At 35.3% G+C, this 72,089-nt stretch overlaps 4 protein-coding genes and 1 long non-coding RNA gene across 5 annotated transcripts in view; 3 read left to right on the top strand and 2 right to left on the bottom strand.

Annotated features, from left to right (window-relative positions):
- Window positions 1-13,865, bottom strand: part of ap2b1 (adaptor related protein complex 2 subunit beta 1) — an 81,575-nt gene extending 67,710 nt beyond the window's left edge. Inside the window, exons 1-8 of the mRNA XM_056458634.1 lie at window positions 13,729-13,865; window positions 13,222-13,276; window positions 11,698-11,803; window positions 11,469-11,604; window positions 7,114-7,359; window positions 5,046-5,236; window positions 3,451-3,672; window positions 1,596-1,716 (exon numbers count right to left, since the gene is read on the bottom strand). Of these exons, the coding sequence (XP_056314609.1) occupies window positions 1,596-1,716; window positions 3,451-3,672; window positions 5,046-5,236; window positions 7,114-7,359; window positions 11,469-11,604; window positions 11,698-11,803; window positions 13,222-13,258 (1,059 nt within the window). The 5' untranslated portion in view covers window positions 13,259-13,276; window positions 13,729-13,865. The remainder of the gene's footprint in view (window positions 1-1,595; window positions 1,717-3,450; window positions 3,673-5,045; window positions 5,237-7,113; window positions 7,360-11,468; window positions 11,605-11,697; window positions 11,804-13,221; window positions 13,277-13,728) is intronic.
- Window positions 13,866-24,147: 10,282 nt separating this feature from the next.
- On the top strand, window positions 24,148-25,284 carry drl (draculin). The gene is given in 3 exon segments (XM_056457159.1): window positions 24,148-24,427; window positions 24,430-25,040; window positions 25,042-25,284. Coding segments are annotated over 3 exon segments (1,134 nt in total).
- Window positions 25,285-29,173: 3,889 nt separating this feature from the next.
- Window positions 29,174-37,299, bottom strand: LOC130228646 (uncharacterized). The gene is made up of 5 exons (XR_008837796.1): window positions 37,198-37,299; window positions 36,969-37,105; window positions 32,622-32,866; window positions 30,549-30,740; window positions 29,174-29,187 (listed from the first exon to the last, which is right to left on the bottom strand). It is a non-coding gene; the product is annotated as an uncharacterized LOC130228646 (long non-coding RNA).
- A 12,343-nt stretch (window positions 37,300-49,642) lies between these two features.
- On the top strand, window positions 49,643-51,687 carry LOC130228645 (zinc finger protein draculin-like). The gene has a single exon (XM_056457077.1). It carries the CDS (start codon window positions 49,733-49,735, stop codon window positions 51,605-51,607), a length of 1,875 nt encoding a protein of 624 aa, XP_056313052.1. The 5' UTR covers window positions 49,643-49,732; the 3' UTR covers window positions 51,608-51,687.
- A 3,053-nt stretch (window positions 51,688-54,740) lies between these two features.
- On the top strand, window positions 54,741-59,272 carry LOC130228644 (gastrula zinc finger protein XlCGF7.1). Its single transcript, XM_056457075.1, has 3 exons — window positions 54,741-54,888; window positions 55,534-55,725; window positions 57,750-59,272. Exons 2-3 carry the CDS (start codon window positions 55,671-55,673, stop codon window positions 58,646-58,648), a joined length of 954 nt encoding a protein of 317 aa, XP_056313050.1. The 5' UTR covers window positions 54,741-54,888; window positions 55,534-55,670; the 3' UTR covers window positions 58,649-59,272.
- The last annotated feature ends 12,817 nt before the right edge of the window (window positions 59,273-72,089 follow it).

The raw sequence follows: 72,089 nt of genomic DNA, 5'->3' as shown, positions 1-72,089 counted from the left end.
GTCAATAATATCGCTTATCGCAAAAATTCTGTGACAATATATCGCACAACAAAAATTCCTTATCATGACAGGTCTACCTTTGATTGCATTTTTAAGAGCGTATGAGCTTTGTAACCTTGCAGTTGTTCTACATTCCTAACAGACATGCTAGGAATACATTACAAAGCATTAGGCATGGGAACCAGCAGAGTACCCACGATACATTACAATATTATCACGATACCTGTGGCACAATACAATATTATTGTGATTTTAAAAACACTGTAGTTCATTAAAATTTATTAACATTTTCAAACTTGCAATTATGTCCGCAACAGAAAACTCTGGCAACATCAGTTTAAACTAAACATAAATGTTTACCATTATTTTATTGTAAAAGTGCAAAATGGGATTCTCAAGCTGACAAACTGACCAACACTTTAATTAAATCCTGTCATAAATGTTTAATGCACCCGTCGTCTTTATTTTACTAACTTACTGCATGCTGAAACTGACAATACTATCCAGATGAACAAAAAAGTTTAACACCACTATCTACTGGACTGTAAAGAAATCAATTTTACTATTTAAACAAATAGTACAATAAAAGATTTGCAATACATCAATATGGGCATCCGTGTATCGATTTTAGCATCACCACAGAAAATTTTGCAATACTATACACTTATCTACCGCAGGGAAAAATAATAATTGAACTTGTCTTGTTTATTTCCTGGAAATAATATTTCTAAAGTAGCTGTTGACATGGAATTGAACCAGATTTTGTTAAAAACCCAAACATAAAAAAAAAATCTGAAAAATGAGTTGTGTAATAACATTAGAATGACACACGGAGAAAGTACTGAACTACTGAAATGTATTTAATACTTTATATAAAGGCTTTTTTGGTGATGGCAGCTTAAAGACACCTCTCATATAGAGAATAAAGTCACTTGCTCTGGTGTGAGTTTTACACAGACTTCAAGTGAGTGGAAAAATCTTGATGGTTTGTGTGTCTCGTCTATCAAATCTGATCTTTAATTTGTATTTTCTATTGGATTTAAATCAGGTGATTGGTTGGATTCTACAACTTGATTTTCTTTCTCTGAAAGCATTTGAGAGTTTCCTTGGCTGTGTTTTGGATCACTGTCTTGCTGATATGTCTCCCATGGTTTCATCTTCATCATCCTGCTAATGTAGATGTTGGACTGAAACGGCTAATATTCATTTACACTGAGGAAGGGCAGAGGGTTGCTGGAGAACTACTGAGAGATTTCAGCTGCTGTCTGGACTTTCACCGTCTCTCTACACCTTCCTTTCTTCATGTATTCAATACTTTTTCCCTGCATCATTTCATTTTATTACACATTTTATTTATGTAAACTAATTAGATTTGTTTACTTTGCATACATGGATATTGGTTTCTGTGCTGCATATTTTCCCTCACGCCTACAAAGCATTATATTTAAACTTTTTATTGCTTATTTCACACCATGACAGACAATAATAATGACTTCTTGTTGAATATCCACTTCTCAGAAATATTGAGTAAAATGTGTTTATATAAAATTTGGTACTGACTTTTAAAGTTAAAAGTCAAGCATCTTTTGAAATACCTGGGCGATGTTGGCATGAGAGGCCAGTCGGATCATGATGTCCAGTTTCTCCAGCTTGACGTATATAGGATCATTGTACTTGACAAAGAACACTTTAATCTCTTGCTTCAATATCTCGGGTCTGCAGGCAGAGATAGAGAGAGAGAGAGAGAGAGAGAGAGAGAGGAGAGAGAGAGAAAAAGAGAAAGAGAGAGGGAGAGAGAGAGAGAGAGAAAGAGAGAGAGAGAGAGAGAGAGAGAGAAAGAGAGAGAGAGAGAGAGAGAAAGAGAAAGAGAGAGAGAGAGATAAAAGATCAATGTCAAAGTCTCAGACAGACAAAACATGGAGAAAGATATTTGGACAATATTGCCATCTAGTGACAATCCAGACACATTAAAGCTCTTGCATTAAAGGAATAGATCAGACAAAAATGAAAATTTACTCACTACTTACTCTCCCTTTCTTTACTCTGTTAACCACTAAAAAAAGACATTTTGAAGAAAGCTAAAAACCTGCAACCATTGACAAACAAATCCCATGGAAGCCTATGGTACAGGTTTCCAACATTTTTCTAAATATCATCTTTTGTGTTTCTTTAGAAGAAGGAAACTCATAAAGGTTTAAAACAAGTCAAGGATGAAAAACTTATAAGCTAACAAGCCAATATTTGTCTGAGCATTTAATCACTTACACCCCTGCACGTGCTTTACGCTGGTACTTTAACTGTTCAGGGCATTCTCTTCACTGAAAACCGAATTGTGGAATTCTCTGCCCTTTGAAATTAGAAATGCAGAGTGATGTAAAAACTCTTTTAAGGTAGCTTTTATGTGATTATTAAAAATTTGATTTTTCTTTGTTTTTTATAATAATTGCTTTTTTGTCTTTTCTTTTATGCATTTATCCTTGTACGTATCCTTTCCCTTTGTACATTTTATATGCATGTGAAGAGCTCTGAGATGTGACGTTTAATGGAAACCTATTATGCCCCTTTTCACAAGATGTAAAATAAGTCTCCGATGTCTCTCGAGTGTGTATGTGAAGTTTCAGCTCAAAATTCCCCACAAATAATCTTTTATACCTCTCTGAAACTGCCCCTTTTAGGCTTCGATCCAAACTGTGCCGTTTTGGAGATTGTCACTTTAAATTCAAATGAGATTGTGCTCTATTCAAAAGAGGTCGGAGCCGGATTGGTGCATCAGCATAGCGGCAGATTCAAAACAGGAATTTCAAAAGTGTGAAAAGAAGCATCTCAGAAGACACAGGTTATGGAGACTACAGTTAGTCACTGACAATCTCTTCAGCAGGTCAAAACTCTAATGGCAGACAACTGCTTTTTACTCAGGGCTGTTTATGCTAATGAAGGAGAGTTTATAACTAATGAACAGGACTTCCTCCTCCGATGATCCGTACAAAGTGTTTCTGTAGACTGTTTTAAGTGTGGTTATAAAAAAACAGAATGCATTTAATTTTTACCTTTAGAGGCTGGCTATATTTATACACTCTTGCCACACAACTGTGTTTAAACCCCTTAGAAAAGTGATTTTTGCATAATAGGTCCATTTTATTTCCCAGTGATAGGTTACGGCTGGAAGGGCATGCGCTGCGTAAAAACGTGCTAGATAAGTCGGTTCATTCCGCTGTGGTGACCCCGGATTAATAAAAGGACTAAGCTGAAAAGAAAATGAATGAATGAATGAATGAATGAATAAATGAGGTCCATTTTAAAGGCGCTATAAAAAATAATTATTATTTTTATTGTTGTTGTTATTATTGTTATTATTATTACATGATGACTACACTTCAATTTTTGGCTGAACTATCCCTTTAAAGCCACAGAAAACAACAAGAACATTTTAAATAAGGACATCCGTCTCACCGTTTCTGCACAATAAGGTTGATGTTCCTGAGCGCCACATACTGGACCTCCGGTTCGCCAGATAACAGCGTGACGAGAGGAGGAGAGAGCTTCTTCAGAAGAGTGTTGTAGTAATCGGAGTCTTTGGGCAGGAGCTCCAGAAACTTCATCAGTACCTTCACCGCCGAAAGCACCACAGCTGAATTAGCATGCGAGAGACGTGGTGTCACACGCTCACAGATACTGAAAGACACAGAAACAGGGAGTTAAGCTCTCCATAGGTTTATCTTCTCTAATTTGACTTGTCATAATAATCCCAAGGCTACACTTCACAAAATGGCTAATCATTATACTGAACAGGGAGGACAAAACCACAATTAATCCTTCACTCTTGGATTACTTTGGATAGACCTTTGGATTTGGAGGATTAGAATATTTATCATTAATAATGTCAGCAAGAAAAGAAAGTTGCAATTCTCTTATCCCTACTCTGATGTACAGATCTGAAAAAAGATCACTTGAAAATTCTGGTTTTTTGGATGTCAACTTTAGAATTATGTATTATTTTTATTAAACTGATGACTTTTTTTCAAAATTTAAAAAAAAAAAAGTCATATAGAGCATATTTCTGTGTTTTAAGCAACACAACACCAACGTTTTAACTTGAAACAAATGAGTAAAAAAAACAAACATTCGGTGGAATAACCCTGATTTTCAAATCACAACAAAAGAAAATATTTGTTATACATTTGTTGACAAAAAAACTCTCTATTTGACAATATATATTTATATTTTTTATGTTTATTTATGGATTTTATAATTATCTAAATTAAGAAAAAATAACTGAAATAATAATAAAACAAAATAATAAAATTACCCAATATATAAGTAATGCAGAGTTCATACAATCAATTAAAAACAAACCAACAAACAAAAAATTAAAGAATAATGTGGATTAACAAAAAAATAGAAGAAACAAATCGCTGACATTCAGCTCAGACTACAGCAGTAGTATGTTTTATATACTGCTGTTCTATTCTCAAGCTAAAAATAAACCGTAATCTAATCAGAATATGGACTTGTTCGATCTTAACCTGTCACAACAGACAATGCATGCCTCTAATCCATGCATTTATATATATATGCATTAAATACTCTAATTCACTTTTTCTTTTAAATCATTTTGAGTATTTAAAATGATAACAACATAAATTTTATTAGTAGTATTACTATTATTATTATTATTATTATTATTACAAATTAGGAATGCACCAATATGGATTTTTGGCTCATATCGATAACCGATAACTTTTAAGATTTGGAGGTCGATAACCGATATATAGGCCAATAAATAAAAATATTTCATAACTTAATATTTTTATAAAATAAACAACTGATTTTATTTTTAAAAAACATCATAAAAGTTTGAACTTATCTTAGAATAGCCTACTCAAAGCAAAAAACTATATCATTAAAAATAGCATTGATCGGCCGATAACGATATGGCCGCCGATATATCGTGCATTTCTATACAAATACTAGAGTACACTCGCTTTCTCTTCATAAGCTACATACAGACAATGAATAAAGTGGAGTTAAAAAAAAAGAAAAAGTACCTCTGGGCCTCCCGCTCGTCTTTGGGGTTGTAGTTAGAGAGGCAGTCCAGAATGAAGATCTGGCCCCATTCAGTGCACTCATTGAGGGCCGTCAGGAGCTTGTTAATGTTCTGAGGGTTCAGGTCCAGAAGGTTGCTGTTGGGGTGAGACTCGCTGATCTCAGACAGAGCAGCAACTGCATTAGCCACAACCTATAGGAGAACATCAGATTTGAATAAAATACTGCCAACACATAGGTATAGACTCGTAAGTATAGATTTCTTTCTTTGTTTCATGCTTATTCCAAAACTAAAACTATCCAAATTGTTTCGGATTCAAGATTTACTTTAACATCTTTTTTTAAACAAAGACATCAAAATAAAACACGCTGTTCATGGAAATATTAAAGTCTACTAATCTATTTTAATGTATAGTGGGTTTTTATATGATAAATATTTTGATGATAATTTACCAGCGATAGTAAACATTTCAGTGTAAATTCTGCATGTCCTATCCAGCAAACTGTTCATAAATAGCTTTCATCCCAACGACAATAAAACCAAAACATGTTTCGTTACAACGCCAGGAATTATTTGATGCAGTTTATAATTTAAATGCTGATCAAACTTGCTCAGATCTTCCAGAATGTCCTTGGAAAAAAATCTTAAATTGGAATCTGCTGGTAAATTAAACAATTAATTACATCCAAAATAAAAGTTTGTATTTACATAATATATTTATGTACTATTTATATTATTTATATACACAGATGTATGTAACAATGCATATTTGATAAATTATGTGTATACACATACATATACAATTTTATATACCTATCCAAGTTTAAGCAACAACAAATAACTTGACCTCTACTTGATCACTTGGTATCAGAAGTGGCTTATATGAAAGGCAAAGGCCTCTAGATTACACCTGTTTTACCAAAATAAAATATGATTATGCCTTGATTTTTAATTATTTAATTAGAACAGTAAGGTCTGACTTTGCTTAGAAAAAAGACTTAAAGTTAGAAATAATGTACAGTATAGAACATAAAGTAATGGTGCAGTGGAAAAAGAATGAATATTGTGAATGACTCCTACGAGCTTGGAGGACTGCATCCATACATCTCTGCACTGACTCAAATAACTCATTAATAAAGTCGTCTGGAATGGCAAAGAAAGCGTTTTTGCAGGACTCCCAGAGTTCATTAAGATTCTTTGGATTCATCTTCAATGCCTCCTCCATCTTACCTCAGATATGCTCAATAATGTTCATGTCTGGTGACTGGACTGGCCAATCCTGGAGCAACTTGTCCTTCTTTGCTTTCAGGAACACTGATGTGGAGACTGAAGTATGCTGCTTAAGAATTTGCCCTCTCCTGTGGTTTGTAATGTAATGGGCAGCACAAATATCTTGATATCTCAGGCTGTTGATGTTGTCATTCACTCTGCAAATCTCTTGCATGCCCCCATACTGAATGTACCCCAAACCATAATTTTTCCTTCACCAAACTTCTGTGATTATCTGAGAATCTTGGGCCCATGCAGGTTCCATTTGTGATGACTGTGATGCAGTTCAAAAGATAATTCATGGGGAAAATCTATCTACTCTCACTTTTCCAAACGATCAGCCAGTCAAGTCAAGTTATTATAACTGGGATCAACGACTACACTTTTGTCAGGTAGTGTAAAATGTAATGCACACACATAATATTTGTGTGTGTATGTATATGTATATATATATATATATATAAATATGAACTTTCCTTTTGCATGATGTGCATTTAATCGTCTGATTAAACTGGTTTAATGAACTAACATTCCAATGCTTCCCAATTTCTAAACACATGACTTTGAGTCAATTATTATTAAGAAATCCTTTTGTGATTCATTGAACTTCAAAGACATTAGCAGGGCATTTGCCTCAAAAAACTAACTTTTACATGGGAAGCGTTTACCCTGAATAAGTAAATTTGTTACAAAAACTGCTGCCACTTTATTTCCATATTTTGGTTTATCTGTGCATACTGGGGTATGTTGTGTTCTTTTTTCTCTTATTTTAAAAATAGGATTGAATGGAAATATCTAACCATGGGGTTGGAGTCAGCGATCAGGTCCCTGAGAGAGTCCAGGAAGCCTTGGTCCTCCACCATTTGAGCGTTGATGTCATGCAGTTTGGCCACACACACGGCTGCAGTCTTTCTCACATACGGGTCTTCATCCTTCAGACACTTTCGCAGAGGCTCACAAAGGTACTCAGTGATCTTGTCCACACGGATACAGCCCATCGTACGCACAGCCAGAGCACGGATCAGAGGGTTGGGATCCTCACAGTCCTTAAAAAGGGAAAGAACAAATCAAGATGGAATTGACAGCTGCACAATGTTGTAAAATACTGACGTTGTAATAGTTTGTTTTGTGTGATGTATGTATTGCAGATTGTTCTAGATAGATAAAAAAAAATTCCAAATGATTTACTTAATGATTTTTTTTATTCTTCTGTTCCTACAAATGTAATTGTGTAAGTTGTAGAGTATAACAGAAAACATTGTACAAATATTTAATGCTAAACTATTTAAATTTCATGACTTCTGTTGAAAAAAAAAAAGGAAATAGAAAAAATATTTAACTTCATGAGGCCTTTTGCAATAAATATTTTTTGTAGTTTCAAATAAAATACAACTTACAACTTACTATCACATTTAATTAATATTTCTTTGAAATTATTACTGCAATTTACTAGAAATGTCTAAGTGAGAACCGCTTCAAGTAAATCCTACATCAAATTCTTTTAGTGTTGAAAATAAATTGGGTGTTGTCCCCAACTTCTCACTGTTTTGGACCAATTAAATACATCTAAAATAATAATTATATATAATAATAGCTATAATAATTTCATTGTGCAATATATTAAAATAGCGCTACTGCACTGTGAAATTTAATGAGTAATACAATACAGGATAACATATAATATTACATAAGCATACTATTACTGTAAACTTACAATAGTAATAATTAGCCATAATTTCCTCATTTTCCAACAGTTTTATTTAATTTTATTTATTTTAAAAATCTTCCAGAAAATAAAACATTCTGCTGGAGTCAATCTGACAATCATATGAAGCCATATTGCTATATTGATTAATGAATTGAACTTTTAAAACCACAGTACACTGACAACTAGGGATGCCACAATCCTCAATATAATATTGATATTGTCCGGTATGACCTCCACAGTGCAATACGCATATAGATATTATGATTTTGATTTCAAATTTACAAATTGTAATTAGCATTTTTCCCATTACTCTCTGAACTGGTGCTGTGCATGTTATAATGCATGTCCATGCACTGAAACACAGCTCCCCACAAGTAAATTTCCCATCACTAAAGTAGGAGAAGCTTTCAAGTGAAAATAAAAAGTGATGTGAGCCGCATGTCAGAGCGTGAGTACATATGGGACTTAAGTGGGAGATCTGAAACGTGCTTCTGCTGAAGAGCTGAATAAAATTACGACTTCTCAATGGAAATACTTTGTTATGACCAATAATTGTGTCCACCTGTCCAAATTATTGAGCACTCAATGGGTCATGCCTTGGAATGTAAACACTGGGAAATTACATATCAGTACTGCGTCTTAAAGTGCTGTGTGAATTTTAATATATATCAAACAACAAAAGATAATGAAATCACTCACTCTGCTCTTGACTGAATAGATTTTTAGTTTAGTAATGGTTAACCTTCATTTAATTTATGCATTATAAGATTTTTATGTCCCCTTTCCACTGAGTGGTACAGTTTGGTATGCGTCAGTGCAAGTCACCATTTTTACTCGAGGAAATGTCAAAGTAAAGCTGTACGGGTCGTTCACATATCATACGAGAAGCCCTTCTCACAAAACAGATGCTTTATACACATCAATACTTGTGTATAAATGTTCATTACTAACCTTTTTATGAACATGATTTATTTATAACTGCAGATCAATAATAGTGCGAAATAGCCAACGGTAACGGCTGCGATTATATAAAATAAATAAATAAATGCAACACATGAACACATACAGACCCTAACAGTCTCTGATAGGTTACCAATTACAGAAAAACTACACACCATACATTTAGTCCTTATTTAGGTTCAAAAACAATATGCAATATATAGTCCACAGTCAGTGCAAACCTCTCATATGTGTCTTTAATCTTAACCAGCACATGAAGCCTCTTGTTAGAGAGTAATTCCATCATTCCGAGTTCATAATAGTCCAAAAGGTGATGATAATAGTTAAACATGGCAGTTTGTTCATCTTTTATGTTGCAGAAGAATCATTAACTCCTTTGTTTTTCCGGCTTCTCCTTTGGTTTTTTGCACTTCACTCTCGCTTTAGTCCTTTTCTGAAAGGATCAGATGTCAGAAGCACTTCAATAATCAAGCACACGTTATTATCATCAGCTCAAGAAGTTCGTTATTTCAATTATAAACACGCGGCGAGCTCTCTGGAGAAAGTGAAACCGCTCGCACTTTTAGACGGGCTCGTAAAACAACAGCAGGACACAGCAGATTTTGTTCTTCTTAAGCTTTGTGGCTGTTCATCAAGACGATGACAAGGTTTGTTTGAGCTCGGGTCAACCATGGCTCGTTATTATATGTATATATTATTACAGTGTAATGTTTTGGCAGTGCATTTAAAAATGGTGCTCCCTTTGTTTTCATTCTCCTGCTTCTGCGAGTGACACTTCTCTATAACCAATAGCATTCAGCTTCATGTCTAGCCCTGCCTTTTGGTACCCTGTTGTCGTGCTAGGTACCCATTGCAAAGGGTACCCAAAAAGTGGTACAGTATGGTTCGCTTTTAGCTACCCTTTGACAGTGGAAACTATCATAAAAGCATACCGAACCAGACTTCGGGTTAGGTGAGCCGTAGGATGGCAGCATAGAACGTACTCTTCCGGTCAATAATTTCAAAAAGCCCTTATACTTTTACCAATTAAAGTGAGCTTTGCGCCAGACAATTTTAAAGTGAGTGAGCCAAAACCTAAAAAGAAATTTGTAAAGTCAAAAATAAGCGAGAAGGAGACCGAGAAGACGAATGACAACGATAAACTGTTACCCAAGGAAGAACATGGCGCCGAAACTTTGCGAGCAGTGAGAGCACTCAGCAAAAATATCTCCGAACTGAAGACGGATTTAAGAAAAGAATTCAGCCAATTCAAAGAAGAGTTTAAAAATGATATGAAAAGCGAACTGAACCATAGCATACCACTAAGTGGATACGGGCCAATACAGTATGCAGTGTTATTTGATTAAATTTTTCTGTTTATGTAGCCGAAAGCTACTGTTAGCTACATGGAAAAACTCAAAAAGCAGTGTTTATTTTAGCATTATCTTTGCTATACTGCATTGTTTTTGATTTTTTCTTTTCTTTTTATTTGACAGTGCTGTATTTGACAGTTTTTTTTACTAAACATATCATATACCAAAACGAAACCGTGACCTAAAACCGAAAACCAAACCATGACAAGTCCCCCTAACCTGAACAGATTTATCCAAACTTGAATACCATGTCAATGTTTCTCAAACTTTTTTCACCAAGTACCACCATAATGACCTATATTCAAATACAGTAGCATAGTAGGCCTAATTAAGCAGCTAAAGCTCTGCACAGTTCAAAAACGTGGCAGATTCATTCTTATTATTATTATTATGAGTATTTATTATTGTCAGCCACTTTGACCATTATAAATAGTTTAAACATTAACAAGTACTTACAAGTAAAAAAATGAATAAAACGTCAACGTTTAAATTAAATGGTGCGTTTAAAAGTTTATTAAAAATGGCACTGTTCTTTAAAAGTAAAAAGAAAACTGCTGTACTTAAATGAAAAGTATTATCATAAAGTAGCCTATTCATCAAAACCTAGAAAAGTTCATTGGACCTCATAAATACAGGTTATATGTTAGCATATCAACTCTTTTTGATGAAACATGTTGCATTATGCATGTGTATATGATTTATTTGCATATCCTTGAAATCTAAACATCAACTTGTATTTTAAATATATGAATTGAATTTACATATATAAATTAGAAACTAGATCTGCTTACTGCGAGTTAGAGTAGGCTTTGTGTGTCAGAAAAGTCAAGTGATTAAACTACACCTGTCAACACTTGGGTGTATAAAAATACGGGATACGTCCCCAACAACTGGTACAAATATGTGGAGGAAATTGGCTTGAAATTATAGAATACATAACAAACATTAGTAAATAAAATAAAAGGTTTAGCCTATTAAAATCAATTTACCGGTGTTAGCGTACACGTTAAAGGGTTCAAAGTGTGTTAATTTTTTTCCTTTAATTATTAAGCGATTCCCCCGTGTACCACTAGAAGCTACTACTGCCATATTTTATATCTAATATTGCCTGACTGCTACTAACTGCAAATTTTACCTTGACAAAGCTGTTAACTGCCATGATGGCCATGTCCGGCTGACTCTTGGCATAATTCATAAGGTACAGGTAAACCAGTTTTTTCAGCTCCAGGTTATCCGTCTGCATGCAGTTCACCACATCTGGAAACAATGAACTAACAGCGCAGGTAGAAAGTAATTAACATACTATTATTAGTCAACTCAATCATCTTCTCATATTGTGAGAGGTATTACAGATAAATGAGTACCTGACATCCTTGCCCACAGTCATGGCGGCGATGACTTTCTTCACTGCCTCTTTCCTCTTCTCCTTTTTCTCATTGTTCAGCTCGGCCTTCAGCTCAAAGATTTCTCCTAAAACAGAGAATAAGATGATTATTATTACAGTCGTCCCATCTGAGTTTTCTTTTTAACCAAGGCTAATGCTGATAACAACGTCTATCAAAGAGAGCAGGAGCATTGAAGTAAAGTCGGGTCTTATTGTTATTCCGCTACATGCATGGACATACAGAGGAATGAAATGTCGTTTCTTGCATGACAACTGTCCTACATAAATAATAATAATAATAATAATAATAATAATAATAATATATATTAATCATAAATACAAACAGCACTGGACATAAGAGCTATTTAAAAAAACCTATGCATAACTAACATATGCTATAAGACGCTTAATTATACACATAAGACATGCTATACAAGTACATTTACAGGAGACTAAACAATGTTGTGCAGCATATTGTGCAAGAGAAGTATTAAAGGTGGATATTGTAGGTTTAATATTGTGGAAATGAGTTATTTAAGGTTGAAGCAAGCAGGGCAACATGATTGTGGTACATTTATAGTAAACATTGCTTTCATTATTGAGTCCTTGTAAGATGGAGTTTAAATAAAGTGTCGGGTGCATAAGAGAGAAAAGTGTTTCTACAGGTGGTTTGCCAAGCCAACTCACCTGAGTGAGCACAATTTGAGATGCATAATGTTTCCAGGAGGAATGGAGTGATTAAGAAAGTGTCTATAGTGCAAATGTGCAACCATAAAGTACATTAATTTGAATCACTGTGTAAAACATTATATAAAAGTAAATTATTTTTATACCATTTAATTAAATGATCACCCCTTTAAAAATATTTCTACCATGCTCCTACAAATATAACTGTGCAAGTTGTAAAATTGTCAAATGTAACGTATAAACATTGTTAAATAATTGTAAATTAACTTTGATTTCAATTAATTAGACAATGAGTTTATGATGAAACCATTGAAATGGAGGGGCGGCAGGGTGGCTCAGTGGTTAGCACTGTTGTCTCACAGCAAGAAGGTCACTGGTTTTGCATGGTCTCCCCATGTTCATGTGGGGTTTCCACCGGGTGCTCCGGTTTCCCCCACAGTCCAAAGACATGCACTATAAGTGAATTGAATAAGCTAAATTGAGTGTGTGTGAATGATTGAGAATGTATGGGTGTTTCCCAGTACTGGGTTGCAGCTGGAAGGGCATAGTTTCATAGATTCGTATTTTCACAATAGTACCATTAATAATATTAATAATAATAATAATAATAATAATAATGATGATAATAATGATAAAAATAAATGAAATTAGATAGTTTTCCCAATTCATTATGCTTTTCTTAATGAAATACTGCACACAATTAAATTTTAGGATGCAATCAAAAGTATAACAAAATATTATTTTGAGTAAACAGTCGTTTATATGCTAATATCATTCCATAGCTTAAATCAAAATGTAAGCTCATAAATTAACTTGCCTTTCTTGTTGGTGGTGAAATACTTGGAGTCAGTCATTCTGACAGCTTCTCAGATCTGCAAAGGAGGAAATCACTTCAAGTTCATGTGAAGCACACTCACAAATCAACATTTTAGCAATGCAGAAAAGCAGTAAACATATCCTCACTAAATGAAATGCCAAATAAAATGTTTATACGTTCATAAAATTAGAAAAAGGTCTTCAAATCTCAGTTTTACGCAGGAAATCATCAGGGGACAGTTATGTGTGGACCTTATCCTACACGAGCAAACAACACAATAACACAAGCCAACGACTAAATAAACCAAACACACATCTCAAACTCATTAATTAAAGCTGTATGTCACCAATTTAATATTTTTGCGTTTAAAAATGGGGCGTGACCGAAATAAATGATCCAGCTATGCTAGGCTAGTGAAAATCTTGGAAATCAGGACCTTCATCGGCTGAAAAACGGCCGCCTGTCGTGTCCTAAATTAGCAAGCAAACAACTGATGTAAATACATACGGACAAGCGATGTGCGAATCTACGCGAGGTGTACAGATGTGTGGTTATTGCAGCACTTCCCAACGAGGAGATGGAAGATGCGGTTGTTGGCACAGCTCGGTCGGCGCTGGAAGATGGAGCGCACCCGGAAAAACAAAATGACGAGCGGAACCAGTAAACGAGGAGAAAGTGCGACATCGGAGCCACGCAAATGGTACACCAGATGCAGATTATTGTTCACTACTTTTCTTACTACTGTTTTTATTAGTGCAAATTTTAAACCAAAAAACAGGGGAAAGTCAACATCATAAGGCACACACACTCAAATAAAATACAAAAAAACAGTTCTTCCAACAAAACAAGCATCGGGAACAAATATCAACAATGAGTACAGGAGGAAAAAACGTATAAAAATGAATATTTTGAGATTGCACTACAAAGAGCTTCAGTTATTTTGCTTTGAACCACTTTCCTTGTCTCAAAAAGAAAGGGCCTAATTTTTTCCATTTACAAGAATATTTATGATATTTATCCATTAATAAAGTACATTTAATTGGTCAGGCTGGAAAATGACCAGGTTTTGACTAAGCTCCCAGTCTGAGTCTGACTAGGCTTGTCAAGATGGTTTTAGCTGGTCGTCTCCCAGCCTGACCGGCTAAGACCAGGCTGAAAATGGCTGGAAACTAGCCTGGAATGGCCCAAACCCCTATAAAACCAGGATGGTCGACCAGCTAAAAACCAGCCAACCAGCCTAGACTAGTTTAAGCTGGGTTTTAACTTTTCAGCAGGGAAGTTGAAAGTATCAGAAAAAGCAATGGTTGCTGGATGCAGCCTTTATGAAGCAAGCTAAGACTGCATATCTCAGAGATGTAATGTCAGACACAATGCGCTCAATGGAGCCAGTGACATAACCGTGAGGGGTGGAGTTAGGGGTGTGTGGGTTGTGTGTGCATTAAAAAGCATTGCATGCAGCTCAGATTGCAACTGCACCAGGTCTGCATCCAGACCGATCCCTTAGAAAAAAGATGCATGTTCACTTTTATTATATATATATATATATATATATATATATATATATATATATATATATATATATATATATATATATATATATATAGATAGATAGATAGATAGATAGATAGATAGATAGATAGATAGATAGATAGATAGATAGATAGATAGACAGATATATATACATATATATAGTTGAAGTCCCCTGACTTATTAGCCCCCGCCCTAACCCCTGTTTCTTCTGTGGTAGAAGAAAATGCATAGAGATTACAGTTTCATTATGAAATTAAAATAAAATTAAAGTAAATGGCAGATTTAAAATGTCAGTGAATAACATGCAAGAGAGTAAATGACAGTAACTTGGTGTTTGGTTTTGGGATTTCAACCCAATTTTGGGTGTAATATGGACTAAATCAACTACAAAGTTTTTAAATTAAATTTATAGAATCAAATTTAACTCAATGCTTGGGTTTGTCCACATTTTACCCAATTTGCGTTTAAATAAGTCATCGTTTCTTAGACTGTGCCGTCAAAGAATTCCTTAAAATGCATTAATAAAGGATACTCAAGCAAACGGCATCTGCTTTAAAATGTGTAACTTGACACACTTATAAAGTACAGGAAAAGAAAAAGTATAAGAACCCTGCATGAGTTGACATCCTCGTGTCAGCACCAGATGCCTGTGCTGATAAGTAAAGATAAAACTTATCCACACAGCTCTAATCTACGTCTTAAGGTGTTTCCTCCACCTAAATCATGTCAACGTGACCAGTGAAGCACACTAGGTGAAGTCTAATAACTTTAGAGAAAAAACGAGTTTTCAGTAAAAACAACAGATCAGCACTTTGCAAATACTAACTTTTGACAAAAAACAACATCTGAAACAAATTCAAAGACATAACATATTTCAATAGTCAAACTACAGAAAATTACATTAAGTCTAGAACGTATATACAAAACAGAAAAACAAGTATAGCAAAATCTAGTAATATGAATGCTTAATAATACACCCAAAATGGAATAATATATGAATAATTAATATAGAAAATATAACATGTTTACACATTTGCATACAAAACCTTTCACACCCATACATTCTCATTCACACACTACGGACAATTTAGCTTTTTCAATTCACCTATAGCACATGTCTTTGGACTGTGGGGGAAACCGGAGCACTCGGAGTAAACCCACGGTAACATGGGGAGAACATGCAAACTCCACACAGAAATGCCAACTGACCCAGCCGAGGCTCGAACCAGCGACCTTCTTGCTGTGAGGGGATTGTTCTACTCACTGCGCCTCCGCTCCGCCCATTATTATTATTATATTTTTATTATTATTACTATCAAATATTTTCTTGAAAGTAATCCATATATACTTCAGCTTAAGTTTTATTACTTATGCTTAAATAAAATCTGAAACCTAAGTATAAAAATAAGCAGAAGGATCAGCCTTTGAATGGAAATTGTATGGAAACAAAAAAACGACAGAAGACAAAGAAGGGATTTTTAGAGATGGAGCATTTTATTTATATCTCTGTAGTGCTAAAATGATAATGATTACACCAAAAATGTTATTCACTGTTTGCTGATTTTTATTTAAATGTATTAAATAAAAAAGCTACTTTTATCAGCACCATGTGATACATGTAAAAGTAATTAGCTTCCTTTAGCTGTTTTTTTTTTTAATTTAGAAAAAAAAAACTTGCATCAACCTCAATTAACCACTAATTTTTTAAACATAATTTCAGACTCATATGGCTTTGGTTGTGTTATATTTCATGGTGTCTTGGGCACATTTATTATTATTACTCTAAGAACTGTATTTTTCAAATGTTAGTACTTGTGAAACTTGAAATATAAAATTAATTATAATTAGTTTTTAAAGCAATAGTTCACCCAAATATTCAAATTCTGTCATCGTTTACTCACCCTCCACTTATAGTTTATTTATTCTGTTGAACATAAAAGCGGTACATTCAATAAATGATTCAAACTACTTATTTAAAAAGAGCTGAAATAACACAATTCTTGAGGTTTTTTTGTGACAACTTGATTGTTTTATGTTCAATCCACTTAAATTTGTAAACATTAATTACTTAACTGAATTGCTTAATTTGAATGTCTGGAACCCAGCATTTTTTTACAGTGTATTCAGTGTAGCAACTTAATGGTTACAAGTTTCCAACATTCTTCAAAATGTCTTCTTTTATTTTCAACAACAAAAAAGAAACTCGGAAAGGTTTGAAACGACCCAAGATTGAGTAAATGTAAATTTTTGGCAAACAATCCCTTTAAGAGGTGTGGTGTTTTAATGGTTTGGGCTGGTGGCAATATGAGCTTTAAAAGCACTGGTCTGTGAAGAACCGAGTATCAGTAGGATGCAGACGGTTGATTGTGAGGCATTTTACCCTTCACCCTAACCGACTCACTTAAAACTCAGAATTATTCAGGAAGGAACTGCTGTGTGCTGCTCAGAGATCCACAACAGACAATTTTGCATTTAAAATGTAAGTAACTTATTATTTCCTATTTGTGTGTTGAGCTGTTGTGTAAAAGCAATGTCATACTTTACACTTCTGCTAGAACAACAGTACTCTTGCTCGTGTGTGATTGCTTAACTAATGTTTTAGTGATATTTTTGAACCTAAACCTTGTTATTTGTGTAAATAGTTTTAAATTGAATAACAATAATGGCTTTAAATTAAAACATACATTTAAATGTTCATATATAAAACTGCCTTTTGAGCTGTTTATAAACCAACATTATTTAAAATGAACTGACTGATTTGCATTGATATAATATTTGCTTCTCAAACCTTTGCTGCATCACAATGTTTATTTCTGCCTTGTGGCTGTGTTTAACCCTCTGGTGCTCCTTATCTATGAACTACACTGGTGGTCTTAGCTGACCAAAAATGCACAAACGCCTTTAAAATAGCCAGTTTTTTTTTCAGTACATTCAATCAAATTTGTTTTTGTTTAATAATATTTTTGTTATTTTATTTTTAATTTTGAGAGGGGTTTGTTGCAATCATTAACATTCATTTTCTTCCCAATAACAATGCAATTTTTTGACATTTTTATTTATTTTTTTATTTTTGCTATAGCAGTATTATCAGTTAAAATAATAAATAGCACCATCTGGTTGTATAAAAAAGAAAAAATGTGTAATGACATGGTTCCAGTATTAATATCTCTACAAAACTGCTTGGGAATTCTCTAGTTGTTTAGACATTACTAAAAAATTGTGGATTTGAATACGCATTAAAATGTATCTGTGCTTCAGTTGCCCTATTTCATAAATGTGTGTGTCTATTTTACACTCTTGGTGCTTTAGAGTGTGACAGCTTCACTGCTGTGCACTTTTTTTACCATCATGGTGGATATTTTGGCAAACAAAATATTCTCTGAATGTTTATATTTTTACCCATTGGCCAATTATTTCCTATGGTGGTCATTTTTGACCCCCTAAGACCACAAGTGTGACTATTTTTTTACAACCACTTATCATGGTCGAACCATGGCCTAGATTTTTTTATGTTCAAATACTAAATGGAAAAAGTGCTAGAATTCTAGTTCATTTAGATCAGGTCTCAAACTCAATTCCTGGAGGGCCACAGCTCTGCACAGTTTTGGTCAAATCAAACACAGCTGATCCAACTAATCAAGGTGTTCAAGACTCCATGCTGCGCAACAATTGGCATACTTATACTACACCCTAAAAGTATGTACTTGTTTGTGAGGGAAAGAATACTTTGAGTGTGTAACAGAAGTGTATGCAAGCTTTGGCACATAGTACTTCCTCGTTAACAGATCGTTATGTTGCTTAGTTATGAGCCCTGTTAATCATCCACACATCAACCACATTTCTTTCATATTTAAATTCCTATTGGAGATGCAGCAGCAGGATAATCTCCCATTCACGAGTCTTTTATGCAGAGAAATTTCCTCAGGTCTTTGGGTAATTATGCATTCAGACGTTAATGTTCAAGCATATGTTTATATAATTCATTGTTGTTGCAGATGAAATATAACATGGAAAATGTGGTTTAAAAATGTTCCAGTTGGCTAGATATTAATTACCAATCATTCAAACAACTGAAGCCTCTCTACTTGACGGTTGCTCTCGCACATCCACCATTTTTGTAGTTTATTTACACTTTTCAACCACATTTCCAACGCACAAAGTATGTGGGGTAAAATGTAACACAGAGTTTTAAGGTATTTGCTCAGGATTAAACATGGCATGCTTCGAGGTTTTCCCCACATCGTTGGCAGACTTCTTCCTGCCAATTATTGTAAAAATTTTGCCAAAATTTGGATGAGAAACATGGGAGAAACCATTTTTGCAGCATAAAAGTATTTTTATTATACTCTATATTTTTTATTTAAAAAAATATGTGAAAGTATGTAGGTAAAATCTTATATTTTTGTGATTACCGTCTTCTAGGCTAAAAAATAGAACTATTTTGAAAGGTGTAAAATACACAACGTGACTGCAAGCCAGTTTTGGGGAAAACACAACGCAACAGGGTTAGTTGAAACAAATTGGCCACACACTGTTGTACACCGATTTAACTAACAAAATAATTGATGAATTTTAAGTGTAATGTTGGGAACTTTTATTATATTTTATTATATTATATCTAAAATTATATTTAGAAAATATTTTTTAATATTAAAAAATTATTTTATTGCTAATAGTGCAATTCAATTCACCTTTATTTGTTTAGCGCTTTTACAATGTAGATTGTGTCAAAGCAGCTTCACATAAAAGGTCATAGTAAATTGGATATAATATAGTTCAGTAATACTGCAAATAAAGGCATTGTATAATAATGCAAATAAATCCAAATGTGTTTATCCAATAGATAAATACATAAATAGAAAGAAATTAGCTACTGAGGAAATACACGATTTAAAGTAAACTGAATTTAAATTAATTGTGTGAAATCTGCCTTTTTAAGCATGTGTTACAACTAACCCTCTGTCTGATACATCTTGCCCCACAGGTGGGGTAAAAAGTAAAATTTTTACTCCTGGCACTTTTGACAATACTGCACAAAAACTATAGACCCAGCGAATAATACTTTCAGTGCTCATTTTGTGTGTTGCTGGTAAAAAATATGGTTTATTTAACCTCATTACTTTGTTCATTATTTGGCCAAAACCAAAAAGTGTGATTTTGTGCCCCGCTCTCCTCTACTGTGGGCAATATTAGCGCTTAGAGAATGGACGCTTTTACACTTCGAATTTTCAAAATAATAAACCATCTGGGATCCTTTGGTATACTCTTTTCAACATGTTACGATTTGGGACATACTAATTATATTTTCAAATACTATTTAGGACAGTGTAGGGATAATTTTCCTAGGCCGCTCCGCTTACATTCACAAATCAGTAACAATTATACTCTCACATAACGTCATTAACTGAGTTACACATAGGTGTGTTAACCTAAAAAAGTCTGCGTTGGTGTGTGCGTACAATTCTGAACAATTTCTCAAGCATTTAAACATCAGACATCCAGACTGTTTAGAGCTGACCCCAGACCTGTGAAAAGGAACCACAATCAAATAGAACACACACTTAAAGGACAATCTCAGTGTACTCTCAGCCGTCTTCATCAAAACAGTTATAATCTACGTTTAGGCAGTTATATCATTACTATACAAAGTCTATCTTAAATAAAACAGTTAAATCACTTTAAATAGAATTAACACACAATAATAATAATAATAATAATAATATCAAAATAACTATAGACAGTATTAACACATCGCAATACAAATAGGAAAACAGTTGTACAGTTGTTTTCATTCATCAAGCCCTTCAGTTCCACTCGGTCTCAATGACCTCTGACCTAATTTGGTGGCTCCTAAAAATAGAGTTATAAAGAGACAGGCAAACGCACTGAACATTCTTATATTACGCAATGTGTTAACTTTATTCATTATTCAATAATCATATTAATAAAGTAATGAGAAAAAGTATAAATGTTGATCCATGCTGGGACAGATTGGAAGGCAGAAATCAAAATCCATCAACGGATAGAATGCGAATTGGGACACAGCACTAGTGTTGGTTAGTTGGATTATTTGGATCACCTTGATTAGTTGGATCACCTTGATTAGTTCGATTAGGGTTGAACCAAAACTGTGCAGAGCCATGGCCCTCCAGGAATCAAGTTTGAGACCTACGATTTAGATGATTCTGCCAAAGTTTTTCAGCCTAAAATGAAAGAAGTCTAAAGTAATTGTATGTCTGATAATGATATCTCATAATCTTCATAAAGATACTATATTGCAGTTCAAATCAATCAATCGGATGTTCTCATACTTCATGTGATTGGCTGTTTGCTGCACGTGTCACACTTTCAGCTGCATGCAGTCCTGTGTTAATCACAAACTCTGGGTTAATAGAGAATGTTTATATCAAGCATTGTGAAACAATTAACCTGATCTTAACCAGGCTGGATTTGTTTGGTTTTTGTCAATCCAGAGTTTGTTCAACTCATTTTGTTCAACTCATTTTCAACTCAATTTCCCGAAGCTGCAGGGGGTTTAGTAGGTGGGTAAACACAAATCTCAATGTCAACAGGTGTCAAATCGGCAGGTCTGTTATCATTCAACAGCAGGGAACTTCACACTGCTCCATTGATCTGTTTGAAGATTTGTTAGTCAGTGTCTGGAAAAGGTCTGGAACCTGGTGGTTTAATTGTCTTTGGTTTAATGTCCTCTTCACAGATTGTAGAACAGAGGGTTGACTGAGAAAACTTCAGGTGTGATAAAGCTGTGAACCATGGCTTGTTGTAAATTTCTTTGTTGTAAACGTGTTCATTTGTTTTTGGCAGAACTACCACTCAACGATCCCAATTCACGACTGGAAATAGAGGAAAGCGTGAACATGAAGATTACAACAAATCCTGCAGAACAGAGCATCACGATACTGAAGGACAAAGAGGTTGGTGTCCGTTCTTGATTATCCATTTATGATGCTGAAGAGGGAAGACTATATAGTAACCCAAGTATATTTAGTGCCTGTCCACTTTTCAGCAGCTCTGGTTCCCATTCATTATTCCCATTTTGATAAATAAGGTCTTTTTAAAACCGAAGCAGAGAAATATGCAGTCAGCAGATAAACAGGTATATTTTCAGCAGATAATACAATTAAAATAATTAGATATTTCTGCATTCTGGATAATTATGCGATGGCAAAGACATTCAAGATTAGATTAGAAGGATGTCATGAAGAATAACCAGTAACACTTTATAACACTAACACTTTACAATATGATACAGGTTTATGTTAGCTAATGTATTTACCAACATGAACAAACAATGGACAATCCTTGTACAGCATTTACAGTATTAATCCTAGTTCAACATTTACTAATGCATTATTAAAATGCATTAGTAGTAAAAAACAATGTTGTGCTTGTTAACATTATTTAAAGGACTGTGAGTTAGCAAACTAACAATGAACTTTATTTTCAAAAAATAACTTTAACATATACAAATAACTGTTTTAATAAATGTATTGTTCATTGGTTTTTCAAGTTGGTAAATTCATTATCTAACATTACTATAATTAAAGAACAGTATGGGACAGTATGGAAAACACAAATAAAAAAAGAAAGTAGTGCTTTTTAAATGTTCTTTGACTTGTATTTGATTGCAGACAATACAACAGACATTATTTAATGTGTTCCTCGTGATTTTTATTCTTTTTGTTTTTCAAAATAAACACGTATTTCAATTTTGGTTCTTGCAACACGTTTAAAAAAAGTTGAAAGGGTAAATCATTCACTTTGTAATGTTGCCATTTCTTTTCACAACACACAAAACACACCAAGTGAGTTTGTCCCATTCATTCTGCAAACAAGTCTTAAAGTGAGCAATAGTACGGGGTCTTCGTTATCGCTTTTTGCACTTCAAAATCAACCACACATTCTCTATTGGAGACAGGTCAGGACTGCAGGCAGGCCAGTCAAGTGCCTGTTTCCTCTTCCTCTGCAGCCAGGACTTTGTAATGTGTGCAGAATGTGGTTTTGCATCTTGTTGAAATATGCAAGGGAGTCCCCTGGAAAAGATGCCTTTTTGAAAGCAGAATATTTTGCTCCAAATCCTCTATGTATTTCTCAGCGTTGATGGTGCGATCACAGAAGTGCAAGTTACCACTGACACAGCCCCATGCCTTTCTCCAGTGTGTGAATTATACATTTACCATCCGAGAGGGTGGTACATTTTCAGTGCGTTGAAGGATATTTAGTGACTATTTTAGGTTACTCAAGGTCAAACTATACAAACTATACAAAATATCTGTCTAATTTTTTTTAGGCTACAACTGTTGAATGATATTTTCCTACTATTGATTGCATCACAGTGGTACAAACCACAGGAGGGGGGGGGTCAAATGTATATTTATATTATACATTTTTAATTATCAATATTTAAGAAAGATAATATTGAAAAAAGCCATTTCTTAGTATTGGCTTTATACTGACCCCCCATCTGATTTTGATGTCCTTTAGGGGGGATCTCTCCTGTAATTGCACTCTGCCTTTCTCCCAAAAAATACCTAAAATACTGATTCATCTGACCACAGTACACATATTCACTGTGTGATTGTCCATCCCAGATACCTCAGAGAAACCCAGATACCCCAGAGAAGTTGACAGCGCTTCGGGACACTGTTAACATAGGGCTTCCTTTTGGCATAGTACAGTTTTAATTGTATTTGTGGGTGTAACTATGTATTGTGGTACTTAACAAAGCCTATGTGGTGATATCGCTTATAGATAAATGATGATTCTTGATGCAGTGCCGTCCGAGGGATCGGAGATCACAGTAGTTCAGCTTAGGCTTGCTCGCTTGTCCTTTACACACTGAAATTCCTCCAGATTTCTGAAATCTTTTAATTATGTTATGCACTGTTAAAGGTGAAATATCCAAATGTCTTTCTATCTTTCTTTGAGGAACATTGATTTTAAACATTTCAATAATTTTTCTCACGTATATGTTGGCAAACTTGACATCTTCAGCCCATATTTGCTCCTAAAGGACTAGAGCTTTCTTGGATGCTGCTTTTTTTTAACCAAATCCTAATACAATCACCTATTGACAGCACTTTGACCAATTTACCCGATTACTAGCCCTAAACTGCTCCTGTCCCAACTTTCTTTAAATGTGTTGCAGGTCTGAATGACAGGAAAGGATGTATATTACAAATGACATGAAGTTGACCAGACAAAACATGAAATATTTTGTGTTAATATTCTCTGCAATGAGATACAAGTCAAAGTAAAATTAGAAAGCACTACTTTCTTTTTTTATTTGCACTGTCAATATTTTTTCAGATTTGGGGTTGTATATTTATATCTATTTATAATAAACATTTGATATCTACTTACTTTTCAGATCGCATGGAGGGAAACAAAAAAGGAGAAACAAAAGCCAAAAAAGTCGCCTGCTCTTATTGCAAAAAACGATTCACACATAAAGCGCACCTTCAGGTTCACATGAGACTTCACACTAGAGAGAAGCAGAAAGACAGAAAAGCCATGGCAGAGAAGCTACACACATGCTATCAGTGCGGGAAGAGTTTCCCATTAAAGAGAAGCCTTCAGAAACACTTGATTATACACACCGGAGAAAAACCACACAGGTGTGATCAATGTGGGAAGAGTTTCCATTCAAAGAATACCTAAAACAGCACATGCTCATCCACACCGGAGAGAAGCCGCATGAATGTAATCAATGTGGGAAGAGTTTCCGAAGCAAAAGAGATGTTAAGAAACACATGCTCATCCACACCGGAGAGAAGCCGCATGAGTGTGATCAATGCGGGAAGAGTTTCCGAAGCAAAGGTGAGGTGAAGATACACATGCTCATCCACACCGGAGAGAAGCCGCATGAGTGTGATCAATGCGGGAAGAGTTTCCGAAGCAAAGGTGAGGTAAAGATGCACATGCTCATCCACACCGGAGAGAAGCCGCATGAGTGTGATCAATGCGGGAAGAGTTTCCGAAGCAAAGGTGAGGTGAAGATGCACATGAGCGTCCACACTGGACTGAGGCCGTACCCATGTGATGAGTGCGGAAAGTTTTTTGCTCAAAAAAAACAGCTTCAGAAGCACATGCTCATCCACACCGGAGAGAAGCCGTATCGATGTGATCAATGCGGGAAGAGTTTCACTCAAAAAACACACCTTAATGGTCACATGAACATCCACACCGGACTGAAACCATACCCATGTGAAGAGTGCGGAAAGTTTTTTGCTCAAAAAAAACAGCTTCAGATGCACATGAAAGTCCACCACCGGAGAGAAGCCATATCCATGTGATCAATGTGGGAAATGTTTCCCATACAAACAAAGCCTTAAACTACACCTGGCAGCCCATGCCAAGGTGAATCCTTACACATGTGACGAGTGCGGGAAGAGTTTCAAAACCAGGTTACAATTTAGGAGCCACATGAAACTCACCCTGAATATAAGCCGTACAAATGTGATCAATGCGAGAAGAGTTACGGGCGAGAAGACCACCTTCAGAGACACATGAAGCTTCACACGGGGGAAAGCCGCACAAGTGCGAACACTGCGGAAAGAGTTTCCCCAATGAGAGATTTGCTTAGGAGCCACTTAATGATGCACAGCGAAGTGAAGCCGTACACATGTGATCAGTGCGGAAAGGGTTTTACACTCAAGAAGGCCTTAATAATCACATGAATATTCACACCGGAGAGAAGCCGTACACTTGCGAACAATGCGGGAAGAGTTTCCCTTATGAACAGAGTCTTAAACTGCACATGAGATTTCATCGAGGAGAAAAACCCTTCACTTGTGATCAATGCGGCCAGAGATTCTCCCAGAAAGGAGCCTTTAACATCCACATGAAAATCCACACTGGAGAAAAGCCGTACACCTGCGATCAGTGCGGTATGAGTTTCAGACATGGATCCTCTCTCAAATTACATATGATGCACCATACTGGAGAAAAACCATTTTACTGTGATCAATGTGGTAAATGTTATAGTACGGCATCATTCCTGAAGAACCACATGAAGACTCATGATAAGGATCAAATTTACTCATGTTTTACTTGTAGAAAGACTTTTAACCAGTTGGCGTGTCTGAGGTTGCATGAGAAAAGGCACAGCCTTACAAAGCCTTTTATGTGCTTTGAGTGCGGAAAGAGCTATTTTACAGATACTGAACTGAACAGCATCTGCCAGTTCACAGTAATGAAAGACCTTACATGTGTTCATTCTGTTATAAGAGTTTCCCCCGAATGGACAGCTTGAAAAAACATGAGAAGACCCATAATAGGAAAATCCAGAACCACCGCCATGATGAGGAAGAGCATGTCGAAATGTCTTTATTAAAGGGATAGTTCACCCAAAAATGAAAATCCTGTCATTTACCTACACTTCACTTGTTACAAACATGTTTGACTTTCTTTCTTTTGTTCAATACAAGACATTTTGAGAAATGTTGAAAACCTGTAACTATTGACTTCCATAGTATTTGTTTTTCCTACTATCAAAGGTTTTCAGCGTTCTTCAAAAAATTATTGTTAAAGACAAACATCCATAGAGGTTACATAAATAGTTAGTAAATTGTCATTTTTGAGTGAAATATGCCTTTACTATCTTTGCTTTTTAATATAAAATTGGCTTTGTTTTCTTGAATTTATTGACACTGTCTCTCTGGGAATGTCAATTGTGCCTTGTTAATAATTCTTTGCTTTTTCTTTTGACTTTTGAGTGTGAGAGATCTGTCTCATATGTTTTAGCTGATTTTTATTATGCTTCGATTGTTTGAACTCACTTTTTATTGTCTGTTTTATAGTTTTTTTTATTATAGATTAAGAATAAACAGCTGTATAATGTGAATCAGAGGCAGATTTAGAAAATCATCTAACTTGTATCTCAGGAAGAGAATAAAGTTCTTAAAACCTACATTGGTCTGTGATCTTCTTCAAGATGGAAAACCTCTCAAGTTAACTTCTATATGCAGTCTGAGGACAGTCTTTATGAGGTGATGAAGTAATGTGACTTAATCTTCAATCATCACTGCCAAAGTGAATGAAAACAGTACGACTAAAAAAAATTGTAAAATGTTGAACCGACTGTGAAACTACAGTACAGTTTGATGATTATCCTTTAGCATAATATCAGTGTGGGCGAAGCAGTGGCGCAGTAGGTAGTGCTGTCGCCTCACAGCGAGAAGGTCGCTGGTTTGAGCTTCAGCTGGGTCAGTTGGCATTTCTGTGTGGAATTTGCATGTTCTCCCCGTGTTCGTGTGTGTTTCCTCCGGGTGCTCCGGTTTCCCCCACAAGTAAAATGTGCTGTATAAGTTGGCGGTTCATCCGCTGTGTCGGACCCTAGATTAATAAAGGGACTAAGCCGAAAAGAAAATGAATGAATGAAAAACTGACCACAATTGTATGACCACTTTCCTATTTTTGTCTTATAATTATTAAAAATTTTCTGTGCTAAATTATGTGTGGCTATGTAAAAAACAACATTTAGGCCCAATAGAGAGAAGAGAGAAAAGAGGAAAGAGAGAGGGAGAGAGAGAGAGAGGAGAAAGAGAGAGAGAGAGAGAGAGAGAGAGAAGAGAGAGAGAGAGAGAGAGAAAGAGAAAGAGAGAGAGAGAGATAAAAGATCAATGTCAAAGTCTCAGACAGACAAAACATGGAGAAAGATATTTGGACAATATTGCCATCTAGTGACAATCCAGACCCATTAAAGCTCTTGCATTAAAGGAATAGATCAGACAAAAATGAAAATTTACTCACTACTTACTCTCCCTTTCTTTACTCTGTTAACCACTAAAAAAAGACATTTTGAAGAAAGCTAAAAACCTGCAACCATTGACAAACAAATCCCATGGAAGCCTATGGTACAGGTTTCCAACATTTTTCTAAATATCATCTTTTGTGTTTCTTAGAAGAAGGAAACTCATAAAGGTTTAAAACAAGTCAAGGATGAAAAACTTATAAGCTAACAAGCCAATATTTGTCTGAGCATTTAATCACTTACACACCCCTGCACGTGCTTTACGCTGGTACTTTAACTGTTCAGGGCATTCTCTTCACTGAAAACCGAATTGTGGAATTCTCTGCCCTTTGAAATTAGAAATGCAGAGTGATGTAAAAACTCTTTTAAGGTAGCTTTTATGTGATTATTAAAAATTTGATTTTTCTTTGTTTTTTATAATAATTGCTTTTTTGTCTTTTCTTTTATGCATTTATCCTTGTACGTATCCTTTCCCTTTGTACATTTTATATGCATGTGAAGAGCTCTGAGATGTGACGTTTAATGGAAACCTATTATGCCCCTTTTCACAAGATGTAAAATAAGTCTCCGATGTCTCTCGAGTGTGTATGTGAAGTTTCAGCTCAAAATTCCCCACAAATAATCTTTTATATACCTCTCTGAAACTGCCCTTTTAGGCTTCGATCCAAACTGTGCCGTTTTGGAGATTGTCACTTTAAATTCAAATGAGATTGTGCTCTATTCAAAGAGGGTCGGAGCCGGATTGGTGCATCAGCATAGCGGCAGATTCAAAACAGGGAATTTCAAAAGTGTGAAAAGAAGCATCTCAGAAGACACAGGTTATGGAGACTACAGTTAGTCACTGACAATCTCTTCAAGCAGGTCAAAAACTCTAATGGCAGACAACTGCTTTTTACTCAGGGGGCTGTTTATGCTAATGAAGGAGAGTTTATAACTAATGAACAGGACTTCCTCCTCCGATGATCCGTACAAAGTGTTTCTGTAGACTGTTTTAAGTGTGGTTATAAAAAAAACAGAATGCATTTAATTTTTACCTTTAGAGGCTGGCTATATTTATACACTCTTGCCACACAACTGTGTTTAAACCCTTAGAAAAGTGATTTTGCATAATAGGTCCATTTTATTTCCCAGTGATAGGTTACGGGCTGGAAGGGCATGCGCTGCGTAAAAACGTGCTAGATAAGTCGGTTCATTCCGCTGTGGTGACCCCGGATTAATAAAAGGACTAAGCTGAAAAGAAAATTGAATGAATGAATGAATGAATGAATAAATGAGGTCCATTTTAAAGGCGCTATAAAAAAAATAATTATTATTTTTATTGTTGTTGTTATATTGTATTATTATTACTGATGACTACACTTCAATTTTGGGCTGAACTATCCCTTTAAAGCCACAGAAAACACAAGAACATTTAAATAAGGACATCCGTCTCACCGTTTCTGCACAATAAGGTTGATTTTCCTGAGCGCACACATACTGGACCTCCGGTTCGCCAGATAACAGCGTGACGAGAGGAGGAGAGAGAGCTTCTTCAGAAGAGTGTTGTAGTAATCGGAGTCTTTGGGCAGGAGCTCCAGAAACTTCATCAGTACCTTCACCGCCGAAAGCACCCACAGCTGAATTAGCATGCGAGAGACGTGGTGTCACAACGCTCACAGATACTGAAAGACACAGAAAACAGGGAGTTAGCTCTCCATAGGTTTATCTTCTCTAATTTGACTTGTCATAATAATCCAAGGCTACACTTCACAAAATGGCTAATCATTATACTGAACAGGGGAGGACAAAACACAATTAATCCTTCATCTTGGATTACTTTGGATAGGAACTTCTGGATTTGGAGGATTAGAATATTTATCATTAATAATGTCAGCAAGAAAAGAAAGTTGCAATTCTCTTATCCCTACTCTGATGTACAGATCTGAAAAAAGATCACTTGAAAATTCTGGTTTTTTTGGATGTCAACTTTAGCATTATGTATTATTTTTATTAAACTGATGACTTTTTTTTTCAAAATTTAAAATAAAAAAAGTCATTTAGAGCATATTTCTGTGTTTTAAGCAACACAACACCAACGTGTTGAAACAACTGAGTAAAAAAAACAAACATTCGGTGGAATAACCCTGATTTTCAAATCACAACAAAAGAAAATATTTGTTATACATTTGTTGACAAAAAAACTCTCTATTTGACAATATATATTATATTTTTTATGTTTATTTATGGATTTTATAATTATCTAAATTAAGAAAAAATAACTGAATAATAAATAAACAAAATAATAAAATTACCCAATATATAAGTAATGCAGGAGTTCATACAATCAATTAAAAACAAACCAACAAACAAAAAAATTAAAGAATTAATGTGGATTAACAAAAAAATAGAAGAAACAAATCGCTGACATTCAGCTCAGACTACAGCAGTAGTATGTTATATATACTGCTGTTCTATTCTCAAGCTAAAAATAAACAGTAATCTAATCAGAATATGGACTTGTTCGATCTTAACCTGTCACAACAGACAATGCATGCCTCTAATCCATGCATTTATAATATATGCATTAAATACTCTAATTCACTTTTCTTTAAATCATTTTGAGTATTTAAAATGATAACAACATAAATTTATTAGTAGTATTACTATTATATTATTATTATATTACACATTAGGAATGCACCAATAGGATTTTTGGCTCATATCGATAACCGATAACTTTTAAGATTTGGAGGTCAGATAAACCGATATATAGGCAATAATAAAAATATTTCATAACTTAATATTTTTATAAAATAACAACTGATTTTATTTTAAAAAAACATCATAAAAGTTTGAACTTATCTTAGAATAGCCTACTCAAAGCAAAAAACTATATCATTAAAAATAGGCATTGATCGGCCGATAACGATATGGCCCGCCGATATATTGTGCATTTCTATACCAATACTAGAGTACACTCGCTTCTCTTCATAAGCTACATACAGACAATGATAAAGTGGAGTTAAAAAAAAAGAAAAAGTACCTCTGGGCCTCCCGCTCGTCTTTGGGGTTGTAGTTAGAGAGGCAGTCCAGAATGAAGATCTGGCCCCATTCAGTGCACTCATTGAGGGCCGTCAGGAGCTTGTTAATGTTCTGAGGGTTCAGGTCCAGAAGGTTGCTGTTGGGGTGAGACCTCGCTGATCTCAGACAGAGCAGCAACTGCATTAGCCACAACCTATAGGAGAAACATCAGATTTGAATAAAATACTGCCAACACATAGGTATAGACTCGTAAGTATAGATTTCTTTTCTTTGTTTCATGCTTATTCCAAAACTAAAACTATCCAAATTGTTTCGGATTTCAAGATTTACTTTAACATCTTTTTTTAAAACAAAGACATCAAAATAAAACACGCTGTTCATGGAAATATTAAAGTCTACTAATCTATTTTAATGTATAGTGGGTTTTTATATGATAGAATATTTTGATGATAATTTACCAGCGATAGTAAACATTTCAGTGTAAATTCTGCATGTCCTATCCAGCAACTGGTTCATAAATAGCTTTCATCCCAACGACAATAAAACCAAAACATGTTTCGTTACAATCGCCAGGAATTATTTGATGCAGTTTATAATTTAAATGCTGATCAAACTTGCTCAGATCTTCCAGAATGTCCTTGGAAAAAAATCTTAAATTGGAATCTGCTGGTAAATTAAACAATTAATTACATCCAAAATAAAAGTTTGTATTTACATAATATATTTATGTACTATTTATATTATTTATATACACAGATGTATGTAACAATGCATATTTGATAAATTATGTGTATACACATACATATACAATTTTATATACCTATCCAAGTTTAAGCAACAACAAATAACTTGACCTCTACTTGATCACTTGGTATCAGAAGTGGCTTATATGAAAGGCAAAGGCCTCTTAGATTACACCTGTTTTACCAAATAAAATATGATCATGCCTTGATTTTTAATTATTTAATTAGAACAGTAAGGTCTGACTTTGCTTAGACAAAGACTTAAAGTCAGAAATAATGTACAGTATAGAACATAAAGTAATGTGCAGTGGAAAAAGAATGAATATTGTGAATGACTCCTACGAGCTTGGAGGACTGCATCCATACATCTCTGCACTGACTCAAATAACTCATTAATAAAGTCGTCTGGAATGGCAAAGAAAGCGTTTTTGCAGGACTCCCCAGAGTTCATTAAGATTCTTTGGATTCATCTTCAATGCCTCCTCCATCTTACCTCAGATATGCTCAATAATGTTCATGTCTGGTGACTGGACTGGCCAATCCTGGAGCAACTTGTCCTTCTTTGCTTTCAGGAACACTGATGTGGAGACTGAAGTATGCTGCTTAAGAATTTGCCCTCTCCTGTGGTTTGTAATGTAATGGGGCAGCACAAATATCTTGATATCTCAGGCTGTTGATGTTGTCATTCACTCTGCAAATCTCTTGCATGCCCCCATACTGAATGTACCCCAAACCATAATTTTTACTTCACCAAACTTCTGTGATTATCTGAGAATCTTGGGCCCATGCAGGTTCCATTTGTGATGACTGTGATGCAGTTCAAAAGATAATTCATGGGGAAAATCTATCTACTCTCACTTTTCAAACGATCAGCCAGTCAAGTCAAGTTATTATAACTGGGATCAACGACTACATTTTGTCAGGTAGTGTAAAATGTAATGCACACACATAATATTTGTGTGTGTATGTATATGTATATATATATATATATATAAATATGAACTTTCCTTTGCATGATGTGCATTTAATCGTCTGATTAAACTGGTTTAATGAACTAACATTCCAATGCTTCCCAATTTCTAAACACATGACTTTGAGTCAATTATTATTAAGAAATCCTTTTGTGATTCATTGAACTTCAAAGACATTAGCAGGGCATTTGCCTCAAAAAACTAACTTTTACATGGGAAGCGTTTACCCTGAATAAGTAAATTTGTTACAAAAAACTGCTGCCACTTTATTTCCATATTTTGGTTTATCTGTGCATACTGGGGTATGTTGTGTTCTTTTTTCTCTTATTTTAAAAATAGGATTGAATGGAAATATCTAACCATGGGGTTGGAGTCAGCGATCAGGTCCCTGAGAGAGTCCAGGAAGCCTTGGTCCTCCACCATTGAGCGTTGATGTCATGCAGTTTGGCCACACACACGGCTGCAGTCTTTCTCACATACGGGTCTTCATCCTTCAGACACTTTCGCAGAGGCTCACAAAGGTACTCAGTGATCTTGTCCACACGGATACAGCCCATCGTACGCACAGCCAGAGCACGGATCAGAGGGTTGGGATCCTCACAGTCCTTAAAAAGGGAAAGAACAAATCAAGATGGAATTGACAGCTGCACAATGTTGTAAAATACTGACGTTGTAATAGTTTGTTTTGTGTGATGTATGTATTGCAGATTGTTCTAGATAGATAAAAAAAAATTCCAAATGATTTACTTAATGATTTTTTTATTCTTCTGTTCCTACAAATGTAATTGTGTAAGTTGTAGAGTATAACAGAAAACATTGTACAAATATTTAATGCTAAACTATTTAAATTTCATGACTTCTGTTGAAAAAAAAAAGGAAATAGAAAAAATATTTAACTTCATGAGGCCTTTTGCAATAAATATTTTTTGTAGTTTCAAATAAAATACAACTTACAACTTACTATCACATTTAATTAATATTTCTTTGAAATTATTACTGCAATTTACTAGAAATGTCTAAGTGAGAACCGCTTCAAGTAAATCCTACATCAAATTCTTTTAGTGTTGAAAATAAATTGGGTGTTGTCCCCAACTTCTCACTGTTTTGGACCAATTAAATACATCTAAAATAATAATTATATATAATAATAGCTATAATAATTTCATTGTGCAATATATTAAAATAGCAGCTACTGGCACTGTGAAATTTAATGAGTAATACAATACAGGATAACATATAATATTACATAAGCATACTATTACTGTAAACTTACAATAGTAATAATTAGCCATAATTTCCTCATTTTCCAACAGTTTTATTTAATTTTATTATTTTAAAAATCTTCCAGAAATAAAACATTCTGCTGGAGTCATCTGACAATCATATGAAGCCATATTGCTATATTGATTAATGAATTGAACTTTTTAAAACCACAGTACACTGACAACTAGGGATGCCACAATCCTCAATATAATATTGATATTGTCGGTATGACCTCCACAGTGCAATACGCATATAGATTATTATGATTTTGATTTCAATTTACAAATTGTAATTAGCATTTTTCCCATTACTCTCTGAACTGGTGCTGTGCATGTTATAATGCATGTCCATGCACTGAAACACAGCTCCCCACAAGTAAATTCCCATCACTAAAGTAGGAGAAGCTTTCAAGTGAAAATAAAAAGTGATGTGAGCCGCATGTCAGAGCGTGAGTACATATGGGACTTAAGTGGGAGATCTGGAAACGTGCTTCTGCTGAAGAGCTGAATAAAATTACGACTTCTCAATGGAAATACTTTGTTATGACCAATAATTGTGTCCACCTGTCCAAATTATTGAGCACTCAATGGGTCATGCCTTGGAATGTAAACACTGGGAAATTACATATCAGTACTGCGTCTTAAAGTGCTGTGTGAATTTTAATATATATCAAACAACAAAAGATAATGAAATCACTCACTCTGCTCTTGACTGAATAGATTTTTAGTTTAGTAATGGTTAACCTTCATTTAATTTATGCATTATAAGATTTTTATGTCCCCTTTCCACTGAGTGGTACAGTTTGGTATGCGTCACGTCAGTGCAAGTCCACCATTTTTACTCGAGGAAATGTCAAAGTAAAGCTGTACGGGTCGTTCACATATCATACGAGAAGCCCTTCTCACAAAACAGATGCTTTATACACATCAATACTTGTGTATAAATGTCATTACTAACCTTTTTATGAACATGATTTATTTATAACTGCAGATCAATAATAGTGCGAAATAGCCAACGGTAACGGCTGCGATTATATAAAATAAATAAATAAATGCAACACATGAACACATACAGACCCTACAGTCTCTGATAGGTTACCAATTACAGAAAAACTACACACCATACATTTAGTCCTTATTAGGTTCAAAAACAATATGCAATATATAGTCCACAGTCAGTGCAAACCTCTCATATGTGTCTTTAATCTTAACCAGCACATGAAGCCTCTTGTTAGAGAGTAATTCCATCATTCCGAGTTCATAATAGTCCAAAGGTGATGATAATAGTTAAACAATGGCAGTTTGTTCATCTTTTATGTTGCAGAAGAATCATTAACTCCTTTGTTTTTTCCGGCTTCTCCTTTGGTTTTTTGCACTTCACTCTCGCTTTAGTCCTTTTCTGAAAGGATCAGATGTCAGAAGCACTTCAATAATCAAGCACACGTTATTATCATCAGCTCAAGAAGTTCGTTATTTCAATTATAAACACGCGGCGAGCTCTCTGGAGAAAGTGAAACCGCTCGCACTTTTAGACGGGCTCGTAAAACAACAGCAGGACACAGCAGATTTTGTTCTTCTTAAGCTTTGTGGCTGTTCATCAAGACGATGACAAGGTTTGTTTGAGCTCGGGTCACCATGGCTCGTTATTATATGTATATATTATTACAGTGTAATGTTTTGGCAGTGCATTTAAAATGGTGCTCCCTTTGTTTTCATTCTCCTGCTTCTGCGAGTGACACTTCTCTATAACCAATAGCATTCAGCTTCATGTCTAGCCCTGCCTTTTGGTACCCTGTTGTCGTGCTAGGTACCCATTGCAAAGGGTACCCAAAAAGTGGTACAGTATGGTTCGCTTTTAGCTACCCTTTGACAGTGGAAACTATCATAAAAGCATACCGAACCAGACTTCGGGTTAGGTGAGCCGTAGGATGGCAGCATAGAACGTACTCTTCCGGTCAATAATTTCAAAAAGCCCTTATACTTTTACCAATTAAGTGAGCTTTGCGCCAGACAATTTTAAAGTGAGTGAGCCAAAACCTAAAAGAAATTTGTAAAGTCAAAAATAAGCGAGAAGGAGACCGAGAAGACGAATGACAACGATAAACTGTTACCCAAGGAAGAACATGGCGCCGAAACTTTGCGAGCAGTGAGAGCACTCAGCAAAATATCTCCGAACTGAAGACGGATTTAAGAAAAGAATTCAGCCAATTCAAAGAAGAGTTTAAAAATGATATGAAAAGCGAACTGAACCATAGCATACCACTAAGTGGATACGGGCCAATACAGTATGCAGTGTTATTTGATTAAATTTTTCTGTTTATGTAGCCGAAAGCTACTGTTAGCTACATGGAAAAACTCAAAAAGCAGTGTTTATTTTAGCATTATCTTTGCTATACTGCATTGTTTTTGATTTTTTCTTTTCTTTTATTTGACAGTGCTGTATTTGACAGTTTTTTTTACTAAACATATCATATACCAAACGAAACCGTGACCTAAAACCGAAAACCAAACCATGACAAGTCCCCCTAACCTGAACAGATTTATCCAAACTTGAATACCATGTCAATGTTTCTCAAACTTTTTTCACCAAGTACCACCATAATGACCTATATTCAAATACAGTAGCATAGTAGGCCTAATTAAGCAGCTAAAGCTCTGCACAGTTCAAAAACGTGGCAGATTCATTCTTATTATTATTATTATGAGTATTTATTATTGTCAGCCACTTTGACCATTATAAATAGTTTAAACATTAACAAGTACTTACAAGTAAAAAAATGAATAAAACGTCAACGTTTAAATTAAATGGTGCGTTTAAAAGTTTATTAAAAATGGCACTGTTCTTTAAAAGTAAAAAGAAACTGCTGTACTTAAATGAAAAGTATTATCATAAAGTAGCCTATTCATCAAAACCTAGAAAAGTTCATTGGACCTCATAAATACAGGTTATATGTTAGCATATCAACTCTTTTTGATGAAACATGTTGCATTATGCATGTGTATATGATTTATTTGCATATCCTTGAAATCTAAACATCAACTTGTATTTTAAATATATGAATTGAATTTACATATATAAATTAGAAACTAGATCTGCTTACTGCGAGTTAGAGTAGGCTTTGTGTGTCAGAAAAGTCAAGTGATTAAACTACACCTGTCAACACTTGGGTGTATAAAAATACGGGATACGTCCCCAACAACTGGTACAAATATGTGGAGGAAATTGGCTTGAAATTATAGAATACATAACAAACATTAGTAAATAAAATAAAAGGTTTAGCCTATTAAAATCAATTTACCGGTGTTAGCGTACACGTTAAAGGGTTCAAAGTGTGTTAATTTTTTTCCTTTAATTATTAAGCGATTCCCCCGTGTACCACTAGAAGCTACTACTGCCATATTTTATATCTAATATTGCCTGACTGCTACTAACTGCAAATTTTACCTTGACAAAGCTGTTAACTGCCATGATGGCCATGTCCGGCTGACTCTTGGCATAATTCATAAGGTACAGGTAAACCAGTTTTTTTCAGCTCCAGGTTATCCGTCTGCATGCAGTTCACCACATCTGGAAACAATGAACTAACAGCGCAGGTAGAAAGTAATTACATACTATTATTAGTCAACTCAATCATCTTCTCATATTGTGAGAGGTATTACAGATAAATGAGTACCTGACATCCTTGCCCACAGTCATGGCGGCGATGACTTTCTTCACTGCCTCTTTCCTCTTCTCCTTTTTCTCATTGTTCAGCTCGGCCTTCAGCTCAAAGATTTCTCCTAAAACAGAGAATAAGATGATTATTATTACAGTCGTCCCATCTGAGTTTTCTTTTTAACCAAGGCTAATGCTGATAACAACGTCTATCAAAGAGAGCAGGAGCATTGAAGTAAAGTCGGGTCTTATTGTTATTCCGCTACATGCATGGACATACAGAGGAATGAAATGTCGTTTCTTGCATGACAACTGTCCTACATAAATAATAATAATAATAATAATAATAATAATAATAATATATATTAATCATAAATACAAACAGCACTGGACATAAGAGCTATTTAAAAAAACCTATGCATAACTAACATATGCTATAAGACGCTTAATTATACACATAAGACATGCTATACAAGTACATTTACAGGAGACTAAACAATGTTGTGCAGCATATTGTGCAAGAGAAGTATTAAAGGTGGATATTGTAGGTTTAATATTGTGGAAATGAGTTATTAAGGTTGAAGCAAGCAGGGCAACATGATTGTGGTACATTTATAGTAAACATTGCTTTCATTATTGAGTCCTTGTAAGATGGAGTTTAAATAAAGTGTCGGGTGCATAAGAGAGAAAAGTGTTTCTACAGGTGGTTTGCCAAGCCAACTCACCTGAGTGAGCACAATTTGAGATGCATAATGTTTCCAGGAGGAATGGAGTGATTAAGAAAGTGTCTATAGTGCAAATGTGCAACCATAAAGTACATTAATTTGAATCACTGTGTAAAACATTATATAAAAGTAAATTATTTTTATACCATTTAATTAAATGATCACCCCTTTAAAATATTTCTACCATGCTCCTACAAATATAACTGTGCAAGTTGTAAAATTGTCAAATGTAACGTATAAACATTGTTAAATAATTGTAAATTAACTTTGATTTCAATTAATTAGACAATGAGTTTATGATGAAACCATTTGAAATGGAGGGGCGGCAGGGTGGCTCAGTGGTTAGCACTGTTGTCTCACAGCAAGAAAGAAGGTCACTGGTTTTGCATGGTCTCCCCATGTTCATGTGGGGTTTCCACCGGGTGCTCCGGTTTCCCCCACAGTCCAAAGACATGCACTATAAGTGAATTGAATAAGCTAAATTGAGTGTGTGTGAATGATTGAGAATGTATGGGTGTTTCCCAGTACTGGGTTGCAGCTGGAAGGGCATAGTTTCATAGATTCGTATTTTCACAATAGTACCATTAATAATATTAATAATAATAATAATAATAATAATGATGATAATAATGATAAAATAAATGAAATTAGATAGTTTTCCCAATTCATTATGCTTTTCTTAATGAAATACTGCACACAATTAAATTTAGGATGCAATCAAAAGTATAACAAAATATTATTTGAGTAAACAGTCGTTTATATGCTAATATCATTCCATAGCTTAAATCAAAATGTAAGCTCATAAATTAACTTGCCTTTCTTGTTGGTGGTGAAATACTTGGAGTCAGTCATTCTGACAGCTTCTCAGATCTGCAAAGGAGGAAATCACTTCAAGTTCATGTGAAGCACACTCACAAATCAACATTTTAGCAATGCAGAAAGCAGTAAACATATCCTCACTAAATGAAATGCCAATAAAATGTTTATACGTTCATAAAATTAGAAAAAGGTCTTCAAATCTCAGTTTTACGCAGGAAATCATCAGGGGACAGTTATGTGTGGACCTTATCCTACACGAGCAAACAACACAATAACACAAGCCAACGACTAAATAAACCAAACACACATCTCAAACTCATTAATTAAAGCTGTATGTCACCAATTTAATATTTTTGCGTTTAAAAATGGGGCGTGACCGAAATAAATGATCCAGCTATGCTAGGCTAGTGAAAATCTTGGAAATCAGGACCTTCATCGGCTGAAAAAACGGCCGCCTGTCGTGTCCTAAATTAGCAAGCAAACAACTGATGTAAATACATACGGACAAGCGATGTGCGAATCTACGCGAGGTGTACAGATGTGTGGTTATTGCAGCACTTCCCAACGAGGAGATGGAAGATGCGGTGTTGGCACAGCTCGGTCGGCGCTGGAAGATGGAGCGCACCCGGAAAAACAAAATGACGAGCGGAACCAGTAAACGAGGAGAAAGTGCGACATCGGAGCCACGCAAATGGTACACCAGATGCAGATTATTGTTCACTACTTTTCTTACTACTGTTTTTATTAGTGCAAATTTTAAACCAAAAAACAGGGGAAAGTCAACATCATAAGGCACACACACTCAAATAAAATACAAAAAACAGTTCTTCCAACAAAACAAGCATCGGGAACAAATATCAACAATGAGTACAGGAGGAAAAAACGTATAAAAATGAATATTTTGAGATTGCACTACAAAGAGCTTCAGTTATTTTGCTTTGAACCACTTTCCTTGTCTCAAAAAGAAAGGGCCTAATTTTTTCCATTTACAAGAATATTTATGATATTTATCCATTAATAAGTACATTTAATTGGTCAGGCTGGAAAATGACCAGGTTTTGACTAAGCTCCCAGTCTGAGTCTGACTAGGCTTGTCAAGATGGTTTTAGCTGGTCGTCTCCCAGCCTGACCGGCTAAGACCAGGCTGAAAATGGCTGGAAACTAGCCTGGAATGGCCCAAACCCCTATAAAACCAGGATGGTCGACCAGCTAAAAACCAGCCAACCAGCCTAGACTAGTTTAAGCTGGGTTTAACTTTTCAGCAGTGAAGTTGAAAAGTATCAGAAAAAGCAATGTTGCTGGATGCAGCCTTTATGAAGCAAGCTAAGACTGCATATCTCAGAGATGTAATGTCAGACACAATGCGCTCAATGGAGCCAGTGACATAACCGTGAGGGGTGGAGTTAGGGGTGTGGTGGTTGTGTGTGCATTAAAAGCATTGCATGCAGCTCAGATTGCAACTGCACCAGGTCTGCATCCAGACCGATCCCTTAGAAAAAAGATGCATGTTCACTTTTATTATATATATATATATATATATATATATATATATATATATATATATATATATATATATATATATATATATATATAGATAGATAGATAGATAGATAGATAGATAGATAGATAGATAGATAGATAGATAGATAGATAGATAGACAGATATATATACATATATATAGTTGAAGTCCCCTGACTTATTAGCCCCCCGCCCTAACCCCTGTTTCTTCTGTGGTAGAAGAAAATGCATAGAGATTACAGTTTCATTATGAAATTAAAATAAAATTAAAGTAAATGGCAGATTTAAAATGTCAGTGAATAACATGCAAGAGAGTAAATGACAGTAACTTGGTGTTTGGTTTTGGGATTTCAACCCAATTTTGGGTGTAATATGGACTAAATCAACTACAAAGTTTTTAAATTAATTTATAGAATCAAATTTAACTCAATGCTTGGGTTTGTCCACATTTTACCCAATTTGCGTTTAAATAAGTCATCGTTTCTTAGACTGTGCCGTCAAAGAATCCTTAAAATGCATTAATAAAGGATACTCAAGCAAACGGCATCTGCTTTAAAATGTGTAACTTGACACACTTATAAGTACAGGAAAAGAAAAAGTATAAGAACCCTGCATGAGTTGACATCCTCGTGTCAGCACCAGATGCCTGTGCTGATAAGTAAAGATAAAACTTATCCACACAGCTCTAATCTACGTCTTAAGGTGTTCCTTCCTCCACCTAAATCATGTCAACGTGACCAGTGAAGCACACTAGGTGAAGTCTAATAACTTTAGAGAAAAAACGAGTTTTCAGTAAAAACAACAGATCAGCACTTTGCAAATACTAACTTTTGACAAAAAACAACATCTGAAACAAATTCAAAGACATAACATATTTCAATAGTCAAACTACAGAAATTACATTAAGTCTAGAACGTATATACAAAACAGAAAAACAAGTATAGCAAAATCTAGTAATATGAATGCTTAATAATACACCCAAAATGGAATAATATATGAATAATTAATATAGAAAATATAACATGTTTACACATTTGCATACAAAACCTTTCACACCCATACATTCTCATTCACACACTACGGACAATTTAGCTTTTTCAATTCACCTATAGCACATGTCTTTGGACTGTGGGGGAAACCGGAGCACTCGGAGTAAACCCACGGTAACATGGGGAGAACATGCAAACTCCACACAGAAATGCCAACTGACCCAGCCGAGGCTCGAACCAGCGACCTTCTTGCTGTGAGGGGATTGTTCTACTCACTGCGCCTCCGCTCCGCCCATTATTATTATTATATTTTTATTATTATTACTATCAAATATTTTCTTGAAAGTAATCCATATATACTTCAGCTTAAGTTTTATTACTTATGCTTAAATAAAATCTGAAACCTAAGTATAAAAATAAGCAGAAGGATCAGCCTTTGAATGGAAATTGTATGGAAACAAAAAAACGACAGAAGACAAAGAAGGGATTTTTTAGAGATGGAGCATTTTATTTATATCTCTGTAGTGCTAAAATGATAATGATTACACCAAAAATGTTATTCACTGTTTGCTGATTTTTATTTAAATGTATTAAATAAAAAGCTACTTTTATCAGCACCATGTGATACATGTAAAAGTAATTAGCTTCCTTTAGCTGTTTTTTTTTTTAATTTAGAAAAAAAAAACTTGCATCAACCTCAATTAACCACTAATTTTTTAAACATAATTTCAGACTCATATGGCTTGGTTGTGTTATATTTCATGGTGTCTTGGGCACATTTATTATTATTACTCTAAGAACTGTATTTTTCAAATGTTAGTACTTGTGAAACTTGAAATATAAAATTAATTATAATTAGTTTTTTAAAGCAATAGTTCACCCAAATATTCAAATTCTGTCATCGTTTACTCACCCTCCACTTATAGTTTATTTATTCTGTTGAACATAAAAGCGGTACATTCAATAAATGATTCAAACTACTTATTAAAAGAGCTGAAATAACACAATTCTTGAGGTTTTTTTGTGACAACTTGATTGTTTTATGTTCAATCCACTTAAATTTGTAAACATTAATTACTTAACTGAATTGCTTAATTTGAATGTCTGGAACCCAGCATTTTTTACAGTGTATTCAGTGTAGCAACTTAATGGTTACAAGTTTCCAACATTCTTCAAAATGTCTTCTTTTATTTTCAACAACAAAAAAGAAACTCGGAAAGGTTTGAAACGACCCAAGATTGAGTAAATGTAAATTTTTGGCAAACAATCCCTTTAAGAGGTGTGGTGTTTTAATGGTTTGGGCTGGTGGCAATATGAGCTTTAAAAGCACTGGTCTGTGAAGAACCGAGTATCAGTAGGATGCAGACGGTTGATTGTGAGGCATTTTACCCTTCACCCTAACCGACTCACTTAAAACTCAGAATTATTCAGGAAGGAACTGCTGTGTGCTGCTCAGAGATCCACAACAGACAATTTTGCATTTAAATGTAAGTAACTTATTATTTCCTATTTGTGTGTTGAGCTGTTGTGTAAAAGCAATGTCATACTTTACACTTCTGCTAGAACAACAGTACTCTTGCTCGTGTGTGATTGCTTAACTAATGTTTTAGTGATATTTTTGAACCTAAACCTTGTTATTTGTGTAAATAGTTTTAAATTGAATAACAATAATGGCTTTAAATTAAAACATACATTTAAATGTTCATATATAAAACTGCTTTTGAGCTGTTTATAAACCAACATTATTTAAAATGAACTGACTGATTTGCATTGATATAATATTTGCTTCTCAAACCTTTGCTGCATCACAATGTTTATTTCTGCCTTGTGGCTGTGTTTAACCCTCTGGTGCTCCTTATCTATGAACTACACTGGTGGTCTTAGCTGACCAAAAATGCACAAACGCCTTTAAAATAGCCAGTTTTTTTTCAGTACATTCAATCAAATTTGTTTTTGTTTAATAATATTTTTGTTATTTTATTTTTAATTTTGAGAGGGGTTTGTTGCAATCATTAACATTCATTTTCTTCCCAATAACAATGCAATTTTTTGACATTTTTATTTATTTTTTATTTTTGCTATAGCAGTATTATCAGTTAAAATAATAAATAGCACCATCTGGTTGTATAAAAAAGAAAAAAATGTGTAATGACATGGTTCCAGTATTAATATCTCTACAAAACTGCTTGGGAATTCTCTAGTTGTTTAGACATTACTAAAAAATTGTGGATTTGAATACGCATTAAAATGTATCTGTGCTTCAGTTGCCCTATTTCATAAATGTGTGTGTCTATTTTACACTCTTGGTGCTTTAGAGTGTGACAGCTTCACTGCTGTGCACTTTTTTTACCATCATGGTGGATATTTTGGCAAACAAAATATTCTCTGAATGTTTATATTTTTACCCATTGGCCAATTATTTCCTATGGTGGTCATTTTTGACCCCCTAAGACCACAAGTGTGACTATTTTTTTACAACCACTTATCATGGTCGAACCATGGCCTAGATTTTTTTATGTTCAAATACTAAATGGAAAAAGTGCTAGAATTCTAGTTCATTTAGATCAGGTCTCAAACTCAATTCCTGGAGGGCCACAGCTCTGCACAGTTTTGGTCAAATCAAACACAGCTGATCCAACTAATCAAGGTGTTCAAGACTCCATGCTGCGCAACAATTGGCATACTTATACTACACCCTAAAAGTATGTACTTGTTTGTGAGGGAAAGAATACTTTTGAGTGTGTAACAGAAGTGTATGCAAGCTTTGGCACATAGTACTTCCTCGTTAACAGATCGTTATGTTGCTTAGTTATGAGCCCTGTTAATCATCCACACATCAACCACATTTCTTTCATATTTAAATTCCTATTGGAGATGCAGCAGCAGGATAATCTCCCATTCACGAGTCTTTTATGCAGAGAAATTTCCTCAGGTCTTTGGGTAATTATGCATTCAGACGTTAATGTTCAAGCATATGTTTATATAATTCATTGTTGTTGCAGATGAAATATAACATGGAAAATGTGGTTTAAAAATGTTCCAGTTGGCTAGATATTAATTACCAATCATTCAAACAACTGAAGCCTCTCTACTTGACGGTTGCTCTCGCACATCCACCATTTTTGTAGTTTATTTACACTTTTCAACCACATTTCCAACGCACAAAGTAATGTGGGGTAAAATGTAACACAGAGTTTTAAGGTATTTGCTCAGGATTAAACATGGCATGCTTCGAGGTTTTCCCCACATCGTTGGCAGACTTCTTCCTGCCAATTATTGTAAAAATTTTGCCAAAATTTGGATGAGAAACATGGGAGAAACCATTTTTGCAGCATAAAAGTATTTTTATTATACTCTATATTTTTTATTTAAAAAAATATGTGAAAGTATGTAGGTAAAATCTTATATTTTTGTGATTACCGTCTTCTAGGCTAAAAAATAGAACTATTTTGAAAGGTGTAAAATACACAACGTGACTGCAAGCCAGTTTTGGGGAAAACACAACGCAACAGGGTTAGTTGAAACAAATTGGCCACACACTGTTGTACACCGATTTAACTAACAAAATAATTGATGAATTTTAAGTGTAATGTTGGGAACTTTTATTATATTTTATTATATTATATCTAAAATTATATTTAGAAAATATTTTTAATATTAAAAAATTATTTTATTGCTAATAGTGCAATTCAATTCACCTTTATTTGTTTAGCGCTTTTACAATGTAGATTGTGTCAAAGCAGCTTCACATAAAAGGTCATAGTAAATTGGATATAATATAGTTCAGTAATACTGCAAATAAAGGCATTGTATAATAATGCAAATAAATCCAAATGTGTTTATCCAATAGATAAATACATAAATAGAAAGAAATTAGCTACTGAGGAAATACACGATTTAAAGTAAACTGAATTTAAATTAATTGTGTGAAATCTGCCTTTTTAAGCATGTGTTACAACTAACCCTCTGTCTGATACATCTTGCCCCACAGGTGGGGTAAAAAGTAAAATTTTTACTCCTGGCACTTTTGACAATACTGCACAAAAACTATAGACCCAGCGAATAATACTTTCAGTGCTCATTTTGTGTGTTGCTGGTAAAAAATATGGTTTATTTAACCTCATTACTTTGTTCATTATTTGGCCAAAACCAAAAAGTGTGATTTGTGCCCCGCTCTCCTCTACTGTGGGCAATATTAGCGCTTAGAGAATGGACGCTTTTACACTTCGAATTTTCAAAATAATAAACCATCTGGGATCCTTTGGTATACTCTTTTCAACATGTTACGATTTGGGACATACTAATTATATTTTCAAATACTATTTAGGACAGTGTAGGGATAATTTTCCTAGGCCGCTCCGCTTACATTCACAAATCAGTAACAATTATACTCTCACATAACGTCATTAACTGAGTTACACATAGGTGTGTTAACCTAAAAAAGTCTGCGTTGGTGTGTGCGTACAATTCTGAACAATTTCTCAAGCATTTAAACATCAGACATCCAGACTGTTTAGAGCTGACCCCAGACCTGTGAAAAGGAACCACAATCAAATAGAACACACACTTAAAGGACAATCTCAGTGTACTCTCAGCCGTCTTCATCAAAACAGTTATAATCTACGTTTAGGCAGTTATATCATTACTATACAAAGTCTATCTTAAATAAACAGTTAAATCACTTTAAATAGAATTAACACACAATAATAATAATAATAATAATAATATCAAATAACTATAGACAGTATTAACACATCGCAATACAAATAGGAAAACAGTTGTACAGTTGTTTTCATTCATCAAGCCCTTCAGTTCCACTCGGTCTCAATGACCTCTGACCTAATTTGGTGGCTCCTAAAAATAGAGTTATAAAGAGACAGGCAAACGCACTGAACATTCTTATATTACGCAATGTGTTAACTTTATTCATTATTCAAATAATCATATTAATAAAGTAATGAGAAAAAGTATAAATGTTGATCCATGCTGGGACAGATTGGAAGGCAGAAATCAAAATCCATCAACGGATAGAATGCGAATTGGGACACAGCACTAGTGTTGGTTAGTTGGATTATTTGGATCACCTTGATTAGTTGGATCACCTTGATTAGTTCGATTAGGGTTGAACCAAAACTGTGCAGAGCCATGGCCCTCCAGGAATCAAGTTTGAGACCTACGATTTAGATGATTCTGCCAAAGTTTTTCAGCCTAAAATGAAAGAAGTCTAAAGTAATTGTATGTCTGATAATGATATCTCATAATCTTCATAAAGATACTATATTGCAGTTCAAATCAATCAATCGGATGTTCTCATACTTCATGTGATTGGCTGTTTGCTGCACGTGTCACACTTTCAGCTGCATGCAGTCCTGTGTTAATCACAAACTCTGGGTTAATAGAGAATGTTTATATCAAGCATTGTGAAACAATTAACCTGATCTTAACCAGGCTGGATTTGTTTGGTTTTTGTCAATCCAGAGTTTGTTCAACTCATTTTGTTCAACTCATTTTCAACTCAATTTCCCGAAGCTGCAGGGGGTTTAGTAGGTGGGTAAACACAAATCTCAATGTCAACAGGTGTCAAATCGGCAGGTCTGTTATCATTCAACAGCAGGGAACTTCACACTGCTCCATTGATCTGTTTGAAGATTTGTTAGTCAGTGTCTGGAAAAGGTCTGGAACCTGGTGGTTTAATTGTCTTTGGTTTTAATGTCCTCTTCACAGATTGTAGAACAGAGGGTTGACTGAGAAAACTTCAGGTGTGATAAAGCTGTGAACCATGGCTTGTTGTAAATTTCTTTGTTGTAAACGTGTTCATTTGTTTTTGGCAGAACTACCACTCAACGATCCCAATTCACGACTGGAAATAGAGGAAAGCGTGAACATGAAGATTACAACAAAATCCTGCAGAACAGAGCATCACGATACTGAAGGACAAAGAGGTTGGTGTCCGTTCTTGATTATCCATTTATGATGCTGAAGAGGGAAGACTATATAGTAACCCAAGTATATTTAGTGCCTGTCCACTTTTCAGCAGCTCTGGTTCCCATTCATTATTCCCATTTTGATAAATAAGGTCTTTTTAAAACCGAAGCAGAGAAATATGCAGTCAGCAGATAAACAGGTATATTTTCAGCAGATAATACAATTAAAATAATTAGATATTTCTGCATTCTGGATAATTATGCGATGGCAAAGACATTCAAGATTAGATTAGAAGGATGTCATGAAGAATAACCAGTAACACTTTATAACACTAACACTTTACAATATGATACAGGTTTATGTTAGCTAATGTATTTACCAACATGAACAAACAATGGACAATCCTTGTACAGCATTTACAGTATTAATCCTAGTTCAACATTTACTAATGCATTATTAAAATGCATTAGTAGTAAAAAACAATGTTGTGCTTGTTAACATTATTTAAAGGACTGTGAGTTAGCAAACTAACAATGAACTTTATTTTCAAAAAATAACTTTAACATATACAAATAACTGTTTTAATAAATGTATTGTTCATTGGTTTTTCAAGTTGGTAAATTCATTATCTAACATTACTATAATTAAAGAACAGTATGGGACAGTATGGAAAACACAAATAAAAAAAGAAAGTAGTGCTTTTTAAATGTTCTTTGACTTGTATTTGATTGCAGACAATACAACAGACATTATTTAATGTGTTCCTCGTGATTTTTATTCTTTTTTGTTTTTCAAAATAAACACGTATTTCAATTTTGGTTCTTGCAACACGTTTAAAAAAAGTTGAAAGGGTAAATCATTCACTTTGTAATGTTGCCATTTCTTTTCACAACACACAAAACACACCAAGTGAGTTTGTCCCATTCATTCTGCAAACAAGTCTTAAAGTGAGCAATAGTACGGGGTCTTCGTTATCGCTTTTTGCACTTCAAAATCAACCACACATTCTCTATTGGAGACAGGTCAGGACTGCAGGCAGGCCAGTCAAGTGCCTGTTTCCTCTTCCTCTGCAGCCAGGACTTTGTAATGTGTGCAGAATGTGGTTTTGCATCTTGTTGAAATATGCAAGGGAGTCCCTGGAAAAGATGCCTTTTTGAAAGCAGAATATTTTGCTCCAAATCCTCTATGTATTTCTCAGCGTTGATGGTGCGATCACAGAAGTGCAAGTTACCACTGACACAGCCCCATGCCTTTCTCCAGTGTGTGAATTATACATTTACCATCCGAGAGGGTGGTACATTTTCAGTGCGTTGAAGGATATTTAGTGACTATTTTAGGTTACTCAAGGTCAAACTATACAAACTATACAAAATATCTGTCTAATTTTTTTTAGGCTACAACTGTTGAATGATATTTTCCTACTATTGATTGCATCACAGTGGTACAAACCACAGGAGGGGGGGGGGTCAAATGTATATTTATATTATACATTTTTAATTATCAATATTTAAGAAAGATAATATTGAAAAAAGCCATTTCTTAGTATTGGCTTTATACTGACCCCCCATCTGATTTTGATGTCCTTTAGGGGGGATCTCTCCTGTAATTTGCACTCTGCCTTTCTCCCAAAAAAATACCTAAAATACTGATTCATCTGACCACAGTACACATATTCACTGTGTGATTGTCCATCCCAGATACCTCAGAGAAACCCAGATACCCCAGAGAAGTTGACAGCGCTTCGGGACACTGTTAACATAGGGCTTCCTTTTGGCATAGTACAGTTTTAATTGTATTTGTGGGTGTAACTATGTATTGTGGTACTTAACAAAGCCTATGTGGTGATATCGCTTATAGATAAATGATGATTCTTGATGCAGTGCCGTCCGAGGGATCGGAGATCACAGTAGTTCAGCTTAGGCTTGCTCGCTTGTCCTTTACACACTGAAATTCCTCCAGATTTCTGAAATCTTTTAATTATGTTATGCACTGTTAAAGGTGAAATATCCAAATGTCTTTCTATCTTTCTTGGAGGAACATTGTTTTTAAGTATTTCAATAATTTTCTCACGTATTTGTTGGCAAACTGGCGATCCTCAGCCCATATTTGCACCTAAAGGATTAGACCTTTCTTGGATGCTGCTTTTTTTAACCAAATCCTAATTACAATCACCTATTGACAGCACTTTGACCAATTTACCCGATTACTAGCCCTAAACTGCTCCTGTCCCAACTTTCTTTAAATGTGTTGCAGGTCTGAATGACAGGAAAGGATGTATATTTACAAATGACATGAAGTTGACCAGACAAAACATGAAATATTTTGTGTTAATATTCTCTGCAATGAGATACAAGTCAAAGTAAAATTAGAAAGCACTACTTTCTTTTTTTATTTGCACTGTCAATATTTTTTCAGATTTGGGGTTGTATATTTATATCTATTTATAATAAACATTTGATATCTACTTACTTTTCAGATCGCATGGAGGGAAACAAAAAAGGAGAAACAAAAGCCAAAAAAGTCGCCTGCTCTTATTGCAAAAAACGATTCACACATAAAGCGCACCTTCAGGTTCACATGAGACTTCACACTAGAGAGAAGCAGAAAGACAGAAAAGCCATGGCAGAGAAGCTACACACATGCTATCAGTGCGGGAAGAGTTTCCCATTAAAGAGAAGCCTTCAGAAACACTTGATTATACACACCGGAGAAAAACCACACAGGTGTGATCAATGTGGGAAGAGTTTTCCATTCAAAGAATACCTAAAACAGCACATGCTCATCCACACCGGAGAGAAGCCGCATGAATGTAATCAATGTGGGAAGAGTTTCCGAAGCAAAAGAGATGTTAAGAAACACATGCTCATCCACACCGGAGAGAAGCCGCATGAGTGTGATCAATGCGGGAAGAGTTTCCGAAGCAAAGGTGAGGTGAAGATACACATGCTCATCCACACCGGAGAGAAGCCGCATGAGTGTGATCAATGCGGGAAGAGTTTCCGAAGCAAAGGTGAGGTAAAGATGCACATGCTCATCCACACCGGAGAGAAGCCGCATGAGTGTGATCAATGCGGGAAGAGTTTCCGAAGCAAAGGTGAGGTGAAGATGCACATGAGCGTCCACACTGGACTGAGGCCGTACCCATGTGATGAGTGCGGAAAGTTTTTTGCTCAAAAAAAACAGCTTCAGAAGCACATGCTCATCCACACCGGAGAGAAGCCGTATCGATGTGATCAATGCGGGAAGAGTTTCACTCAAAAAACACACCTTAATGGTCACATGAACATCCACACCGGACTGAAACCATACCCATGTGAAGAGTGCGGAAAGTTTTTTGCTCAAAAAAAACAGCTTCAGATGCACATGAAAGTCCACACCGGAGAGAAGCCATATCCATGTGATCAATGTGGGAAATGTTTCCCATACAAACAAAGCCTTAAACTACACCTGGCAGCCCATGCCAAGGTGAATCCTTACACATGTGACGAGTGCGGGAAGAGTTTCAAAACCAGGTTACAATTTAGGAGCCACATGAAACTCCACCCTGAATATAAGCCGTACAAATGTGATCAATGCGAGAAGAGTTACGGGCGAGAAGACCACCTTCAGAGACACATGAAGCTTCACACGGGGGAAAAGCCGCACAAGTGCGAACACTGCGGAAAGAGTTTCCCAATGAGAGATTTGCTTAGGAGCCACTTAATGATGCACAGCGAAGTGAAGCCGTACACATGTGATCAGTGCGGAAAGGGTTTTACACTCAAGAAAGGCCTTAATAATCACATGAATATTCACACCGGAGAGAAGCCGTACACTTGCGAACAATGCGGGAAGAGTTTCCCTTATGAACAGAGTCTTAAACTGCACATGAGATTTCATCGAGGAGAAAAACCCTTCACTTGTGATCAATGCGGCCAGAGATTCTCCCAGAAAGGAGCCTTTAACATCCACATGAAAATCCACACTGGAGAAAAGCCGTACACCTGCGATCAGTGCGGTATGAGTTTCAGACATGGATCCTCTCTCAAATTACATATGATGCACCATACTGGAGAAAAACCATTTTACTGTGATCAATGTGGTAAATGTTATAGTACGGCATCATTCCTGAAGAACCACATGAAGACTCATGATAAGGATCAAATTTACTCATGTTTTACTTGTAGAAAGACTTTTAACCAGTTGGCGTGTCTGAGGTTGCATGAGAAAAGGCACAGCCTTACAAAGCCTTTTATGTGCTTTGAGTGCGGAAAGAGCTATTTTACAGATACTGAACTGAAACAGCATCTGCCAGTTCACAGTAATGAAAGACCTTACATGTGTTCATTCTGTTATAAGAGTTTCCCCCGAATGGACAGCTTGAAAAAACATGAGAAGACCCATAATAGGAAAATCCAGAACCACCGCCATGATGAGGAAGAGCATGTCGAAATGTCTTTATTAAAGGGATAGTTCACCCAAAAATGAAAATCCTGTCATTTACCTACACTTCACTTGTTACAAACATGTTTGACTTTCTTTCTTTTGTTCAATACAAGACATTTTGAGAAATGTTGAAAACCTGTAACTATTGACTTCCATAGTATTTGTTTTTCCTACTATCAAAGGTTTTCAGCGTTCTTCAAAAAAATTATTGTTAAAGACAAACATCCATAGAGGTTACATAAATAGTTAGTAAATTGTCATTTTTGAGTGAAATATGCCTTTACTATCTTTGCTTTTTAATATAAAATTGGCTTTGTTTTCTTGAATTTATTGACACTGTCTCTCTGGGAATTGTCAATTGTGCCTTGTTAATAATTCTTTGCTTTTTCTTTTGACTTTTGAGTGTGAGAGATCTGTCTCATATGTTTTAGCTGATTTTTATTATGCTTCGATTGTTGAACTCACTTTTTATTGTCTGTTTTATAGTTTTTTTTATTATAGATTAAGAATAAACAGCTGTATAATGTGAATCAGAGGCAGATTTAGAAAATCATCTAACTTGTATCTCAGGAAGAGAATAAAGTTCTTAAAAACCTACCATTGGTCTGTGATCTTCTTCAAGATGGAAAACCTCTCAAGTTAACTTCTATATGCAGTCTGAGGACAGTCCTTTATGAGGTGATGAAGTAATGTGACTTAATCTTCAATCATCACTGCCAAAGTGAATGAAAACAGTACGACTAAAAAAAATTGTAAAATGTTGAACCGACTGTGAAACTACAGTACAGTTTGATGATTATCCTTTAGCATAATATCAGTGTGGGCGAAGCAGTGGCGCAGTAGGTAGTGCTGTCGCCTCACAGCGAGAAGGTCGCTGGTTTGAGCTTCAGCTGGGTCAGTTGGCATTTCTGTGTGGAATTTGCATGTTCTCCCCGTGTTCGTGTGTGTTTCCTCCGGGTGCTCCGGTTTCCCCCACAAGTAAAAATGTGCTGGATAAGTTGGCGGTTCATTCCGCTGTGTCGACCCTAGATTAATAAAGGGACTAAGCCGAAAAGAAAATGAATGAATGAAAAACTGACCACAATTGTATGACCACTTTTCCTATTTTTGTCTTATAATTATTAAAAATTTTCTGTGCTAAATTATGTGTGGATATGTAAAAAACAACATTTAGGCCCAATCCCAAATTCTATTTCTGTACCCCATTCCCCATGGCCCTTAAAATCGAGTGTGAAGGGGAAGGGCTTCAAAATTTACCCCTAAGAAATGGGACAGCACTACAGCACCTGCACACGTCATCATATGTCATCGCAATCTCTTACTTCATATGAGATCAGACGATCACGACTGCTGTAGTGATTCCAGTTGTGTTATTTTTTGGTATTTCAGGAAATCACTGAAGACATATATCATGTTATCATAACAATATAATGTGGCATTAAGATCGTAACTGTACTGTGCATTTACACAGTGGCCATATTCATCTATGTAAACACACGAAAACAACATAAACATTATAGCAGACACTGTAAAAAGCTCATTCCCAGCCACTAGACTTTTCTGACAGGGTTTTCCAGTGTCATCAAGTGTCAGAATGTTGTGGGACTGCTGTACAGGAGTTATTATTAGGGATTCTAGATAGCCAAATATAAATAGGGAAAAAAATAGACAAGCAAAAAAATAACAAAAAATACTAATTTGTGGATCTCCTTACTTCCGGGTGCAGCTATACTGCCGTTGTAGCTGGTGTATTCTGGGAACTTTTCTTACCCCTTGGTTTCGTGTGGGCTCCTTAAAAATCTTTGCAAATTTGCATATGTATATAAACACCATTTAGACGTCTTATGATCATTTAGTTGTATGTTATGTTTTATATACGTATTATGTATTTGTATATGTGAAAAAAAAGTATATTTATAATATTTAGAATGCCAGTAAAACATATGCTGGATAAGTTGGCGGTTCATTCCGCTGTGGCGCCCCTGATGAATAAAGGGACTAAGCTGAAGGAAAATGAATGAATGCCTGTATTCTTAGAAATATGCAGCTCATAGTACAAAATGTTCTTTCAACAAATTTATATTTGCATGAAGTATATATTTTTTGCTGTATTTCAGTTAAAACCACAACGCTTTCTTGTATCTGAAGGATTACAGCGACGGGACCTTATCTTGAACCTATTCCCTTTAGCTAGAGGAATTGTTCTGTGAGGTGTAGATTAGTGTCAATAGATAGGTTCGTTTGTCTTTGACTTATCAGACATAAAACACAGCGGAATGAACTGGCAACTATTCCAGCATATGTTTTGAGCAGCGGATGCCCTTTCAGCTGCAACCCAGTACTGGGAAACACCCATACAATCTTGCATTCATTCACAAACACATTCATACACTATGGCCAATTTAGTTTAGTGACTTCCCCTATAGCGCATGTCTTTGGGCTCTGGGGGACACCGGAGCACGCAGATGAAACTCACGCCAACACGAGGAGAACAAGCAAACGCCACACAAATCTGCCAACTGGCCCAGCCGGGACTGGAACCAGCAACCTTTTTGCTGCGAGGCAACAGTGCTAACCACTGAGCCACCATGCTGCCTATATTTGGATAATTTATATTTTAAAACCTATTAATGACTCTGGCTGCCTGATATCGACACACTTGCTTCAATATTGCATTGCAAAATAACACCAAAATGTACAATATGTAGATTTAATTTAGTCTGATTTGTGGGTGTGGTCTATACTCTGAGATGTAAACAAAGAATAAAATGTATGATCACACTTTACTATTGTCTGTGAAAATAGGTGGTTTAGTATAATACAATAGTCAGGAAAAACATGGAAGAATATGTTAAGCATAATATTAACTATTTCGTTTGTTTTAGATATAATGTATGGCAATAATTATGTTTTTTCATTTCTTTGCTGGTATTCTAATCTACATGACCTTTTTGAGTATGCCACACACTGACCACAAATCTCTTTTGCCAATAATGATTGACATACGGGCAGCCAATCGACATTCACTGAGGCACGTACAGGTAGCCAATCGGCATTCGCTGAGCCATACAGGCAGCCAATCGGCATTCGCTAAACAATACACAACGTAGGCAAATGTCCCGCCCAAGGTATGGCTAACGTTACATGCTATAGAATTATTATCCTTTTGTTACGGGTGTCGTGCGTCTGTTTATTTAATGTTAGTGTATTATTAAACGCGAGTGTGATATAGATAATTTTACTACCAGTTATCTCGCGGTTTGACCTGCTTTAACTCATGTGATCAATGCTAACATACTTAGCATAAGGTAAATGTTTACCTTTCCGTTATTCATAGTTGCAACATTATTCAACGTTACCTCCCATTTGTATTTCGATGTAATTTATTCGCTAAGTGGTTATTTCAGAGGTAAAATAGTAAACAACTTAATAATGCTCATATCACAGCTGATATAACTTTAATATGTGACATAAAGCTGCCTAATGATGATTTAACAGCAAGTTTGTTTTCTTTTCTTTATCTGTTCAACCGTGTTTCCCTTTCTGTATTTTCATTATGCATATTTTCAAACCTTTGCTATATCACTGAATTATTGTGGTGACAAATAAACGGGTTACTCCCATATTTCAACCAGTTCGATATGAGACTGCTAAATGAGAATGACTTTTTACTGTAATATTGTAAAAGTACCTTTCCCCATGTTTGTGACATCCACAAGATATATGTAATATGATGTTGTAATAGCATTAATTTAGTTTTTCATTGATGAACCATGTTAACAATTAACAAGTTGATGTTTTTTTTTGTTTTGTTTTTTTTACAAATATGTACATTATTTTTTTAGTTTATTCTTATTTTCTTAATTTATTCCTATTAATATACAGAAAAATTGGAGATAGATTGTGTTTATCACAGGAATAAAGTCTTAACTGAAGCATTTCCTCCCTTGCAGATCTGCTCCTGTCGTGAAGCTCCTCCTTTTTCATTGAAGCTCCTCCTCCTATAACGAAGCCCCTCATCTATCATTGAAGCCCCTCCTCTTTCAATGAAACTCCTCCTCTATCAGTTCAGATATAAATACTGGAAAACATGAGTGATCCAGAACCCTGCAGAATTAAACAGGAAGATTATGAAGAACAAATAGGTTTGTGTTTATTTCTTTAATAATGGGGTTAAAGAACAATAAACATTAAAGGTGTCATATACTGCATTGATTTAATAAGTTAAATTATTTTCTGATATCTACCTAGTAGGTATATGGCTTAGGTAAGTTTAGAAATAGTTTTATTTGCTCATTTATTCCCATAAAATTTCGCTAGAATCAGAAGGTCCATATTGACCTTATTTGGAAAGGTTGTGAATAATAATGAGCTGTGCTCTGACACGTGCAGCCTGCTCTCTCTCTCTCTATAATTAAAGAGACTGAAAGAGATGTATTATGTTGCATTTTGAAGTTATAACGTTAAAGAAAATACAACCAGGAATTAATTTCAACCTCTGCGGTGAATTGTGTATTGTGGTTCTTTAACTTCAGAAAAATGACAGTAAGAGCTGAGTGCTTCCCATGATTCTTAAACATGCATTTTACACTATGTACACACTTATATTGAATTGAATTATACTCAGCAGGCTACATGTGTTTGTTGAAATATATGCAGCAACGTTCTCAATAAACACGATAAATTAACAAAACCTACAATTAAGCATACCTTATGCCTCATCAGGGTAAGGATGCAATGATTATAGATTTAGGTTGTACGATTATAGTCTAAGAAATAATCATGGTTTCACGGTTATTATGCATTTATTAAATTCAAAACAATACTATATTAGAAAATCACATGAAAACTCCTTTTATTTTAAAGTGTTGTTTATTGCTGCTCAGGAACTAAATAATACAGCACAGAATAATAATAAAAACAAACAATAGTCCATTTCTCTTTGGACTTAAAAACGAGTGAAAACAAGTTTTTGGCATTTAAACATAAGTAATAATTTTACACTTAAAATAAATGACAGAACAATGAATGAATGAATAAATAAATAAAAAAGAATAAATAAAATTAATATTTATCTAATGTAGCTCTAAGCATCATATTAGCTAAATATTTCACTTTTAAAGAGAACAAATGTAGTCAAAGGCTGCTGAACCTCTGTCTGAAAGGCACTTTTGATTGACTATATTATAAACTTGTTTGGTATTTTTCATTTTGTATTTTTTTGTCTTTGGAGTAGAAATGTGTTTATTCCATACAAAGTATGAAGCTGAACAGTCAGTTCATGTCACGTGACTCGCAGTGCCTGGAAATCGTGAGAAAAGAAATAACAAACTTGCACGTGCAAAAGATGTGACATGTGAACGGCCCTAGTTATTTGCCTCACCCATAGTTAATCCAGTGTGCGTGGGTATTAGCCTCAGTGTATAAACTTGGAACTTTAAACTAGTGCACAGTTGGCATAACTTTGTTTAGTTGCAGCAGTTTGTTCTGTGTTAAAACTTGGTGTTGAGAAGACAAATTAAAGCCCAGTTAATAGTAAAATCGGTTAATTGTTAGATCCCTACTTCAGGGTGGAGCTGAATATAGTTATAATCCGTATATCCTGTATTTTGCGTCTGACGAGCATATGAACGGACGGCTCATGGAGTCATTGCATAGTAATGTATAGAAAACAATCTGTGTTTCCCGTTTTCAAAATAAGAGTCCCACATAAATAAGTTTAATATAATCTTAGATAAACCTAAAAATAACTAATGGAGCAAAATGGTAATGGTTGTATCACAAGGAAGCATTGTGGCTTATCAAACGCAGCCTTAGGTGTTCATATTAATAATTCCAGAGCAAATTATCAGTTTGTGTTTTGGCTGGGGATCTCCTGATGACGCAGCAGATCGTCAGGTCCAGATTATATAGAACGTCAACTAAAGTACATGCAAATCTAGAGGACATGCCCCATGAGTCACGCAACAGTCTGTTTTGTGTTCTGATTTGGGTTGAATTTTCATGAGAACAAGGGAATAATGGTGTTTGAGGCTCACTGTATGGCATTTTCCATGTACTAAACACTTATTTTTTGACTATGCCTAGCTGTATCCAGATTTTCTTTATAAGACACCTTTAAAAGCTTTAAACAGTATTAACTTGAACTTTTTACTTCATTTGATTTCAGATCAAATTGAAGAGAATGAGGAGAGTGAAGAGGAGAAACAAGTCGAAGCAGTGAAAATCCCTCATTTACAGACTTGTGGTATTTTATTTATTGAAAGGAGAGAAGAGAAATGTTTCACCTTCACTCATTGTTGGAAGAGTTTTAGACCACCGTCAGCTGCTAATAATCACATCTACGGCGGAGAGAAACCCTTCACATGTGATCGATGCGGAAAGAGTTTTACACGCAAAGAAAGGCTTAAAGAACACACGAGGATCCACACTGGAGAGAAACCGTTCGCATGTGCTCAGTGTGGGAAGAGTTTCGGATGCTCATCGAACCTTAAACAGCACATGATGACTCACACTGGAGAGAAACCGCACAAATGTGATCAATGCGGCAAGACATTTTTGAAGCCTTCAGATCTGAATAGCCACCTCAGAGTTCATACAAACGAGAAGCCTTATTTGTGTTCGGTGTGTGGAAAGAGTTTCACACATCAACAGTATTTAAGAAAACATCAGAAGTTTCACTCTGGGGTGAGAGAGTATGTGTGCTTCGAGTGCGAGAAGACTTTTATTAGAGTTGAAGAATTGAAACGACACCAGAGGATTCACACTGGAGAGAAGCCTTACAAGTGTTCACACTGCGACACCAGTTTCAGTCAGATACAACACCTGAGAACGCACCAGAGGATTCACACTGGAGAGAAACCTCACAAGTGTTCACACTGCGACAAGAGATTCACTCAGTTAGGAGTCCTGAAGACACACGAGAGGATTCACACCGGGGAGAAACCGTACACATGTGATCAGTGTTTCAGGAGTTTCACATATTCATTACAGCTTAAGAAACACATGAAAATCCACACTGGAGAAAAGCAGGATATGTCGGAAAATACCGGTGGGAGAGATTGTTGATGGTTGAGTGTGTAAAATCTATCTGTTTGTGTTGTATTTGATTCCTTTATCATTAAAAAAAGTATCTGAGGTCATGGGCATTGCTAGGCCTATTTATATTTCTACTCAGCCCCCCTAAAACTTTTGCGATTAGCTCATAATCTGTACACTAAATTATCGCCTCAGTCCACTTTAAATTTGATATGAAAACGGTGGAAGAATTCAGCTCCTCCCTGCCTTCTGTTTTTCATTTGATCAGCAAACCACAGCTCTGCAGAGCGAGAGAACAAGATGTGTGTTTATCGATAGATTGTTATAATATCTGCTTAATTGCAGTTCTCTGCTATAGATACTCTTGTATCACTTGTACCCCAATGTCATGGAGGAGCAATCAGGTTTCCCATCTGCTGTGCTCACCTCATAATCAGAGCGGTTTCCTCGAAAAAGTAGCTCTTGTCGAACATTTCGCTATTTTAATTTCAAAAACAACTAGCCAATATAAAACACATCACAGTGTGTGTGGCATTAACTATTCCATATAGTCTTGCACAGAAATTATTAAACACAGTGACAGAATCACTTAGTGAATGTACTCATTTTAACTGTCAGAGTCACTGACAGAGTTAGAAACATCATGTGTTGTCTTGTATTTAAAAAAAATCTTATTTATTATTATTATTATTATTATGAGTCAGATCATGAAATATAGTGAATTAGCCTGTAGGTTTAAAAATATATATTTCAATTTGCAGTTTATTCAGAAAAGTGGCAGTGTTATTTATTTAATATATGGATACAAAAAATGTAGACATCAGGATGCTGAGCTGATTTTTGCGAAAACCTCAGATTCTGTTGGTTGGTTTCTGTTTATTGTGCACCTTTTTACCAAGTTTGTCGACGCCATTATAACGACACAGATCACTCTGCCTATTCGTAACTTATCTTTATTTATTTATGATTTGGTTATGGGTAAAACAAAGGCCATGAGGGTCAGGTAGTTGAAACGGTAGGCTACAAACAATTAATATATTATGAGTTCATTAATTATTCATAAATAATTAATTCACCGTGGCCTACAACGACGATTCACATTAGACATCGTACGATGCCAAATTGGTCGACATCGCCCAACCCTAATATATAGCAATTCCATGCAAATGTCAACCTTGCCATGAAAAAAATAACTTTTCGCCAAAATAGCAAAACCGTTTCTGTCTGTGTTTTCAAACAATTATATTTGATTTACCAAAGTCACACAAGTGGCAATTTCACATCCATAACAGAAAGATGTAAAATCAAATAAAATGAATCATGTTTATTCTATAGTGATCCAACTCTTATCCTTTTTATTATCATTATTTATTTTTGGTTGTGGAGTTTAATTCACAGAATTTTTACAAAGTATGTTGTATACTGTAAACTTGCAGACTTTTTTGTCACATCCGTAACGCATGTTTATTTTCCTCATTTAAAATATTAAAAATGGTTACAGGTTGATATTTTTCAGCTCCCACAACTCTGTGGCTAGTTGTTTTGAAAAATATAAAGAAATGTTTCAATATAATGTTAACATATACTTCCTCTGTCAGTTTATGTTTTGAGATTTTATTGCAAATGTCACATCCATAACGCTGGAATTGCTCATATATATTATTATTTTTTTTTTTTTATAGCTGAGCCCCCTAAAATGAAAATCCTTAAAATCGCCCGTCTGAGGTTCATGATTCTTTTCATTTTAGTTTATTTTGTTGAGTAATTTAATGTTTTGTTTAATGTTTTTAGCAGATCAATGGATATTAGGTTTTGTAATATTAAAAGAAACCTGTCCATCACATTTAGCTTTGAAATATATATAGAACTCTTTTTTCCCCCTCTAATTTCTATCATGTATTAAGAATAAAAATCATATTTAATTTATGTATTCATTTGTTTGTTGTTTTTAATTGTATTTATTATTGAAATGTTCCTGACATGAAAATAGCCTTTTTTGCAGACATGGCATTAAATAAAAAATACATTACATTACAATATTAAAACACATTTTGTCAATTTTTGCATTAGATCGTTGCTAAAAATAGGTTAGATTCAACATCTTGACACAATTTTGAGATACATCCGAGCTGATATTAAGGTCCCAATAAACCGGAAGCTGCGATTGTAGTTTTTTCGTATTGTGATGCAGCTTAGATTTTAGATTTCAATGAAATTTAATGATTAGAAGGGCAAACAATTTTTTAGTCTGCTATGTGAGCTAACAAAATCATATAGTTAGTTTTGATTTCTTGGGGACTTTGACAATGCAATTTTGATAGGGCTGAAAACGTGAGTTTAAACCATTTTAAATTTTTAGAGGTGTATGGACCATCAGATATCTCAGTAATATTGTTGAGAAGTTAAAAACACATTGAGCATATATATTACTATGCTAAATACTGTTTGACAAGGAGATGAAAGGACTTGAAAGTCATGTTCCTATGAAATGACAAAGTCAGACTTGAGTTTTAATCTCTGATATAAAGTATAAAAATGTGTATTTTATATTCAACATTAACAACTGCATTAATGGTGCAAAAGTAAACTAAACTCAATCAATTGCAAATCTTTAATGTTCTTTCACATTTTTGGATCCCCTGGCTTGGGGTTTGAGTTAGTAGTCTTTTTTATTTGTCCAATGGGCCAAACATTTTATTCAAATCCTCAAATTTACTTTTAAAAGCTACTTTTAAGCTTTGTCAAACTCTGTTAACAACACAAGTTATGATAATCAAACCAGAGCTTTCAAGTACAGGAACCAGCCATTATTATTCAAAAGCATACTACAACATTATAAATTGTGAAGTTGAATGACTACATTACCACCTATGCTAAAAACTCTTTCAGATGGGGAGCTAGTGGCTGGGATGCACAAGAAAAGTAACCAAAAAGCCACTCTGGCGACATCCTTACATCCTTTTTATTTACAGTCTTCTCACTGCTGCTATACAGCACTCATTTTTACATGTGTTTTTATTCGGACCTAAAGTGACAAGCGCGTGGATTCCTTGATGATTTTCAATAGACTTTACGCTTATGCTCCCCTGACGTCTCTAGTTACTAGGTGACCATCAACCATTTTCTCAGAGGATGACAAATGGACAAACCATTGCTGCCGCTCCGATGCAAGTTTATGTAGAAAAGTAAAAAGTGCTTCAGTGTTTGGGTGCGTCGAGTTGCACATAAAATGAGGAAAGCATCAGCGGTAACTTACATTGCAACAGCTAGTCATAGCGGGTCCAGGTTAATCCCTGCATTGTTTGCAGCTATACCTAACAATGTTACTAGTTCAGACTAGAGCAGAAGATATTTGCCCGAACCCGACGGATTTTTATCATTTTAGACGGGGTCGGGCTGGGCGGGCTTGGGCTTGCGCAGTAAATGAACAGTCATGTGATGCATTTCGATTAGCACAAGAAAGTAATCAAATCGTTTGTTACAACATTAAAATCCATCCCTGCAAAAGTGAAACAAATGATGACGGAGAAGTCAAAAAGAGCGAATTTTGACTACGGTCAGGCCAGCTGCTAGTTCAATAAGAACAGTCATTCTAGCCGTCAAGGTATTTCGGCGGTCGCTCATACACTGCGTATTACGGTAGAGCACTAAACAGCAATGTACAGGAGCTGACAGGGAAGATGAAATTAATGTTTTTGATTGGTGGAAGATGAACAAACAATCCCATACCTAAAACATGCTAAATTAGCCAGGTCAATAATGCTCAGTAAGCGCAGGACTGCGCTAAAGCCATTTACAAGGGATTCAGTAATGTTCCCCCACAAAAACAGCCTAATCTGAGTAAAGAATTTTCAAATTATAACTAAATATTAAAATTAAACCATAAAATCATAATGTTGACTGAGTATATAGACTAATGTTGGCATTCATCTTTTATTATTCAGCTTCACCGTCACCTTAATGCAGATTGTGAAGAGAAGTGGCAAAACAAATCCCACAGAGCCTTTATTTTAATTTCATTATTGGCAAATACCTGTTATCATTTATTTTAATTTAGTTTGTTAAGAAAGACTTATTTTTATTGGTGTGTTGGCCAATTTAAAGGCTAAGTGTATGTACCCAGGCCTATTTAGAGTGCTGAGATGTTAAGATGTTACAGAAGACTTATTTAATTTTTTGTTCCAACTTAAGTAATGTTAACACATAAACGACTCATTCATGAAGAAAGGCAAAAGAGATGTGTGCATGTGCACATGTGAATAATGTCGGGCTATTAACAGGTTCAGGCTTTTTAAAAGCTGTCAATCAATATGTACTTGTCGGGCTCGGGGCCTATCGGGCCTAACTTTTATGGCCCGATTACAGCTGTAGTTCAGACGCCACCTCACAATCAGCTATAACAGTTTCTTTTCACCGCCAGACACCCAAAAGGCAGGTACTGTGGGTTATCCATACTGTGGCGAGGCACAATTCATATAAATCTAACAAGGACATTAAATTGAGTAGACTATTTCAAAGAAATTATGAAATTTTTGGGTCTTAAATTATATTTGTTGAGGTCTTAAAAAGCATTAAATTTTACTTTTAAAATGGTGCAAGAACCCTGCATCAGAGCTGTGTGTAAATATCAACCTACACATACAAATATTCTCACAAGTTCTCACTTTTAGATTTGCAAGCTCTCGAGGTTTGTGACTGATTTACCTTCATATTCACACATCTGACTACTGTGACCACAGAGGACATCTCACCATTGCAAACGGACCAGGGAGTCCCTGTATCCTTTAACTCACACCGGGCCTCAAGCCGTTTTTACCACAGCTCAGCCTGAGTGAGTCTCGTTGACAGAAAACAGGCTGCTATGTCACGTTTCACTAAAGCTTTAGATCTGTAGTGTTATAATAATTCCTTTATCACTGTCTTGTTGCTAACTAGTGGTGTACTTGATTTGGTACTGTAATATACTTTTTGTAGTTTAAAATAATATAGTCATACATTTGCTGAATGTGCCAGCCAGAGGAGGATGGGCTCCCCTGTTGAATCTGGTACCTCTTAAGGATTCTTCCACAGGAAGTTTTTCCTTGCCACTGTCGCCTTTGGCTTGCTCACAGGGCGAAGGAGGCACTGTATAACTGTTGAATCATATTTGCTTGTTATTTTGCATGTCATTTCATGTTTGTGACACAAACGCAAAGCAGTGACTTGCTTGAAAATTAAATCAAGCAGTTCATGCTTCACTAGCTTAGATCTTTTCATTCGTCTTCTTGCTAACTGGTGGTGCTATAACTCAGCAATACACCTCTATATAGTCTAAGGGTGCTTTCACACCTGTGGTTCGGTTCGGTTCAGTTGGTCCAGACCAAGGGCAACAAATGATACATTGTAGCATTTTTCTGCCATTTTGGGTCCTTTTCACACCACACTGATTGCTTTGGTTTGAACCAGTTGAAAGTAACCAAAATGCAGTCATGTGACAAAATCCACATCACTCATTGGCCAGATGTTATTGAACGTATTTCCTAAACTGCTTTTCGATTGCCAATAGAACTCCCGCAAGTAAACAAACCGGCAGACCGGAAATGTCTGATTGTATCCCTGGTCATAGTATACTATATAGTTTGTAAACATCACTTTAGACAAACTATTCATTTCCAGAATGAAGCGCAGCTGCGGCTTGAAAACAATGTTTTAATGCATTGCAATCTAGGAAGGCGTTAGGAGGAGGCGTGAATTAATTCAGCTAAACTGCGACATTGAAATACTACAAACTATCCATCAGGCAATGTTTTCCCCCTCTCTTTCTCTCTTTAAAATTATTAGTAAAGTGCTGTCAACAAGTATTTTACCCCATAAGATGGGACAGCGCATTGGACTACGGCATCTGGATTAGTCCAAAAGGCGCAGTTATTTTTGCGGTTGGGTCTGTTTTAGTTCGGATCATGTTCTCACCACAAACAAAACGCTCCAGGGTTTGTTTGAAAGCATACTGAGACCACCTCTTCAAGTAGTTCACTTTTTTGGTCCACTTTTGGTGCGCATTTGAGTACAATTGCTATATTCACACCTGCCCAAACGAACCGCACCAAGAGGGAAAATGAACTCTAGTGCGATTCAATCGAACTAAATAAGGCAGGTGTGAAAGCACCCTAAAAATAATTCAGTCATAAAATTGCTGAATTGCCGGCCAGCAGAGGATGGGCTCCCCCTGCTAAGTCAGGTTCCTCAAGGATTCTTCCACAGGATGTTTTTCCTTGCCACTGTCGCCTTTGGCTTGCTCACTGGGGCTTTAATGGCACTGTCTAGCTGTTGAATCTTTTTGTTTATATCAAAATACAATTTGTTGATATCAGGATTTTAATTATTGATATCAACAACTGAAATGCCACTAGTAAAAATGTTCATATACAAAAGTGATACAAAATCGATTTACACTAGTGACAATGTTCATTTCTTATGGCAAGAAGTTTGAACTTTTCATTTATTCTCAGGATATGCATTATTGATATCAACAATTCATTAATTCAGCTAGTAGCAATGTTAATTCTTGATATCAACAATGAATATAATACAACATCTCAGCTTGAGTCCCCTTAACAAAGAACAGGCTGCTGTTCAAATGTTTCACTAACTTTAGCATTGTAGGTCTGTAGCATTGATATTATTTCCTTCATTACTGTCTTTTTGCTAATAGGTGGTGTTATAGTACTGTAATGCACTTTTGGTAGTCTAAAATAATATATATAATATAGGCCTAGTCATACATTTGCTGAATGTGCCAGCCAGAAGAGGATGGGCTCCCCCTTGTTGAGTCTGGTTCCTCTCAAGGTTTCTTCTACAGGAAGTTTTTCCTTGCCGCTGTCGCCTTTGGCTTGCTCACAGGGGGTTTAATGGCACTGTATAGCTGTTAATCAGCTGTATAGCTGTTTAATCTCATTGTTGATATTAAAAAATTATTTGTTGATTTTAGGGTTGTCACAATACTAGAATTCGGTTCCAATCGCTACTGAAATTTATAAAACGTCCATTTCCAGCTAACATTTGAGCGATGTTGAGCACGTTCTTAAACAATGGTGATTTGCCATTGTGTTCACACGCTCAACAGAAATGACTGTGATTGGTCATGAAGGTCATCAGTTCACCTAACTCATTGTTTGGAAAGCCGTTTGGACTTTTATTCATTTTCAGTATTTTAGACAGCGTGTCAAGTTAAAAGTCTTTTAAAACTGTAATACACTTCTTTATAATATAGTCAAACATTTGCTAAATGTGCCGGCCAGAAGAGGATGGGCTCCCCCTGCTGAGTCTGGTTTCTCTCAAGGTTTCTTCCACTGGAAGTTTTTCCTTGCCACTGTTGCCTTTGGCTTGCTCACAGGGGGTTTGAAGGCACTGAATTACTGTTGATGCAAATTTGTTGCATCTTATTTTATGTCTGACACAAATGGAAAACTGTGACTTGGTTGAAAAAAAAATCAAGCAGGCCATCTAATCAAATTTCAGCTTTAAAGCACCATGTGCCTGCGAATATATAAATATATCAGTTTCCACATGAGAGCACCCTCTGGCCTTCGTCGGAGATTTACTACTGTTCACGGCGCCATGTTTCCTTTACAAGATGTACATCAAAATAGTAGCCTTTTCTGAATCGCAATCACAATCTCAATTTCATTTAAATCAATCATCCAGCCTTACTTCAATGTATATTTGGCTCACATTAAAGTGAGATTGATTGAATTATTCACGCCCCCTCTCCACTGATTGGTCAATCAAACTGTGCCATCATCAGCTATTTGTCAGTTTTGTATAACTAAATAACATCTTTAACAGTTATGGACTTTTGTCTAGGCATAAATTCGGCAACCTGTACTTGCCTTAAACGTATAAACTCATTATCATTAGTCTAAATCTAAGGTATGTCACTTGATTTATTTTTACTGACCAGCTCGAGCGAATGCATCAAGTCGACTTCAGTGTAATAAATGCAGCAGCAGCCATGACTTCAATATGCTGAGTAACGTATCAGTAATATTGAGTATGATCATTCCATTCAATAGGAACACTTACTGAATGAATCGATTGATTCAAACAAATTAGTTAAATGACTCGTTTAGTTTTACAACTTGTTGCCACCATACTTTCAATATCATCTTCAGAATCTATTCAGAACTATTATTTTATTCTTCACCTCTTTGATCAGAATGTTTGAATTGAATCCATTAAATTTTGCCACTTTAATTGTTGTGCAAATGCATTGACTAAATGTAATACAACTTCAGATGCAGATACTTTGCCACTTGCACAGCATAATAATGCTTTAGAAGTCATTAATTAAATTGGTATCAGCTTATATTATTTTGATTAAATGGCTAAATAGGATAAGATAACTCTCTTGTTAGTCTGAACCTCATCAAAAGCAGACTGACATTTTGTTGAGGTCAATAAATACACTGTTCAGATACTCTCAATCTCTCTGGCTTTATTATGCCTAGTGTTATTTTGGGGATTTGATCTGTTCTTAGCTGAAAAAGCACTTCCGATGTTATTTGTAATAATGGCTATTAAACATTATAGCAAATACCTTTTTCTAATTTTGTAACGTTTTTGTCAGTATGTCAGTAATGTTGTTCTAGTTGAGGTCATTTGCAGAGTACAATAGGTAGGATCAAACAATGATGTTCCCTCTTACTTCATGCCCATTTCATGTAACAATGAGTATGTTTACATGGACACCAATAATCCGATTTTAATACGATTAAGACAATACTCTGATTAAGAGTCTACCATATAAACAATTTTTGATTAATTTAATCCGATTAAGGTCATAATTGAACAAAAAAAAAATCAGATTAAGATGTGGACTATGCCTATTTTAGTCGCATACAGAAATGTAAACACCGCAACTATTACTGTCATGTAGGACTTTTCGACTTTTTTGCCATGTTTTGCGACAGGATATTCTGTACACACACTGTTTAACACTATTCTCTGCATCTACTGAGTCAGTAAAAGACACACACACACACACACACACACCGCGAAATGCTGAGTTTTTTTCTCCCATTTGGCGCGCGGTATCAAATTCCATTAAAACAACACTCTTTCACCAGTCCTTAATTTGTACTCACATCCAATACTTCAGTTTGTCATGGGGCATGAATGAAATGTTCTTGAATGAAAGAGAAACTGCTGAATTTAAAGCCGAAAAATTAAACACCCGAAATTACATGAAACTCCAGAGGAAACTTGGGTAGCGCTGTGTCACAACAACGTTAATCGATCTATGTGCTATAACATGTAAAACGGGATCATGAAAGAAACATTCAAAAAGAAGAAATAAACATCTTAATCATTCATTCATTCATTTTCTTTTCGGCTTAGTCCCTTTATTAATTTAATTAAACATTCACACACTTAAACTACAGACAATTTAGCCTACCCAATTCACCTGTACCACATGCCTTTGGACTGTCGGGGAAACCGGAGCACCCGGTGGAAACCCACACGAACGCAGGGAGAACATGCAAACTCCACACAGAAACGCCAACTGACCCAGCCAAGGCTCGAACCAGCGACCTTTTTGCTGTGAGGCGACAGCACTACTTACTGCGCCACTGCGTCACCATCGTCTTAATCAGATTAAGGCAAATAATTCGATTACTGATGTCCATGTAAACCTAGTCATTGTTTCGCAAAATGGCTTCAAATCACTAAAACAACAGCACTTTTCATTTGCAAGTATATCCTGCATTTTCTGAATAATAGCCAAAAGATACACACTAATGTATAAATAAATTAAATAAGACAAACTAGTACAGAGGAAAGACGTGCGTCAGTGATATTACTGAAATAATCATCGTAATATTACAAAAATTGATTACTTTTCTATTATTAAAAAGAAGCATTGCAAAGCTGACGAACAGCTGATGACCGCACGGTTTGAAGTTTAGTCGACCAATCAGCGTGTGTAATTCCTGCCCACACAGAGAACATTTTTAAAGCTGTTTATTCAGTTAGGTTAAATGTTTTTATTTTGGATGGAAAAACAAAATGTGTTGGAAACAAAAAAAAATAATTGGAAAAACACAATTTTTATGTTTGCGAGAAGGTTCAAATTTGGCATAAACTAACTGTTTCTTTGTTTTTCCATTTTGAAAACTAGAAAACCAATTAGACACTTTATAACTCTTTATAACACTTAATAGAATTGTGAGTTTGTATCAACACATCAGAGTGAACATGCACAATATTTGTGTGTTTGACCACATTGTCTTCCTTTATTTTAGTGTAATGCTAACATGGAATAGATGATATGTAAATATGAAATAAAGCACAAGCTGTGATTAAAAATAAAGTTGTCCCCCAGAAAGGGGGGGTGGTGGTGGGTTTATTTAAAAGAACAAAAGTGATATTTGCATTGTCTTTTTATGTTTCTCAGTTACTCGTTCATGTGCATTTTTTAAATGCAGAGTATATGTGCAAGATGGAAGCCGAATCATACATTATACTTGCTTATTCTCTTCATCTCCTCGTTGTTTTTCAGCTTCTTGTGCTTATATTTGTGAGACATGAGAGATTGTTCTCACTCTGATGTCGGAGCCATCGGTTTCTTATATGTTTGCATTATCTTTTAATATACAGTTTTTTCTGTACATGTAACCTAATATTTTCAGTAGAGCTCTAAAATGCCTTAAATATATCTGATGTCAAATAAACAAATGAAAATTTCATTTTTGGAGTCTTGTGTCTTTATTTAAACATATTAATTCTGGGTCTGACAATAGCAGTCTTTAAAATAATCTAGTGATGACATTTTTTGTGTTAGTTATTTGATCCCTTTTGCCAGTGATTACAGTTTAAAACTTAAAGATGGGGTACATAGAGCACATCACAGTCATTAAACAGAAGCTCAAACATGCCTGTGGAAGCACATTTAACTTGTTGAATATTGAACAGAAAAGTGTTTCAGTGCTGATTCTTTTTTTTTTTTTTAAAGATTTATTTTTGCCCTTATAAGATAGGGCAGTATTAAGACAGGAAGCGAAGTTGGAGAGGGGGGTTTGGAAATGTCCTCAAGTTGGGTTTCGAACTCAGGACGCCCTGACGTGCTACTGCATCATATGTCAGCGCGCTAACTACAAGGCTATTGCACCAACTCAGTGCTGATTCTAAATCGTTCTATGAGGTGCATCAGATAAAATAAATAAATAAATAAATAAAGCTTTACACCTCTGGTGTTGTCAGTCACTGAGGGAAGGAAGCCTCCTGAGCAGATATGATGATATGTTATTAGTTGCAGACACACTGATGAATTCATCAATCAGTCACAACAGACTGGGCCATCTGCCCAATCAGAGCAGAGCAGGATCCTGGAATTTAGAATTTATCTAGAATTTCATCTAGAAGTTTACTTAAACTATGAACGTGTCTACCCTGTTGTGCTCTGTAGTATTATCTTTATGCATTCGTTATTGTTTTCCTAATTATTTTTTCAAATTTCTTTTCCAAACCAAAGAATTTGTATGCATTGTGTATGGTACTGTATGTTTTATTAAGAGGAAACCATTAAAACATTCATTTTCAAAAAAAGAAAGAACAAATCTTCAAATGAGTCCTCTAAGACTCTTTGAGAATCTGGTAATTTTAAATAGATATTATGAAAATGAAAGTGTTTCTGTGGCTGCATGTAAAGCTGAGGACTAAACGAGGCCATTTAATATTAGCACCTTAATAATGTACATTTTTATATCATGTGCAGTAATTGTGAGATTCTACAACTCAATAAAACCTGCTTTAACCTTTAACTTTCACTGTGTTTTTTTCAGTACATATTAATTAAATATCTAAACCTGAACTTATCTTAACAAACTATATATAATATGTGTATTTCATATGTACACCGTGGAAAATAAGTATTGAACACTTCACCATTTTTCTTAGAAAACATATTTCTAAGGGTGCTGTTGGCTTGAAATTTTCCCTGGATGTTGATAGCAACCAAAGAAATCCACATATAAAAAATAAACAAATCTAATTAGTTTACAAATTAAGTTATTTAAAATAAAATGAATCTACACAGGGAAAAAGTATTGAACACATGAAGAAAGGGAGGTGTAGAAAGGCAGTGAAAGCCCAGACAGCAGCTGAAATCTCTCAGTAGTTCTTCAGCAACTCTCTGCCCTTCTGTCATTGTAAATTATTATTAGCTGCTTCAATCCAACGTCTACATTATCAGGATGATGAAGATGAAACCAGTGTGGACATTTCAGCAAGAGAATGATCCAAAACGCAGCCAAGAAAACTCTCAAATGGTTTCAGAGAAAGAAAATCAAGTGGTAGAATGGCCCAGCCAATCACCTGACTTGAATCCAATAGAAAATGCAAAATAAAGATCAGCTTTGATAGACGAGACCCACAGAACCATCATAGACGAGATAGACGAGACCCACAGAACCATCATAGACGAGATAGACGAGACCCACAGAAAAAGCACTCTCACAACTTTAGTTCATAAAGTGTTTTTTTTTACTTGTTTGTTTTAGTAAAAAAAGTAATAGTATAAATAAAAAATATATATGTATATATGAGCAATTCCGTGCAAATGTCAACCTTGCCATGAAAAAAAATTATGTTTTTACCAAAATACCGAAACCGTTTCTGGGTTTTTTTGGGTAAGCAAGTATTTTACAGTACTTTAGAAGTACTCATAAATGCATCTGTCAATGTTTTCAAACTATTATATTTGATTTACCAAGGTCATACAAGTGCCAATTTCACATCAGTCACATCCATAACGACACTTTTTCCTCATAAATGTGAAAATATTAAATAAAACCAATCATTTTTGTTTTATAGTTAGCCGACTCTTACCCTTTTGATTATCATTGATTCTTTTGGGTTGTGCAGATTAATTCACAGAATTTCTACAAAGTTTGTTGTATACTGTAAACCCGCAGACTTTTTTTGTCACATCCATAACGCATATTTATTTTCCTCATTTAAAGTACAAAACATGTTTACAGATTGATATATTTCTCGTCCCGTAACACTGTGGTCAGTTGTTCTGAAAAATATGAACAAAAGTTTCAATATAATGTTAACCTATACTTTCTATGCGAATTCATGTTTTGAGTTTTTACTGCAAATGTCACATCCATAACGCTGGAATTGCTCATATATGTTTTACGCAGTGGATACCCTTCCAGCTGCAACCCAGTACTGGGACTCTCATTCACACACACTACAGCCAATTTAGCTTATTTAATTTATGTATAGCGCATGTCTTTGGCCTTGTGGGGGAAACCGGAGCACCCAGAGGAATCCCACGCCAACCTGGGGAGACTCCACACAGAAATGCCATCTGGTGTGAAGGTTTGGAAGGTTTGCTTTGTGTATAATGTTTCACCTCACAGAATGAAAACTTGAAATAACTAACTAATTACAGTTTATTTTTGGATAAATAGTTGGAGTATGTGCT

Source organism: Danio aesculapii, chromosome 5 (assembly GCF_903798145.1).
Source record: "Danio aesculapii chromosome 5, fDanAes4.1, whole genome shotgun sequence".
Taxonomy (NCBI): Eukaryota; Metazoa; Chordata; class Actinopteri; order Cypriniformes; family Danionidae; genus Danio; species Danio aesculapii.
The sequence above is the reverse complement of the archived record's forward strand: the minus strand, read 5'-3'. Positions and strand labels throughout refer to the sequence as shown.

Coding starts and splice junctions, on each gene's coding strand:
- LOC130228645 (XM_056457077.1), top strand. CDS start 49,733: ATGAGACTTCACACTAGAGAGAAGCAGAAAGACAGAAAAGCCATGGCA.
- LOC130228644 (XM_056457075.1), top strand. CDS start 55,671: ATGAGTGATCCAGAACCCTGCAGAATTAAACAGGAAGATTATGAAGAA. Junction 55,726..57,749: donor AGATTATGAAGAACAAATAG/GTTTGTGTTTAT, acceptor ATTTGATTTCAG/ATCAAATTGAAGAGAATGAG.